The sequence below is a fragment of the Capra hircus genome, chromosome 2, assembly GCF_001704415.2.
Source record: "Capra hircus breed San Clemente chromosome 2, ASM170441v1, whole genome shotgun sequence".
Classification (NCBI taxonomy): domain Eukaryota; kingdom Metazoa; phylum Chordata; class Mammalia; order Artiodactyla; family Bovidae; genus Capra; species Capra hircus.
The window spans coordinates 16,398,818-16,459,765 of record NC_030809.1 but is presented as its reverse complement, the minus strand read 5'-3'; the positions used below and the strand labels follow the sequence as shown (position 1 = coordinate 16,459,765).

At 48.8% G+C, this 60,948-nt stretch overlaps 1 protein-coding gene and 1 long non-coding RNA gene across 10 annotated transcripts; both read right to left on the bottom strand.

Moving 5' to 3' along the window:
- Positions 498 to 7,134, bottom strand: LOC102176474. Of its 9 annotated transcripts, none has more exons than XR_309817.3 (5): positions 6,833 to 7,128; positions 6,325 to 6,434; positions 3,546 to 3,687; positions 2,406 to 2,602; positions 498 to 985 (listed from the first exon to the last, which is right to left on the bottom strand). It is a non-coding gene; the product is annotated as an uncharacterized LOC102176474 (long non-coding RNA). The 9 variants fall into 9 exon arrangements; XR_001297078.2 differs by having other exon boundaries at positions 498 to 1,543; positions 6,325 to 6,431; XR_309816.3 differs by having other exon boundaries at positions 6,325 to 6,431.
- On the bottom strand, positions 21,840 to 30,579 carry NMUR1 (neuromedin U receptor 1). Its single transcript, XM_005676958.2, has 3 exons — positions 30,469 to 30,579; positions 27,724 to 28,609; positions 21,840 to 22,642 (listed from the first exon to the last, which is right to left on the bottom strand). Exons 1-3 carry the CDS (start codon positions 30,577 to 30,579, stop codon positions 22,260 to 22,262), a joined length of 1,380 nt encoding a protein of 459 aa, XP_005677015.2. The 3' UTR covers positions 21,840 to 22,259.

The following is a 60,948-nucleotide window of genomic DNA, read 5'->3' as shown; positions in this document are numbered from 1 at the left end:
GCCATGGGTTAGATCTGTCCTAAAGCCTCCATCCCCCTTTGCTCCGCGGTGACTGTCCAGCTGAGTTTCTCCTCCTTAGTGGCCAGGACCTCCGCTGGGAGGCTGTCCTGAGGGTCACTGATGCCATCTGCCTCTCCTTCCCTGGACGACGGGGTGGTTCTCTGGCCTTCTAAGAGCCTAGCAGAATGGAAGAGGAATCCCACCCCTGGAAATCAACCTTGTGGCTCATGTGATGCCCAGAGAATTTACTCTGGTGAAGGCCCATCAGTGCACACCTGGCCTGAGCCCCTCGGTCAGTTTGGTATGTCTGTCTTCCTATGGGACAGGGCTGCACAAGGTGTCTAAACATTCTATTCTTCCAGCTGACTCCCTGGTTCACATCCCTGGTTCACAAGCACCTTTAAGGAAAGTATGGCTGCCTTTAGGGCAGAGGTTTATAAATTTGAATAGTCTAAGTGCTAGAAAGGCAAAGTATAGAAGAAAATAAACCACCAGGATATAATCAAATGTTATTTTTATATCTTATAAGGTACAAATACAATGCCAGAGATTGCACTTTAAATTTGACATTGAAAAAAAATGTAATTTGGAAACAGAAATAACTGTTCAAAGTTCCATAATTTATTACTCTTCAGCTTTGAAATTCAAAATCTGACATTCCTTTCTTACTCCACAAGATGTCAGTCAACATCAGGCTGTGGACCTTGCATTGCAACACACAGCAGAGAATTCATCCTTGAATCTTTTAACTGGGAGCCACATTTAGGTTTTCTTTAGTTTCACAGCAGAGAATAGCTGCTTACAAACATAAGTACTTCCAAACATGGACAGAATCTCTGCACAATGGTGTTTATATTTAGGGTAACCATTCCCAAGATGTCTGTAGAATTCAGGAATCTCAACATCGTGGTATTTGGCTTTCAGTGTAGTATTGCACTGCAGTTCACTAACTTCCATTTGTAGCTCTTCATTCACATTATGAGTCCTAATTGAGAAAGGGGAACGGAACAGTATTAGTTCATTCTCATAAAGTGTGAAATCGGAGAACCTTTTTTGGAATTTAGTCTTCAACTCTTTAATTTGAGGGATGTAGTGCAGGCCATCATTTTCATTTTCGGAAACTAACTCCAGCACAGGAAAGTGGGCCAGGCTGTTCTGTGCCAAATGAGTCTCCCAAAGACCCAATTTCACCAGGAATGAGTCAGCTGAATTATACAGCTGTGCCAGCACCTGTGCATGCCTTTCTAGAGAAATAGCCAGCATGGTTAGGTGTGTCACAACGACAACCAAAAAGGCGAAGTCTCGGACCCAATCTCTGCTCGTGAGCTGAGGCACAGATTCTCCTCCAGAGGACATGAAAAACTCAATGTCTTCCACCAGTTCCAAAAACTGCCTTAGGACTACATCACGACTCAGCCACTTCAGTCCCGTGGAGCAGAACATGCTTCCATGTTGGGCATCCAACTCATCGAATAAAGCACGGAACTCTCTGTGGTCCGAGCCATGGGAGCGGGACCAGGCTGTGGTATAATGCTGGGAAAGACTGAAAGCAGCAGCAGAAGAAGGTGACAGAGGATAAAATGGTTAAACAGCATCACCGACTCAGCGGGCATGAATTTGAGCAAACTCTGGGAGATATGAAGAACAGGGAAGCCTGGTACGCTGCAGTCCATACCAGGATCTTCCCTTGTGGCTCAGCTGGTAAAGAATCCACCTGCAATGTGACCTTCCTCTTCCTCTCAGCCTTCGTCGTCATCCTCATGATCCTGATCATTTTCCTCCACCCCCAGGGAAAGGCTCATCTCCCCTTGGCCCGTGTAGGACACAAGGTTTCTTTTCTAGAATCTAAATGAAAACCCACCTAATCAATTACTACTGCACAGACTTGCTGAGAATGAAAATAACAAACTCATCTTTGGGAGTAACCGCTCGTAAGTCTGACTATATATACACATCTAAGACAAAAAAATTCACTGTCATTTCAAACTTTTATTTTGAAATAATTAAAAATGTACTGCCACTGTATTTTAATACCAATGCTGAGAATTACTGCTCTGGAAGCAATACCATTTAAAATGTTACACAGATCCCATTAGGATAAAAGAATCACTGAGAGTCAAATCTAGGGGACAATTAACCTGCTTGGTTTACAAGCACAAAGAGAGAAACAAATAATATACAATATTCAAAGATAAAACTCTGAATCTGGTCATGTGGAGAGAAGAAGCCTAATGTCCACTGGGACCCCTCAAACCAAGTCTGGGGAATCGGCCAGGGGTGCCAAGGGTGGTGTTTCCACAGAGGCCCTCCAAGAGCCATGTACCATGGCACTGTAGTCACCAGCAGGGACGCCCCAAGAAGGGTCTGTTTACCTCCCTCATACTGATCCATCTCACAGTTTTTACCTTCATCCTCCCCAGAGTTCTCAGCCCTCTTCTCACGGTCCTCGAGCTTGACAATCCCCCTGTCTTTTGGAAACTTGGCCCCTTCCTGCGTGGTGATATTAACTTCTCAGCAAATGGCTCCGAGAAACTTTTTTTTTTCTTATTTTATTTCCTGGAGCAGTAGTGATCTTCCTACTATTCTTCTGAAGGACAACAACCTGGAGGAGGAAAGTGAAAAAGTGAAAGTGAGAGTCGAGTCCAACTCTTTGCAACCCCATGGACTGTCCATGGAATTCTCCAGGCCAGAATACTGGAGTGGGTAGCCTTTTCCTTCTCCAAGGGATCTTCCTGACCCAGGAATCGAACCAGGGTCTCCTGCATTGCAGGTGGATTCTTTACCAACTGAGCTAGAGAAGAGCAACAATAAAGAGATATCTCCCCTGTGGCCAGGAGGTGGCAGTCACACTGCACAGTCAGTAAGTGCAAAGTCTGCTCAGGCCCACATGTTAGCGTCCATGCTGATTTCTCCAGGATGAATTTCTCAGTAAAAGAGCTCCCAGCCCCAGGATCACCTGGCATGCTTATCTAAGAAATAAAAAGGGGAAAAAAATTCTTGGGACTTCACTTAAAACTTTCAAATCAGAATCTCTACAGGAAAGGATCTAGGTTTCTAAAACCTATGCAAGATACCACCTAAGAAAACACACCAAATCAACTACTAAGTGGCTCCACGTGCCTGTGGAGTCCCAAATCTCGGCACACTAGTAAAACACTAAAGGGGGGCTTCCTTGGTGGCTCAGCAGTGAAGAATCCACTTGCAATGCAGGAGATGCAGGTTCCATCTCTTAGTTGGCAAGATCCTCTGGAGTACTCCAGTATTCTTGCCTGGAGAAGCCCACGGACAGAGAAGCCTGGAGGCGTACAGTCCAACCGTAGGGTTGCAAAGAGTCAGACATGCTGAGCTCTGCAAAACACCACAAGAGAGGGCCCCACACTGGCACCTGAAACATACACAAGAATGAGAGCCAGACCCCCGAAGTTGGACCTCGTGCTTCCCAATTACACCATCAATCCCCATCCAGAGCCACTAAAAATTGGGCATGGTATTACAAAACTCAATGACTAAAGATGAAAATTTTAGAACACTCACTGAAGACTCACCATATACAAAAATGAAGAACTATGGGCAGTAGATGACCTTGTGAAAACACAGCCATAGGTCAGATATCTGCATGCCAAGGAGAGGTGCGGCAGAAGCAACCAAACTGCCAGCAACTTGATCTTTGCTGTCTGGCCTCCTGAACTGTAAGAAAGTAAATTTTGGGGTTTTTTTCAGCTATCCATACATCTGTGATATCATGGCAGACCCAGCAAAACATAAAACATAACTGATTACACATACAGATCTCAACCCACATCACAGGAAGAGATGAGTAACTACAATATGATGTGATTAGCATTACCGGTTCTGAACAAAATTTATAGGCATAAGATGAAGGACCAGTTCACTGGCCATAGGAATGACATGGGATCAGGGAAAGCATGTGAAAGGGACCATATGCTGCACCAATCAAAGGAAACTGTCACAGGCAACACATTTTAAAGAGGAACAACCACGGGTTGCCAGTGTGAACAGTCTACAATCATACCACGTGCATGACAGTTTAAGAAAAGTATAATGTGACTACTCCTATTTTCCTCTGAGCTAATACAATCTGGGTTTCAGAACAAAAAGCACTCATCAGGAAATGTTTTGGCTCTGACTGGTATAGAGAGTTAATGCACCACATTGTGGACACCACAGAACAGTAGTTGCTCTCCTATCTTTGTCCACTTAACTACGTCACACCAAGCTCCGTCTGTGAAAGGATTAAATGACCATCTCAATTCCAAACAAGAGTTACTAACTTGATACCTGGGAGATGCAAAGCATGTATGGCTCATGGGCTACTACATGGTACTCAGTACACCTGGGCATTTCTGTCCCCCATGAGCAGAAATAATCTTTAATAAGCTTTAGCTATCTTTGCTTGAAAGCTTGTATATGACCAGTGTATTACAGTTTCAATTACATAATAAATTTCATATAAACCAATAAAGTTAATCCAAAAAGTTACTGAATCTATGAAAACAAATTTGAATGCTTTGGACACACTTGATAATGCTTAAAAACTGCAGTCAAATTAGGTGTGGGTGAGCAACCATAAAAGAATGGAAAAAACTGTAAAAATGTAGATGTAGGAGTTGGTATTCAAATTGCTTTCTTGGGTTGTTTTGTCAGTTTTATTTTGCCTTAAAGAAACAAATTTTAAAGACAAGGCCTTGCAGAAGATACACTCTGCATATACTTTACACAGAGAAGGTAAGCTCCTGCAACAGTGAGTCAAAGACAAGGCCTCAGTCCCACATCAAAAGACTAACAAATGAATACACATTTTTTTTAAAGACTTTTTTATGTGGACCATTTTAAAGTATTTATTGAACTTGTTAAAACATTGTTTCTTTTTTTTTTAGTGTTTTGGTTTTTTGGGGCATAAGGCATATGGGATCATCTCACCAACCAGGGCTCAAACCTGCACCCCCTGTATTAACCACTGGACTGCCAGGGAAATCTCCTGAGTACACATTTAATGTGTTTTCAATTACAGTCAAAGGTGTGTATGGATAATTTACCTTTTTTTTCTGAAGTATTGATATTACCATACAATATCATGTTAGTTTCAGGTGTACAACACAGTGCCTGCTGTGTTTACTTGCTCAGTCATGTCCAACTCTTTGCAGCCCCATGGACTGTAGCCCACTAGGCAAGAATACTAGAGTAGGTTGCCATGCCCTCCTCCAGGGGATATTCCCAAGCCAGGGATCGAACCCAGATCTCCTGCATTGTAGGCTGATTCTTTACCATCTGAGTACAATGCAGTGATTTCATATTTTTACAGATTACACACCATATGAAGTTATTACAATATTATTAACTATATTCCCTGTACTGTACCCCTGTGACTTTCTTATTTTATAACTATTAGTTTCTACCTCTTAATCCCATTCACCTATTTCAACCATTCCCCTGCCCCCTGGATAATTTACTTTCCATTCACTAACCCTATTCAGTCTACCTAACAAGCACTGTGAGGATGAAATGAGATAGTATATCAAGTCCTAACACAGTGGCTGCACAGAGGAGGCATTCAATATTCTTTAGCTGTGTACCCAGTCACCCACCTCAATTCTTCTAAACCCAACTTAACCTATCTATGTTCAAATATTAATGAAGAGGCTCCCTTGTGGCTCAACTAGTAAAGATTTCACCTGCAATGCAGGAGACCTGGGCTCAATCCCTGGGTTGGGCAGATCCCCTGGAGAAGGGAAAGGCGACCCACTTCAGTATTCTGGCCTGGAGAATTCCACGGACTGTATAGTCCATGGCGTCACAAGGAGTTGGACACAACTGAGCGACTTTCACCCAGCCAGAAGCAGAACATTCTAGGGATCTAAATACCTGCCAAAAGGATAAATATGGAAATATTATGTTTGGTGGGCATGCAAACTAATGAAATTTAAGGAAGCAATTTTAAGAATAAAGAAACTTTCAAACCAGTATCTCTAGGTAATCACTATCATTTTTCAAACAAAGAATACTTTTACCAAATAAACTACACTTAGTCACAATGCATCATCCATTTTACATAACACTGATGCTCAGTTTGCTAACATTTTGTTTAGAATTTTTGCATCTATGCTCCTAAGAGTGGTCTCCAATTTAAAAAAAAATGATTTTGTTAGATTTTGGTATGGAGTTTACAGTGGGCTTGTGAAACTAGTTGGAAGTGCTCATAAAACCACTTTTTAAATTAAATAGTGCAATTTAAGTGCTTTACTCTGGATTTTGACTGTTGAAATAAATGTTAGTTACTCTGCTCCACACTGTACATATAGATACCTCATCTCTACTGCCACTCTCCTTATCTTCTGACATCTCATCCTCCCCATCTTCTTTCTCCTTTGGGGAAAGACTCATTTTCTTCAGTTTCACCTTCATCTGTGTTCCTGCTTAAAACGGACAAGACTATCAGGCATATCACAGGGCCTTCAACATTTCATGCTATGTACCTCTTGCCTCTAATATTTGCCTTGTTTCCATTTGGAATAAATCTGTTAGGCTTCACCCTAGTTATTTTCATTCGGAATCTTTTACTCACACCAGCTAATATCAAACTGGATTGCAAAGATTACTTTTGGTATATGTTTGTAGGTTAGGTCTCCCAAACTTTCTCTCCTTCGCCATCTATAAACGGAAACTCCTCAAGATAAAAAAGGAATTCCTCCCCTTTCCTCTCATTCTGCTCCCTTCACCACACGTTTTCAGACAACTTGGATGTTCTTAAAAATTTGTAACTTCATTACCGACTGCTCAAATGGAAGCCCTCACAGCGGAACAAAATCAGTACCTACAATTCGAGTGCCTTTAACTCTCAGACTGAGCACTCATTGTCCAGGACCCTTAACCATCACTTCCAAAATTAACCCGCACAGGGTAGTCACAGAAGCGTTCTCCTCGCCTTAAAACGACCGCCCGTGTGGGGCCGTGCCCACTGAGCCCAGAGGGCTTCCAGGCGCGGCCAGCTGGGACTGCACGTCCCCCGAAGAGGCTGCCGCACACCGCAGCTGCAGACGAGCCGAGAAAACGCTCCCAGCCACCACTCCACACTCCATACCCTGGCGGCAGACAGACCGGAAGAGAATGGCGCCCTCGTAGCTAGGCCTTGCCCAATCAGAGCCCGTGCTACCTTTAGGCCCCTCCCCGGCCGCCCTGGGAGGGGCGGGCGGCTAGCAAGACTGGGGGTGGGGTCACCAGCCGGGGGGCAGCGCGTAGTGCGGGTGCGCCCAGGGGGCTATTTGGTCTTGGCGGACCCCTTACACAGGTCCGTCGGTCACCCGGCGTGAGTTCGAAGTTGCCGCCGCCGCCGTCGCCGTTGCGGGCGGCAGGGCGTGGGGTAAGCGGAGTAGAGTAGGCGAAGGTTCCCATACTTGCGGGGACCTGGCGGGCGGTCACAAGCTAGGCACTTACTATTGGTGGAGCTGTGGAAAGCAAACACGGGTCATAGAAACAGCCACTCTTTGCAGGCTGGTGAGCCAGGGGAGGTTCCAGGAGCTCACGTCCGTTAATCCGGTTAGGCAGCCACCTAGTCACTGCGGCGTGGTCGTATTATCCGCCATTTTCAAGCCTAGAAGGAGGCAGGGGCCTAACGCGAGACGGAGTGGAGACCCCCAGACTGGCAGTTGGCCTCTTGACCCTGGAGAATTTCCCCTCGCTGCCCACCAGCGTCTGAAGCTGCCCTCAAAGCAGTTAGGGACAGTACTATAACCGAAAGTGGGGTTCTGCTTGCTGCCCAAAAGCCAATGAAGAGGCAAGGTTGGTGGAAAGAAAACCTTGCTTTATTTTGGATGCTGGCAAGCCTGGGAGGAAGAGGAGGAGGCAGATACCCATTCAAAGGCTGACCGCCGCCCCCCTCCAGCCCCCCAGCACAGCACCGCACCCCACCCCCTCCCACCTCTCCGGGCACCTGCCTCTCACCACCCCCACTAGCCCCGCAAGCAGTCAGGGGGCAGTAGGTTTTATAGACAAAGAGAGGCTTACATAGAAACAGAGACAGTCATCTTCGAGTTGGTTGTTGGTCTGACCGTGCTCATCTTCAGTGTTTTAAGTAGTCTTTAGTTCCAGGGTCAGTCTGTTGCTGTTTGAGTGAAACCAGTTCTTGAAATTGTGGCAGCTTATATTCTCTTCGGAGAAGGCAATGGCACCCCACTCCAGTACTCCTGCCTGGAAAATCCCATGGACGGAGAAGCCTGGAAGGCTGCGGTCCATGGGGTCGCTGAGGGTCCGACAGGACTGAGCGACTTCACTTTCACTTTTCACTTTCATGCATTGGAGAAGGAAATGGCAACCCACTCCAGTGTTCATGCCTGGAGAATCCCAGGAACGGGGGAGCCTGGTGGGCTGCTGTCTATGGGGTCACACAGAGTCGGACACGACTGAAGTGACTTAGCAGCAGCATATTCTCCTGGGTTCCCTTACCCTACTGCTCTCCACCCGGGTGCCCTCTCCCAATAAAATCTCTTGCTTTGTCAGCACGTGTCTCCTCGAACAATTCATTTCTGAGTGTTAGACAAGAGCCCAGTTTTGGGCCCTGGAAGGGGTCCTCCTTCCTGCAACAAATGGCGACTCTGGTGGGATTCTTCTTCGCTGAGACTTACATCCTGACCACTCAGGGTACTCAGGGGCCAGCTTGCCTGTGAATAGACCAGACCCACCGGCCACAACTGGGACCCTTTTGTCCCTGGTCTTCTCCTGAGGTGGACAACTGGCCAGAGTGCCCCGACCGGTAAGAAACAAGAGACTTTATTGAGCTCTTTCCCCTTCCCTCTCTCTTTCCTCTCCTTAACCCTTCCTATCCTTCCCTGTTTTTCTAGTCCCACGGTCCTGGATGCAGGAATCTGGTCGAAGGGCCCTCAGCCTGAGCTGAGGATTGGAGACTGATCACCTCCTCTTGGCAGAGAACTCGAATTCTGGTTCTGGTCTGGTCTGATTTCTGTAAGGGCTGAGTGCCAGTCCTCCCTTCTCTGGAGGCCCAGGGAAAAGTCCCATAACGCCTGGGTATCTGTAGGTGGCCGGAGACGTCTGTAAGGCCACCCCTTTTACCCCCCCCTCCCACCTCCTCCCCCTTCTTCTTTCAACCTGGCTTCCTTTCCTCCCTTGAAATCTTTGATGTTAGTTCTTGGATTCTTGTTTTTAAGGGCTTCCCTGGTGGTGCAGAGGTTAAAACATTTGCCTGCAAAGTGGGAGACCTGGGTTTGATCCCTGGGTCGGGAAGATCTGCTGGAGAAGGAAATGGCAACCCACTCCAGTATTCTTGCCTGGAGAATCCCATGGACGGAGGAGCTTGGTGGGCTAGAGTCCACAGGTCGCAAAGAGTCGGACACGACTGAGCGACTTCACTTTCACTTTCTTTCACTTTCATATCATGGGCACCATGTAGTTAACTTCCTCCACCTGGTGGGCGGGTTTCAGTATTTATAAGATGGCTCACAAGATGTGGCTCAAGTATTAATCCCTTGAGAAGGAGCTAAAGGTCCTTGACTTTGCTTAATGACTAAACTATTATTATTTGGTCTCTTTGACTGTTTTCCTTTGTTTCTGCATTTTCTGACTTTTCTGATTAAAATTATTCTTTGTCTAAAGTTTTTCCACAGATGAAAGACAGGCAGAGGACATGGAGGGCAAGGACCATAGCATTCTGCTCTGTTTCAGTAATGATCACAGCTAAAACATTAATACCTGTATGTGTGCCAGGCACTGTACTGGTTGCTTTTCATATAGTTTATCATGGGCTTTTCAAAACAAATCTGTGACTCAGAATCTTCAGTTCAGTCTCTCAGTCGTGTCCAGCTCTTTGCGACCCCATGAACCGCAGCACATCAGGCTTCCCTGTCCATCACCAACTCCTGGAGTCCACCCAGACCCATGTCCATTGAGTCAGTGATGCCATCCAACCATCTTATCCTCTGTCATCCCCTTCTCCTCCTGCCATCAATCTTTCCCAGCATCAGGGTCTTTTCAAATGAATCAGCTCTTCACATCAGATGGCCAAAGTATTGGAGTTGGTTTCATTTTACATTTAGGGAAATTGAGGCACACAGAAGTTAAGGAATTCATCCAAGGCCATTGATTTACATCCTCAGTTGCTTAATATGATCTCCTAGTTTCTTTAAGCCATTTTAATATGTGCTTTGTCAATAGTCATTTGCACCATTAGGCCCTGTAGTTCAGTTCAGTTCAGTTGCTCAGTCGTGTCCGACTCTTTGCGACCCCATGAATCGCAGCACGCCAGGCCTCCCTGTCCATCACCATCTCCCGGAGTTCACTCAGACGCAGGTCCATCGAGTCCGTGATGCCATCCAGCCATCTCATCCTCAGTCGTCCCCTTCTCCTCCTGCCCCCAATCCCTCCCAGCATCAGAGTCTTTTCCAATGAGTCAACTCTTCTCATGAGGTGGCCAAAGTACTGGAGTTTCAGCTTTAGCATCATTCCTTCCAAAGAAATCCCAGGGTTGATCTCCTTCAGAATGGACTGGTTGGATCTCCTTGCAGTCCAAGGGACTCTCAAGAGTCTTCTCCAACACCACAGTTCAAAAGCATCAGTTCTTCGGTGCTCAGCCTTCTTCACAGTTCAACTCTCACATCCATACATGACCACAGGAAAAACCATAGCCTTGACTAGACGGACCTTAGTCAGCAAAGTAATGTCTCTGCTTTTGAATATGCTATCTAGGTTGCTCATAACTTTCCTTCCAAGGAGTAAGTGTCTTTTAATTTCATGGCTGCAGTCACCATCTGCAGTGATTTTGGAGCCCCACAAAATAAAGTCTGACACTGTTTCCACTGTTTCCCCATCTATTTCCCATGAAGTGATGGGACTGGATGCCATAATCTTCATTTTCTGAATGTTGAGCTTTAAGCCAACTTTTTCACTCTCCTCTTTTACTTTCATCAAGAGGCTTTTTAGCTCCTCTTCACTTTCTGCCATAAGGGTGGTGTCATCTGCATATCTGAGGTGATTGATATTTCTCCCGGCAATCTTGATTCCAGCTTGTGTTTCTTCCATTCCAGCATTTCTCATGATGTACTCTGCATATAAGTTAAATAAGCAGGATGACAGTAGTAGTAATGGATCAAAATTTTAGGAATTATACCCACAGCGGGATTTAAAAAAGAGAATCTTGAGTCATGTGTGTGTTTTGGGAAGTGAGAAAGCATGGCCCTGGATAAGGGACCCTGCCCTTGTCCTAGCTTCAGAAAGTCCCAAATTAGGGGAAAAAGAAGAGTAAGAAAGACTTGCCTACATATTTTAGATTTGGTACGTGACTTAGTGACTAAACAACAACAACAACTTGACTGAAGATAGTAAAAGAATGTTGACCAATAGTACTTATCTCTGAAATGCAAGGTGTTTCAAGTAAATCAAGGTCAAACTAACAGACTAAAGGAAGAAAATACTGTATTATTTTAGATAAACCGTATGTGTGAAAATGTAAGACAAACATTTGGGAGCAAAAAATTAAGCATTCTTATTAAAATCCATGATCAATTCAGTTCAGTTGCTCAGTCGTGTCCAACTCTTTGCGACCCCATAGACTGCAGCACAGCAGGCTTCCCTGTCCATCACCAACTCCCCAAGCTTACTCAGACTCATGTCCATCGAGTCAGTAATGCCATCCAACCATCTCATCCTCTGTCATCCCTTCTCCTCCCGCCTTCAATCTTTCCCAGCATCAGGGTCTTTTCCAAGGAGTCAATTCTTCGCATCAGGTGGCCAAAGTATTGGAATTTCAACTTCAGCATCAGTCCTTCCAATTAATATTCAGGACTGATTTCCTTTAGGATGGACTGGTTGGATCCCCTTGCAGTACAAGGGACTCTCAAGAGTCTTCTCCAACACCACAGTTCAAAAGCATCAATTCTTCAGCGCTCAGCTTTCTTTATAGTACAACTCTTACATCCATACATGACTACTGGAAAAACCATAGCTTTGACTAGACGGACCTTTGTTGACAAAGTAATGTCTCTGCTTTTCAATATGCTGTCTAGGTTGGTCATAGCTTTTCTTCCAAGGAGCAACTGTCTTGATTTCATGGCTTCGGTCACCATCTGCAGTGATTTTGGAGCCCCGAAAAAACAGTCTCTCACTATTTCGTTTCCCCATTTATTTGCCATGAAGTGCTGGGACTGGATCCCATGATCTTAGGTTTCTGAATGTTGAGTTTTAAGCCAACTTTTTCACTCTCCTCTTTCACTTTCATCAAGAGGCTTTTTAGTTCCTCTTCACTTTCTGCCATAAGGGTGGTGTCATCTGCATAAGAACTTGGGATGTAGGTGTCACTCAAGACACAGCAAAATTATGACAGGGCAAAAAAATTATGACGGATTTAGTGGATGCACTTAGCTTGCATAAAAAATTTTAAATATAAGGAACAAATTGGGAAACAAATACTTGTTACATAATAAAAATTGAGTATCAGAATATGACAAAACTATGGGCTTCCCAGGAGGCTCAGTGGTAAAGAATCTGCCTGCCAAGCAGGAGACGCTGGTTTGATACCTGGGTCAGGAAGATTCCCCTGGAGAAGGAAATGGCAAACCTATTCAGTATTTCTGCCTGGGAAGTCCCATGGACAGAGGATCCTGGCAGGTTACAGTCCATGGGGTCACAAAGAGTTGGATACAACTGAGCAACTAAACAACAACAGATGAAAAACTATAATAAGAAAAAGGCAAGGAAATAATGGGCAAAGGATATGAAAAGTAGCTTTCAGAAAAAATGTAGGTAGCATAAAAAGAATGAAGAGGTACAACCACCAGGAAAACATCATTTAAAACAATTATACGCTACCATTTTATCCATCAAATTAACAGAAATTAAAATGTCAACAAGTGTTAAGGATTGTGGGAAAACTGGTGAGAAGGTAAGTTGTTACTGTAAGAGGAGGAAAAATATCTACCTATCAAAAGTTTTAGCTAGGACCCTGTAACAAAAGGCAGATTAACAAGGTAAAATACAGATTTATTTAAGTTTGATGTGGCCAGGAGCCTTCATAATGAAATGACCTGAAGAATTGGTTAAACCTGAGTGTTTCGCTATGTTTGATGAAGAGTGGAGGGTGTGACCAAATGTGATAGGATGGAAAGGAGTGTAAGTGTGTCACTAGCGGAAACGGCAAGGCCTCTTCAGATTCTTCTTGGTGTTCCTCAGTCTTGGAGAAAACATACTCCTTCCCTCTGGGCAGAGGGAGGGCACCTCTCACATGAGAGTTTTATGACCTGCCTCAGGGGAAGGTCAGGGAGTCCTTTCTGCACCTGCTGATTTTCCAGTGCAGTTGGCTTAAAATATTCAGCATGCCAAGGTGCTTATTTTGGGGTAGACTATCCTGAATCCCTTCATTACAAACACCTGGAGAAAATTTTGGCGATTTCCTGTTGAGGTAAAAATTCTCCTTCCTTAAATTTAGGAATTCCATTTTTCTCACCTAGAGATAAGGGATCACACTGAGGAAAACACAAAGTGTGCCTTTATTGCAAGTTTAAAATTTATTATGGGGAATTCCCTGGTGGTCCAGTGACTAAGACTCCGTCCTCCCAATGCAGATGGCCTAGGTTTGATTCCTGATCAGGGAACAAGATCCTACATGCCACAACTTAAGAGTCCATATGCTGCAACTAAGACCAGGCGCAGCCAAATACATTTTTCAAACAAAGTCTTATGGACATTTTCAAACATACATTATTAAGTAGAATATATAATGAATCCCCTTTTACCCATCACCTCAACCACTTCAATACTTTTGCCACTCTTTTCAGCTGCTCCCTGTCGCACTTTTTTCCTCTCCTTTTTAAAATTTTTTTGGCTTGAGTATTTTAATATGGATTCCAGGCATCCTATTATTTCACCTATAAACACTTTATTAAATATTGCTACATGCTGTCAAGATTACTCCAGTATTCTTGCCTGGGAAATCCCATGGACAGAGGAGCCTGGGGGTGCTGCAGTCTGAGGTCACAAAGAGTTGGACACGACTAAGCAACTGAACGACAATAGCAATATCTAGTCTGTGTTCAGTTTTTTGTCTCAGGAGTGCCTTTCTACCATTGGCATGTTTGAATTAGGATTCAAACATTTCCACTCATTACATTTGGTTGATATGTCTTGTCTTACTCTGTAATAGAAACTCCCTTCCATTTTATCTTTGGGTCTTCGTTGCTGCACGTGGGGGCTACTCTTCATTGCCGTGCACGGGCTTCTCCTTGAGGCGGCTTCTCCTGCTGTGGCGCACACGCTCTGGGCGTGCGGGCTTCAGTAGTTGGGCCCAGGCCTAGTCGCTCCATGGTATCTGCAATCCTCCTGGACCAGGGATCAAACCCATGTTTTCCTGCACTGGCAGGCAGATTCCTATCCACTATGCCACCAGGGAAGTCCCAGAAACTCCCTTTTAAATACCATTTATTTGTTGAAGAAACCAAGGCTTCTTCAAATTTTTACAGAATTTATCCTTATACTGGATTTGGCCTGCATCGTTGAGGTGTCTTAAGCAGACTCCACCATCCTCAGCAGTCTCGTAGACTGCCAGTTAGATCTGCAGGCTTTCTTTCCGCTTCGGTGGGGTGAGGGGGAGGAGTTGGTTTTGTGGGGGGTTTTTTGTTTTGCCAAGACTTAGGGTTGGTATACTTCTTTTTTATCCCTCTAGGGGTCACAGAGTCGGACAAGACTGAAGCGACTTAGCAGCAGTAGCAGCAGCAGGAGGCACTTAACATCTGGTTAAGTGACCACTTCTAGTGATGGTAACACTGTTTAGACAGTTTGGGCATTGTCAGCTTCATCCATCCATCATAACCATGGAGCTTCTACCAGACGGTTCTAGGCAGTTCTCTTATAAAGCAAATGATTGAAAACAATCTTTTGGGTTGGCCAAAATGTTCCTTAGGTTTTTCCATAAAATCCTATGGAAAAACCCCAAGGAACTTTTTGGCCAACCCAATATTATTCATTGACGAGGGAGAGTATATGTGCAGAAAATGACAGAGATCAAATTGCAAAATGTTAATAGTGATTAATTTAGGTGTAGGGAATAGAAGTAATTATTTGCGTAATTCATTTTTTCCCCAAATTTAATAAAATGGGAACAAAAAATAATCCTGCCTGTGCCTGAAGACCAGACAGACAAGGAAACAGACTGGAGGGAAGGTTTCAAGTCCAAATTCCAGGGAGAGCAGCCAGGGAGAGTCCAGAGAATGAGAGCAAAGAACTTGGACTGCAGTCAGCTTTGCTATTGTTTTTGCCTGTCCAGTGTCCATTCCTCCCCCCCATGAATTCTGTTCTGGTAGAACTGTCACTATAGATGCTCCACCCTTTCCTGGTCACAGGTCAGGGGCCAGTCAGCCCCCTTCTCCCGCGGCTTTTGAGCGTTGAGCAGCTTCGCCTCCTCCTGGAAGCCCTCCCTCCACTGGGGCAGCTGCCTGTCTTCTGTGCCCCGGAGTTCCAGCTGTCAGAACCCTTGTATCCCAGTGCCTGCATGCCCACCCCACCCCCAGCCTCATGCAGCGCCTGGCACATGGTATTCAGTACTTAGCTGAATAAATGAGGCCCACATTGCTTAGAGCTGATGAAGGTACTTGAATGTTAGATTAAAAGATCCCAGGTAGGGACTTCCCTCGGAGAAGGCAATGGCATCCCACTCCAGTACTCTTGCCTGGAAAATCCCATGCTCAGTCGGACACGACTGAGCAACCTCACTTTCACTTTTCACTTTCATGCATTGGAGAAGGAAATGGCAACCCACTCCAGTGTTCTTGCCTGGAGAATCCCAGGGACGGCAGAGCCTGGTGGGCTGCTGTCTATGGGGTCGCACAGAGTCGGACACGACTGCAGCAACTTAGCAGCAGCAGCAGGGACTTCCCTGACTCCGAGCTTCCAATGCAGGGGATGCAAGTTTGATTCCTAGTTGGGGAACTAAGTAAGATCCTACATGCTACAAGGCATGGCCATAAAAACCAAAAATTTTTAAAAAATGAAGATCTCAGGTGCTCTTGTAGATGTTCCAGAAAATCTGGCAGCAGCTTCCTGGCCCTCCAGTCTAGTCCTAGCTTGTGACCACCTCTCTGGAGTCAGGCAACTCTTAGCCAGGTACAGCCTTCCCTGAATCCCCACTGTCCCCCAGTTGGGCCGTGGCCTCTCTTCCTGAGCAGCCCCCCAACTGTCCCCCTCTGCCTGTGCAGAAGCTTGAAAGAAGGTGAAGCTGAGCTGTTGCACTTAAAGAGGCCACACAAGGGGACATGGAGTAACTACCATCCTCACACTAAACCTCGTAGACTTACGGACCTGGACACCAGAAGGATACAGCAGTCAGTGTTGGCCTCTGAGTCTCATGTGTGCAGGCAGGTTGCACACCGTTTTTTTGAAATGTATCTTCCAATGCAGACTGACTTTGGCCTAACGCCGATTGACTTTTTTAAATTAATTAATTAATTAATTAGACTGCATTGGGTCTTAGTTGAGCTACATGGAATCTTCGATTGTGGCATGCAGGATCTTTAGATATGGCATGTGGAACCTTGTTCCTTGACCAGGGATTGAGCCCAGTCCCCCTGCCTGGAGGGCAAAGAGTCTCAGCCACTAGACCACCAACCACGGAAGTCCCCAGTCTGACTTTTGAGTCAGGATTCAAACCCAGGCAGCCTAACCAGAATCCTTGCTCACCACCTAAACGTTATTGCTTTGTCAGAAGAAGCATACTACAGTGCTTAGAAAATGTAAACGTGTTTCTAGGATCAAATTCCTTAAGCCTGTCCTCATCGTTATTGCCTCTTAAAAAAAAAAAGTGTTTGTTTGTTTGTTTGTTTTTTAAGATTTAAAATGTTTTATTTATTATTTTTTTTTTTTAATTTTAAAATCTTTAATTCTTACATGCGTTCCCAAACATGAACCCCCCTCCCACCTCCCTCCCCATAACATCTCTCTGGGTCATCCCCATGCACCAGCTCCAAGCATGCTGTATGCTGCGTCAGACATAGACTGGCGATTCGATTCTTACATGATAGTATACATGTTACAATGCCATTCTCCCAAATCATCCCACCCTCTCCCTCTCCCTCTGAGTCCAAAAGTCCATTATACACATCTGTGTCTCTTTCCCTGTCTTGCATACAGGGTCGTCATTGCCATCTTCCTAAATTCCATATATATGTGTTAGTATACTGTATTGGTGTTTTTCTTTCTGGCTTACTTCACTCTGTATAATCAGGCTCCAGTTTCATCCATCTCATCAGAACTGATTCAAATGAATTCTTTTTAACGGCTGAGTAATACTCCATTGTGTATATGTACCACAGCTTTCTTATCCATTCATCTGCTGATGGACATCTAGGTTGTTTCCATGTCCTAGCTATTATAAACAGTGCTGCGATGAACATTGGGGTACATGTGTCTCTTTCAATTCTGGTTTCCTCGGTGTGTATGCCCAGCAGTGGGATTGCTGGGTCATAAGGTAGTTCTATTTGCAATTTTTTAAGGAATCTCCACACTGTTCTCCATAGTGGCTGTACTAGTTTGCATTCCCACCAACAGTGTAGGAGGGTTCCCTTTTCTCCACAGCCTCTCCAGCATTTATTGCTTGCAGATGTTTGGATCGCAGCCATTCTGACTGGTGTGAAGTGGTACCTCATTGTGGTTTTGATTTGCATTTCTCTAATAATGAGTGATGTTGAGCATCTTTTCATGTGTTTGTTAGCCATCCGTATGTCTTCTTTGGAGAAATGTCTATTTAGTTCTTTGGCCCATTTTTTGATTGGGTCGTTTATTTTTCTGGAATTGAGCTGCAGAAGTTGTTTGTATATTTTTGAGATTAGTTGTTTGTCAGTTGCTTCATTTGCTATTATTTTCTCCCATTCAGAAGGCTGTCTTTTCACCTTGCTTATATTTTCCTTTGTTGTGCAGAAGCTTTTAATTTTAATTAGATCCCATTTGTTTATTTTTGCTTTTATTTCCAGAATTCTGGGAGGTGGATCATAGAGGATCCTGCTGTGATTTATGTCTGAGAGTGTTTTGCCTATGTTCTCCTCTAGGAGTTTTATAGTTTCTGGTCTTACATTTAGATCTTTAATCCATTTTGAGTTTATTTTTGTGTGCGGTGTTAGAAAGTGATCTAGTTTCTAGTCAGTCCCCAGTCTGACTTTTGAGTCAGGATTCAAACCCAGGCAGCCTAACCAGAATCCTTGCTCACCACCTAAACCTTATTGCTTTGTCAGAAGAAGCATACTACAGTGCTTAGAAAATGTAAACGTGTTTCTAGGATCAAATTCCTTAAGCCTGTCCTCATCGTTATTGCCTCTTAAAAAAAAAAAAGTGTTTTAAAAATAGAGTGAGAAGGAGAATGATTAAGTATTACAGACTACAGTTTGGGGTTTTAGAACAATCAACGATAATAATCGCTTATCTTAAGAATATGTAAAGACAACCACTAGTAGAACAGAGTCTGTACCCTTCACAGCAGGGGTGGATGGATCTGTTAAGGTTCTTGGTTACAAACAATGGCAAACAACTCTGACCAACTTAAGCAGAAAAGGAATTTATTGAAAGGCTCTTGGGAGCTCATAACAACAGCTCTTGGAAAACCTGGCAGAGCAAATGGGCAGAAGCCAAGGCAGGCTGGGCAGCTGGAGCCCCAGGGGCAGCTGGATGGGATGCTGCTATTGGCACTGCTGCCCTGTGCTGCCCTGCCATGGGTCTTAGCATCACTTGCTCCCGACGTGGGACCCTCCAGCTGCCTGAGTGCAAGTCATGGGTCACAGTGATGCTGTGTCCAGAATGCTTTCAGTTTCTGTATTACTAGTAGGAGCCTGGGCTTGGTCTCCCACCAAGAGTCACACACTGGGGGATTACCCTCAAATGAGTTGATAATGCAAATACTAGGGAGCCCTCCAAGAAGGCAGCTCCTCTCTACAGGGAAGACTTGGGACAAAGAACGCCTGGTGGATCTGTTACAAGACAAGAATGAGGAAGAAGGAGACACTGAGAAGTGTATGAAATGAGATGGGCTCCCGGACATCAGGACTCATCTGGAAATGCCATCTGTCTACAGAAGAATGGATGTGAAGTGCTGCACACTTTATATTTCCTGAGCAGATACTGTAACAAAAGGAAGGGTGGGCAAACGCAGCTTTGTTTGTTGATGACACCCAACTTGGTGAGTTCCCAAAGAAAATAAAACTTTTTTTCTGAGAAGGAAAGGGTGATCACCTCAGCCTTCAGAAATACTTTAAGAGAGGGTTGTGTGTGATGAACCGTGGGATCTAGGACCCTCAGAAAGGAAGTGAAGAGCAGAGGCAACTGATGGACTGGGAGAAAGAAGAGCAGCTGAGAACCAGGAAGGTTAGACGTGTGTAAAGAATAACTACCACTTATAGAGCAACAGAGCTGGAACGAGGTAATCATGGTCAAGAGCTCCCACATCCAGACATGGAAACGCTCCTGGGGGTCCTGGGAGTGAGGAGGTGACCACGGGACCAAAAGGCCGGGGTGGAGCAGAGTGTCCAAAGCTGTAGGAAAGACCAGGAGCAGATGCCAGGGTCGCAGAGGACTGTCCACGTGGGCTTCAGCATCACCCAGTATCACAGCAGGAGAGGAGGAGATGGGAAGCAGAGAGGGCCCAGCCTCTTGAACAAGGAGGAGGAGGAATGTGTATGACTGTAGCCAGGACAGGAGGTGACTCGAGCCCCAGAGGAGCCAGCACTCCTGTCCTGGGAGTAGTACTGGGCACTTGGCAATGCTGCCGCGCACCCCACCTCCCCTACCAGCCTGACCATGCAGAAGAGCAGAGCAAGCTGCAGAAGACCCTGCATCCGGGAGAGACTGGGATCTTGCCGGCTGGCCTTTCCACCTCCATTGTTTCTCAAGGGCTGAGCCCAGAGCAGCTGTTTCCACTTTCCATGGTAACCAGTGACTCATGACAAATGGGACCTACCCACTGACGTGTTATGGAGACACTCGAGAGACATACACCGAATTTACACTAAGAGCCCAGGTCTTCTGATAACTCACCTCCCCTATGTTCCCCCATCTGCCCAGGGCTTCTCTGCCCATAGTTGGCCCTTCACAAATACTGACCAAAGCCTCAGGAGCACGTCAGCTCTGACCATCACTTAAGAGAGGCTCCAGGGAGTCCAGTTAGTCTGTCGGAACAATAGCAGGCTCCAGCCTGAAGTCTGGCGGTAGCCGCCTCCCCCAGCGCCACCCCAAGGCCTCCGGGGAGCTCATTTCAGAGACGACATTGGGTCCTCGTGGCTCTGCACAGCCTCTTTACACAAGCTCCCTTCTCAAATTTGCCCATCCTGTCTTATATATGGTGGTTACCTCTGGAGAGTAAAGCTACAGGTGACTTTTTTTTTTCTTTTCCTTTAGGTTTAATCCTTCCTTAAAAAAAAAAAAAAAAACCTGTAGTAAAATACATATACAATTTACTGTCTTAACCATTTAAGTGTATAATTCAATATTATTCAAGTATATTCACATTGGTTTGCAACCAATCTCCAGAACTTTCAAACTGAAACCCTGTACCCATTAAACAACTATTTCCCCCTCCCTCTCATCCCCTAGCAAGGGTGGGTTTTAATTACTTTAAACTGCTTTCGTTTTCACTCATTTGTAATTTCCAATTTTCTAAAATGAGTATTGTTTTTACAATTGAATTTCAAAAACCCCAGAACATTTTGTACAGTCTCCTCCACTTTGCAGTCAGGGGGCCAGGGGCCTGAGCTGGGGAGAGTCTGCAGGGAGAGCCCCGTAGCGCCCGGGGGCCCTACAGCCCCTCGCCAGGGAGGTCAGGGTTCCTCCTGCTGCAGTTCCCCCTCGGGAGGAGAACGGGCTGGGCACTGTGGCAGGACAAGTTCTGGCCATGAACTGAGTCCTGGCTGAGCACCCAGCGATCCACGGGGATTCAGGATGAGCTTCATTTCAGGACTTAGCCCGTCTCTCTTCTCACCTCAGGGCTTTCCTAGTGGCTCGGCAGGAAAGTATCTGCCTGCAGTGCAGGAGATGCAGGAGACACCGGCTCGATCCCTGGGTCAGGAAGATCCCCTGGAGGAGGGCATGGCAACCCACTCCAGTATTCTTGCCTGGAGAATCCCATGAACAGAAGAGCCTGGTGGGCTACAGTCTGGGGGGTCCCAAACAGTCAGATACGACTGAGCACGCATGCACCCTCTTCTCACTTCACAGAGCCCCAAGCAGTCCCCACAGGGCACCCTTTGTCCTTGGGTGGCCCATGTCTCTTGTCCCCAGAGATTCTCTGGCCAGTCAAGCCCAATGCTCCGCTCATCTTAGGTCCCCAAGCCAGCACGTGAGGAGGTGAGAATGGAGGCAGGCAGGGGCCTCTGGTTACACACATGGTCCCTCAGTCGGTGCCAAGTCTCACTTTCTCTAGGACAATCAAAGAATGTTCTTTGGGTGGCTCTGGAGGAGGTGGTTTGGGTAGCTTGTAGGGGTCAGGGCAGGAGTGAAGGTTGACGGTAGTGAGGATGTGAAGGGTAATTTCCACCTTGTTAATCTGAGGGTATCTGTTACCAGCAGTGACTTCTGCACCCACACAGAAAACCAGCTGAAGTGCCAAAGTGCGATGCTCCAGAGTGTCAGGGTCTCTTTTTTTTTGCAAATAAGGGACCCAGGCATGTAAGGAGAGGCAATTTGCTTGATGCTGGGCAGCGGGGGGTGGGGGTGGAGGGTGGGTGTTTGCGCAGGAGGTGGCAGCACAGCCGAGATTGGAAGCAGGTCCCTTGGATCCCAGGCACACCTGCCACCTAGCGGCTCCACCAGGTGGAAATCCCAGAGCAGAATAAGTCAACTGGGGCTGGGGAGGGCTTGGGTCAGAGGAAGGGCACAAGTGCCCAGGTGCACCAAGAGCTAGAGGGGGCAGAGTGGACCAGAACCGGAAGCTCAGCAAGAAATGGAAAGGAAAGGAAGGACCGCCCCGGAAACACTTCAGAAACTGGGGGTGGGTGGGGGAACCCCCAGATGGAGTCTTCCCGTGCCCAGTTAGCCAGCCATGATGTTCCTACCAGGGCAGGGCCGTACCAGAAGGCCTAGGGGCCTGGAGAGCAGACAGCAACCTTATAATCGTTCCAATACATGGGTGGGGGCAGTAGTCAGGTGTCAGAGTTACTAGGCCGAAGTGGGGAAGAGGGACAGAGGATAGCCTGCAGAAGAGGCAGGTGTGACCCCCCCCAAAGCTGGGTGTGACCTCTGGCCCCTTGGGGTGAAGCAGCATGAGGCTCCTCTCAGGAGGGGTTCGTCCGTTGCTGGCCCCCTGGGCCACTGTTCTCGGCCAGAGGCTGGGCCTGGCTGCCCGGGGAGCCCATGTCACCCAGGGTGCTGCCCGTGGTCACCCTGCTGAGGCTGTAGGAGCTGTGGTGGGCTCTGCGGCCACGGCACTGGGTCCCTGGGCACAGGGCCTCCCGGAAGGCGTCCCGGAAGCGGGTGGACATGAGGCTGTAGAGCACAGGGTTGGCGGCCGAGCTGAGGTAGAAGAAGACTCCAGAGATGACGTGCACGTACTGGAAGGCCAGGAGCAGGCCCTCGGTCCAGCGGGACATGCAGCTCCACATGAGGCGGTCGATGTGGAACGGGGCCCAGCAGATCCCGAACACCACGACCAGCACAACTGCAGGCAGAGAGGGCACCTGTTCTCACCTCCATGCTTCTCCCACAGGCCACCCATGCCCACGGTCCAGCTGGAAGCTTCTGGAAGTCTGTCTGCCCTGACCGCGCACCTTTAGGAGAGGCTGCTCTCGAGCCACTGCCACTGACTGACCAGTGGGCTGTGCCCTGGACCAGCCGTGGACACCCGAGCCAAGCCTGGCCTGGTCCGGTTCTCTCGCCGTGGAACTGGAACTGAGTGCGTGACACAGTGTTGCTAAGGACCCCTCTGGTGACACTCGGGAGCCCATGCATGCTCATGTATAAGCAGGGAGAAGCAGGAGAATGGGGCCTGTGGTCAGAGGACAGTACAAACACACACACACACACACACACGATGAACACCAGCCCCCATACACGCGCACACACACACACACACACACACATACACACACGATGAACACTGGCCCCCATACACACACACACACACACACACAATGAACACCGGCCCCCATACACGCACACACAGACACACACATACACGATAAACACTGGCCCCCATACACACACACACACACACACACACACAATGAACACCGGCCCCCATACATGCACACACAGACACACACATACACGATAAACACTGGCCCCTATACACACACACAGACACACACACACACACACAATGAACACTGGCCCTCATACACACACACACACACACACACTGAACACCGGCCCCCACACACACACACACACACACACACACAGACACGATAAACACTGGCCCCCATACACACACACACACACACACACACACACACACACACACAATGAACACCGGCCCCCATACATGCACACACAGATACACACAGACACGATAAACACTGGCCCCCATACACACACACACACACGATGAACACCGGCCCCCATACACGCACACACAGACACACACATACACGATAAACACTGGCCCCCATACACACACACACACATACACACAATGAACATGGCCCTCATACACAGACACGATGGAACACTGGCCCCCATACACACACACACACACAATGAACACCGGCCCCCATACACACACACACACTCACACACACACACACACATGATGAACACTGCCCCCCCCACACACACGATGAACAGTGGTCCCCATACACACACACACACACACACACACACACAATGAACACTGGCCCCCATACACACACACACACTCACACACACACACACACACGATGAACACTGCCCCCCACACACACACGATGAACAGTGGTCCCCATACACACACACACACACACACACACACACAATGAACACCGGCCCCCATACACACACACACACACACACACACACACGATGAATACTGCCCCCCCCACACACACGATGAACAGTGGCCCCCATACACACACGCACACACACACACACACACACAATGAACACCGGCCCCCATACACACACACACACACACACACACACACACACACAATGAACACCGGCCCCCATACACACACACACACACACACACAATGAACACCGGCCCCCATACACACACACAAACACACACACACACACACACAATGAACACCGGCCCCCATACACAGACACACGATGGAACACTGGCCCCCACACACACACACACAAACACACACACACACACACGATGAACACTGCCCCCCACACACACACGATGAACAGTGGCCCCCATACACACACACACACACACAATGAACAGCAGCCCCCATACACACACACAGACACACACACACAATGAACACTGGCCCTCATACACAGACACGATGGAACACTGACCCCCATACACACACACACACACACACATGATGAACACTGGCCCCCATACATACACACACACAGACACACACACACACGATGAACACCACCCCCCCATACACACACATGATGAACACTGGTCCCCATACACACACACAGACACACACACACAATGAACACTGGCCCCCATACACAGACACACGATGGAACACTGGCCCCCATACACACACACACACACACACAATGAACACCGGCCCCCATACACACACACACACACACATACACAGGATGAACACTGGCCCCCCCCCACATGATGAACAGTGGCCCCCATACACACACATACACATGATGAATACTGCCCGCCCCCACATACACGATGAACACCGGCCCCCATACATACACACACACACACACACACACCACACACACACACACGATGAACACTGGCCCCCCCACACACACGATGAACAGTGGCCCCCATACACACACATACACACAATGAACACTGCCCCCCGACATATACAATGAACACCGGCCCCCATACACACACACACACACACACACACACACACAATGAACACTGGCCCCCATACATACACACACACACAGACACACACACGATGAACACCAGCCCCCATACATACACACACACACAGACACATACACACACGATGAACACTGGCCCCCATACATACACACACACACAATGAACACCGGCCCCCATACACACACAAACACACACACACACACGATGAACACCACCCCCCCATACACACACATGATGAACACTGGTCCCCATACACACACACACACACACACGATGAACACCGGCCCCCCCTCACACACGATGAACACCGGTCCCCATACATACACACACACACACACAGACACATGATGAACACCGGCCCCCATACACACACACACACACACACACACACACACGATGAACACTGGCCCCACACACACACACGACAAACACCAGTCCCCATACATACACAGACACACACACAGACACACACACACACACACACACGATGAACCCTGGTCCCCATACATACACACACACACAGACACACACACACATGATGAACACTGGCCCCCATACACACACACACACACACACACTTGCCTGCCTTGGCCCTAGAAGCCTTCGAAGCCCCAGCCCCCAGCTCTCCCGGGCTCAGCTCAGTATCCTTCCTGCACAAACTCCCTTTCTTTGAAAGGTCCCATCCCACCCCCAGAAAAAAGGCAGGACAGGCAGCCAAGCCTTCACTCTTTCTCCGGAGCATCCCTCCAGCCCTGGTCTTAACCCTGCCCTTCCTTGGGTCTCTGCCATCAGATCTGCCTTGATTTCTGTGCCTTGTTCCTCGTGTTTGCTTCTCCAACTCACGATCCTTCCCCCGCAGTGTCTCCCCCTCTTATGGCCGTCTGTGGCCTTCCTCATAATCTGGGATTTCAGTCAGAACATGGCTTACAACATCCCCAGCACACGGCCTGGTGTGTAGTAGGTCCTCAGAAAGTGAAGACAGGAGGCAGAGAAGAAAGCCAGAGCCCCAGGCCAGCAAGCAAGGCAGCCTTAAGGAAACACCCCACTTTCCCAAGGCAAGAGCCACCCCAGAGGCAGAGACTCGGCCCCAGTGGGCAGGGAAGCAGGAGGCAGCAGGGGCAGGTGGTCTCTAGTGCAGGGGTGAGCACAGAGCTCCAGGTCGGGCCCACCTTCGGAGGCGGCACAAGTGACCGCGGGATCTGGGACACTGTTCTTGGGGGTGAGAGGAATGAGCCCCTCTGTGGAAGCAGGGCAGTCCCCAGTTCGCTGGATAAAATCCCTTCACTTTGACCAAGGTCTCACCAGCACCATCCTGTCCTGGCTCATCCCACCTACCTGATTCAGACCCTGTGGAATAGGGCAGGGTGGGGAGAGAATCAATGACTGGGTTAGCATCAGTTTGCTTGTTTTCCCCAGGACCACTGTTTATGAGAAAGTGCTAGGCCTAGGGCCATCAAATCATTACACAACTGTCAGATCAATTGGCACCCACAACTTAGGGGGATGGTATTATTTGTTTAGGAGTCCTGTGTTATGTGCAGAAGCTGTTAGGTCCTGAAGGAGGGTATGGCAACCCACTCCAGTACTCTTGCCTGGAGAATCCCGTGGACAGAGGAGCCTGACAGGCAACAGTGCATAGGGTCACACAGAGTTGGACACAACTGAAGCAACTTAGTATGCATAGGGCCACAGTAAGATCCAGAGTCTCAAGCCAGCTGAGTGTGCCCTAGTCAGCCCCAGTCCCCACTTTTGTCCTGATCACATAGACCCTCACAAACATGCCTCTAATGACCTCTTTTTTTCTCTCACTATTGTTTTTTTTTTTTTGGCTGTACTGTGCGGCATGCAGGATCTTGGTTCCCAGACCAGGGGTCAAACTTGCGCTCCCAGCATTGGGAGTGCAGAGTCCTAACCACTGGGCCACAGGGAAGTCCCACAACCTCTTTCAGATCATGGCCACTTGTGTGGTCCCCAGTGAGCTGCAGACATGGCATGCAGGAAATTCACCACCTTGCCTTTCCAGCATCCCATCCCCTTCTTTTGGGAATTTTGCTCCCCCTGATCCCACCATGTGGATCTGTGGGGGCTGCTCACCTCAGTATCCTGCCACTCTGGCCCCGTGGCAGGCCATGACCTAAGCCCACCAATGAGAATCCTTCCCTGGGATTTTCAACTGCCACCAAGGGAAGAGGACAGTTAGTTCCGCAGGAAAGGGGAACTCTGTGTCTGAGGTCATGGCAGGCTGCTCAGGGAAGGACAGAACCAAGACATATTTGGGAGCAAAGATGAGAGACCTGGGGGATCCAGAGCCCATGAACAGCTCGGTCATCCTGGAGCCCAGCTTCTGCCCTGTCTGCCTTTGGTCCCATGAGCTGGCTTCATGGTGATAGACCTGTGCGTTTGCACCAAGCCCTGACCTTAAAATGGTCAAGACAGCAGCTCTACTCTTTCTGTCTTAAGGTTCTTAATCATTTTTTTAACAAGGGACCCTGAATTTTCATTTTGCATTGGGCTCCACAGATTATGCAGCCGATCCTGCTATGAACCATTCACATTTATCCTTCGTGTCAGTTTCTCACGAGTTAGTCTAAAAGAGTATGCACACATGCGCACGTGCACACGGGGGTGGGGGTGGGGTTACTCCCCTCACGCTAATCCCCCTTCATAAATCCAGACATTCAACCCCTTCCCCCAGGCCTGGAAAAACCCCAGCTCCATGCCTAGTGCCTGGCTCAGTCCCCCTTCCCAGCAGCAACACTTACACAGCATCTTGGTCACCTGTGTCCGACCCCCATCCTGCAGCCCCCGGAGCCTTCGGCTGTCGCTTGTCCTGGCCCTGCCCTTGGCCTCCTGCCTGGGAATCAGCTGCCTCTCACGCCGCAGCCGCAGGCCGATGAGCAGGTAGAGCACGCTGATGGTGGCCATGGGCAGGCAGAAGAAGAGCAGCGCGGTGGCCAGCACCACCAGTTTGTAGATGGCTCTCGGGCGCACCACGGTGCACACGGCCGAGCTGGGCACCAGGCCCCGGCAGGGCACATCTAGCTGCTGGATGCCGTGCAGGCTGGTGTTGGGCAGAGAGCAGAGCACAGCGAGGCCCCAGATGGCGGCGAGCACGCGGCGCACGTGGGCGTGCGTCACCACCGACCTGGCCCGCAGCGGGTGCACCACGGCCACGTAGCGCTCGACGCTCAGGGCGGTGACGTTGAGCACCGAGGCCAGGCAGACGGTCTCAAAGAGCAGCGTGCGGAAGTAGCAGCCGCCGGCGCCCAGCAAGAACGGGTAGTTGTTCTGCATCTCGTAGAGCTCCAAGGGCAGGCCCACAAGCAGCACCAGCAGGTCCGACACGGCCAGGCTGAAGAGGTAGTAGTTGGTGGGCGTGCGCATGGCCCTGTGGCGCAGGATGACGGTGCAGGTCAACGCGTTGCCCACCGCGCCCACTGCAAAGATCAGCAGGTAGGTGACACAGATGGGCATGAATAGCTCCGTCTGCTGGGGCCCCAGGTACTTGAGCCTGAGCTCTTCGTCAGTCAGGTTCAAGTCCTGGGGGTCAAAGGGCCCCAGAGCCCTGCTGCCATTGCAGGACACCCGGCTCCTTGCACCCAGGGACCTGTCTCCAGGGATGATGGAGCAGTTGAAACAGAGAGGAACCTGTGAAACGGAAGAGAGAGACACCCAGAAAGTCACTCAGGGAACCTGGCTCTATCCTAGTTCCAGCTAAAGGTGCCGTTGACACCAAGAGGGCCATTATTTTTTGTGCCACTGAGAAAGGAAAACTCTGCCATCCATTGTAAGACCCATCACAATTTCTTCTTTAAAATGTACATCTTAGGGACTTTCCTGATGATCCAGTGGCTGACACTCTGTGCTCCCAATGCAGGGGGCCCAGGTTCCATTCCTGCTCAGGGGACTAGATTCTGTACGCAGCAACAAGAATCCTGAGTGCTGCAACTAAGAGCCAATGCAGCCAAATAAATAAAAAATGTTAAAGAATTCCCCGCAAAATATACATCTTAAAAATGATTTTTTTAAAAGTGGGACTTCAATTTTTTAAAGATTTATTTATTTATTTTCTTCTGGCCATGCTGGTCTTCCCTGCAGTGCAATGGGCTTTCTCTTAGTTTCAGGGGGCGGGGGCCACTTTGTTGCGGTGCTCAGGCTTCTCATTGCAATGGCTTCTCTTGTTGCCGAGCACAGGCTCTAGGCGAGTGGGCTTCAGTAATTGTGTCTGGTAGGCTCAGTAGTTGTGGTGCATGCACTTAGTTGCTCTGCAGCATGGGGGAACCTCCCAGCCCAGGGGTCAAACCTAGGTCCCTTGCATTGGCAAGCGGATCCTTAACCACTAGACAACCAGGGAAGCCCCGGAACTTCAATTTTTAATTTCACAAGCTACTGAAACCTTTGGTTAGTGATGGAAACTCTGAAGCGTGCGCCATGCCATCAGCAGTCCCTGTCAGTCTCTCCCCTTCCAAGCCATGGACTTTGGGAGAGACACTCAGTTTGGGCACCTGTAAAACGGGCACAGTGCACAGTATCACTTGGTCCTGATGAACAAGGAAGTGTTCTGGAAACACCTGCTTGGATTCAAATCTAGCCTCACCAATTTCGAACTGTGGGACCATTTGCATGGTAACCTCTCTGTGGCTGTTCCCTTATTACAAGGATCCAGAAATTTAATCCATGAACGGTATTAACACACCGTCTGCCTGACACACAAAAGGGCCTCATTACATGACCTTGCTGGGAGGACTGGGTCACTGGGGATCAAGCAAGGGAGTGAAAGGGCCCAAAACTACAATGCTGATCCAAAAGTTAGTGCTTACTTCTGTTTTCTATTCCCTGAACCGTTTGAAGTCGATTTGATACCTTTGATGCTGCCAGTTCTGAGGTTCACTCTCCTCCCTCTGGCTCCCCATCTCTTTGCCAGCCCACCAGAGAGAGTGGGGCTTCCCAGGTGGCGCTAGTGGTAAAGAACCCTCCTGCAACTGCAGGAGACATAAGAGACTCAGGTTCGATCCCTGGGTTGGGAAGATCCCCTGGAGAAGAAAATGGCAACCCAGTCCAGTATTCTTGCCTGGGAAATCCCCTGGACAGAGGAACCTGGCAGGCTACAATCCATATGGTCTCACAGAGTGGGACACGACTGAAGTGACACAGCATGCAGATAGAGTAGCTAAGGACCCTGGCTATGAAGCTAAACAGACTGGCCGGGGATCAAGTGCCAGGTCCGCCATCCTCTTCTGTGACAGGACCTCACTGTGCCTCAGTCTCCTTATCTGTAAAATGGGTAAATAGATACAGCCTACCTCCTAGCTAGTTTCTGGGAAGAGTAAATGAGAGAATTAAGTTCTCAGGAATGTGCCTGATAAATTTCAGGTGCTCAACTCCAATGCATAGTGACATGATCCTCTCACCCTGCAAATGAAGGACAGTCTAAGGGACATGGGGCTGGGGCTGAACGGGATTCCTCTGGTCCTGAGGCTTGATGCGAAAGACTGGGAGCTGCCCACCTGAGCCTGTTCCTCAAACCAGCCACCACCACCTTCCCTCCCTTCTGAGCAACCGGCGATTTTCCGGCTTGGTTCCTGGATCCGCTCCCTGGATCCTCGCTCCAGCTCCATTTCCTCTCCTCAGATGCGGGTTCGGGGCTCCCCTTGCCCACGTACCTGTGTACCCACCGTCCAACTTTCTTTTTCAGGTCCTTCTCTCCCCTAGATCTCAAGTATTCTTCATTCCGAGTATCTTCTCACCAAAGCCTCCACCCAGAAGCCTCCCCCAGCCTTCCTGCCTCTCTGACACCGAATCCCCGCGTGTTGGGATGGAGGAGCATGTTTATCCCCTCAAAAGTTCCTCCCGCCCCTGCCGCCCCCGCGCTCCCTACCGGTGTTGCTGCGAGAGCTAAGCCGGGACCGCAGCGATGAGCTGAGAACGCTTAGGCGCCGACCCGGGTTCGAGAGAGAGGCTCCTACGAACCCGGGGAAAGGTCGCCACACCATAGACCTCATGCCTCGCGGCGCGCAAGGCCGGCGAAAAGACAGATATACCCAACGAGGCTGCGAGTCCTCCGGAGAGCGGGGTTGCGGGGGGCGCGTCTCAACTGGCCCTGCGATCCCTACCGCTCAGGGGCGACCCTGCGGGCGCGCCCTCCCCGCCGCGCCCACATCCCGCGCACCTACCATGCCGCCTGCGCCCCGCGAGATCCCAGGGGCCGGGAGCCCACGCGGCGAGCGCGGGCCAGGCGTCCTCGCTCTTATCGACAGACGGACGCGGCGCCAGAGCGGGCCGACTGGCCGTCTGGAGGCAGCCAGCCTGCTAGCAGCCCGCCGGTCGCCCCGCCCGTCGGGGGCCAGGGGCGCTCTGGCTCGGACAGCCAACAGGGGGCAGTGGCGTCCCCTCAGCTCAGCTTAGCCCCCCTCAACGGCTGAACCCGGACACACTTATCTGGGGGACCCCGAACCCCCAAACGGTAGCGATTGTGTTTCCAAGGGTTTGGTGGGGGACGCTTCCAGGAACACCGGAACCCTCACAGCAACTCATTTTACAGATGAGAAAACTGAGCCTCAGAGAGATGCCACTGGAGTGATCAGGGTCTCACATCTCTGTCCTCATATTCCAGCATGCTGACTCTTCACATAACCCTTCTTATGGTGTCCCTCCAGATCCCACCTTCTCCAGCCCTGCCTTTCAAACTTACCCCCAAGGACATCCCACCAGCCCCTCCAAATCAACAAGCCGGAAAGGGTCTCATCCCAGGCTCCTGGGCTTCACATGGGATTCCTCCCCTTCTGTCTATCTCAGTCCCTGGACAGCAGTCTCCACCCCCTACCCCTTCACTCCTCTGCCTTTGGGTCCTCCAGCCCCTAAGTCCAGGGGGCTGTGCCTGCCCCTCCCCCAGGACTGCTGTAAGAACCTCCACTGTCTCTCTAGTGTGGCCTCCCACAGCCCAGCCATCTTCCTGAATCCCCCACAGTGACATTGCACTCCTTGAAAACCTTCTGTAGGGCCCAACACTCCCTTCTGACTAAGAACACTGAAGTCTAGCCTGGTACTGGACTTCCCCACTTCCGCTTGGCTTCCTGGTCCCCCTACCCTGGCGCACCAGCCAACATCCCCATCAGCATATTCTCCCACCCCAGATACCCCAACTAGCTCCCAGCCATTCAGATGTTCCGCCTGCTCCTCTTACCCTACCACAGGGCGTCCACAGGAGGGAGAAAACTGTAGAGTGGAAAGAGCCATGGATCCTGGGGTCTCCTCCCACTCCCTCAAACTGCCCACTGGTAAACCCAGCAGGGAGCACCTTCTGGGCTCAGCCCCCCTCCTCCAGCCAGCTCCTTAGCTGAAGGAACTCGCTCGGGAGTTTACCAACATGGATCTCACAGTCGGAAATGCTGGCTTCTGGGCCTCTTCCCAGGGTCTGACTTCCTTAGTCTGGGCGAGATCCAGAAATCCTCAGATTTGACCCAGAGGAACCTCGGCCCCAGAACCACACTGTGAGAAGCACCAGGAAGGGTTAAGCACAAAGCCCCAGACCCCAGGGAGGCTGTGAGCTGTATGAGGAGAAGAGACACAGACCCTCTGTACCATCCTTGCCACGATCCTGTGCCTGCCGTGAGACATGACGGTGAAGATTTCACACAGGGCTGGCACACCGCCAACACTCAAGAATGTCAGTGGGATTTGAGTGGGATTATCTCTGCCTAATGACAACTGGAGGCAAGACGTTCTACCCTTAGACTCTCTCTGCCCCCTCCTCCTCCCCATGAGTCACCTTCCCAGGAACTCCACACGTAAACACAGCCCCAGGCTCAAGGAGGTTGTGGGCAGCGAAGAGACACAGGGTCCCCGTGTCCCCTAGAGAAAAGATTCTGGCGTATCCCTGATAGCTACTCAGGCCCAGATGCATCAGCCTGGCTGGTGCCTTCAAGATCAGGGCTGCGGTCATATCAGATGAGCAGTGAGGGGCAGAGGACATTGCTGGGAACAGCCCACCATGGGGTCACAGATAGCACTTAAACATGCAATGAGCTTCGTCGAGCCCTACCCCCCTTCCTGGAACACACTCGCACACACAACTACCACCACTTCACTCAGACTCTTGAGCAGCCTGAAACCCACTGTGGACCCTCTGGAGGTGCTCAGAGCCCAAAAAAGGATGGGGAAGGACCTTATCTCTGCCTTGTGTGCGTGCATGCTAAGTCACTTGGTCATGTCTGACTCTGTGCAACCTCATGAACTATATAGCCTGCCAGGCTCCTCTGTCCATGGGATTCTTCAGGAAAGAATACTGGAGTGGGTTGCCACGCCCTCCTCCAGGGGACCTTCCTGATCCAGGAATTGAACACGCATCTCTCACGTCTACCTGCATTGGCAGGTGGTGCCACGTGGGAAGCCCTATTTCTGCCTAAGAGAGGCAGAATGGCTCCCACCGACTAGGAATTCCTACAGCTGGCTGCATTTTTCATATAGCATTGTTGTTGTTCAGTCGCCGAGTCATGGTCGTCTCTTTGCAACCCCATGGACTGCAGCAGGCCAGGCTCCTCTGTCCTCCACTATCTCCTGGAGTTTGCTCAAATTCATGTCCAATGAGTCAGTGATGCTATCTAACCATCTCATCCGCCACCCCACCATTCACAGCGTGATCAGCCATCAAAGACCACGTGAGGCTAAAAGGATGCCCTCCAAAAGGAGAGGCCCAGTGGCCATCATGGCTGTAGCATTGTCCAGAGGGCCCTGGGTGTCCTAGCCTCTGGGCCAGAGCTCGAGACCTCCACGGCAGCATGTCCCATCAGAACCCCCGACATCCACTGCCTCCCACCCCGTCCTAAGGTGGCTTCCCCACGGCCTTGTCTGTCTGGGACTCCCGCAGAGCTGAGGCCTGGACTAAACGGATGTCAGGTTCTCTGGGTGTGTATCTCAGTCTCAGGAGCTTGGATGGTAGACATCTACCAAGGCTTGGGTGCTAAGGGTCCACCTCCACACAACAGCAGTTCTGCCAGAGGAGTGCTACCGGGACCTCCAGGAGCTGGTGGGCCCGCCTCCCAGGTTCTGACCCACCCGCAGGGCTCCCTGGGCCTGAGGCCTGTGATGAGTCCCGTAGCCTTCCTCACCCTGGGGACTCCTGGAAGGCCCAGAAACCCCCACTTCCACCCTGCTTTACTGCCCCCTGGGGATGAGACAAGGAGAGTGAGGTGAGCCTGGGGATGCTGAGGCACTGGACCGGACGGAGGGGCTGTTCTGAAGCCCAGGCAGTGAAGACAGCCCAGGAGCCACCAGTAATCAGGCTCGGTAAACACGGAGAGCTGGGAAGAGTGAACGTTGCGACAGGACAGTCCAGGCTCAGCTGGATGCCTCCGCGGTTACAGCCTTTTCCACCTGGTTTGCTCAGCTGGGCGGTTACAGCCTTTTCCACCTGGTTTGCTCAGCTGGGCGGTTACAGCCTTTTCCACCTGGTTTGCTCAGCTGGGCCTGAGTAGGCCATGGCCGGGAGGGAGGAAAGGTCTGGGCCCCATGATGGAGTCTGAGATACATCTTAGGAAGCCGTGTGGCTTCAATAGTCACCCACACTCCGCACGCTGCCAGGCCTGACTCCTCTTACAGAAACTCGTTCACTCTCATGAAACGAGAGGGTAAAAGAAGGCAGGGGACAGTGGGGCCTGGATGAGAACCCTCAACCCACCCGCCCACCCCATCCACCTGGGCTCTCCGCCAGAGTTGCTCTTTAGTCGCTCAGTCATGTCCGACTCTTTTGCAACCCCATGGATGCTAGCCCACCAGGCTCCTCTGTCCATGGGATGCTCCAGGCAAGAATACTGGAGTGGGTTGGATCTTCCCTACCCAGGAAGTGAACCCAGGTCTCCCACTCTGCAGGCAGATTCTTTACCATCTCACTTACCAGGGAAGCCCATTAAGCTCAATAACATGGGTTAAAAGACTTAGGACTGAGCCACTCAGGAAATGACGTTCATAACTCTGCTCAGAATTCTCTGGGAGATACTGGAAAACTTCCAGGGGTCAGGGCTGGGGGTGCATCATTCTGCCGGTTGGGGGGGACAGGTCCCCAGACAGCTGTGGCCGGAGAGCTGGCCCCAGCGGGAGAGAAGGAGAAGACGAAACTAGGGGGAGCGTGACCACAGCTCGAGCAGGCTGGGCCCTGCAGCTGGGCCCCGGAGACCTCCGCCTCTCCTCCGCATGGAGAGGCCTGCTTGAGGCCGTCTGGCCCTTGCCACCCAAGGGCCAGGCAGCTGGTTTCTGAGCTACCCCAGTCTGTCAGGTCCCCGAGGAACTGAAACCCAGAGGGGTCACCCACCTCCTCCCCCAGCGCCTGACAGGTGCCCCAGGCTTCAACCTCCACTGGTGGCCACGGTCCCACAGCGAGAGGACCAGAAAAAAGCTCTCATCCTGAGCCTGTGTGTCCCTCATGCCTCCTCAGGGTGTGTGTGTACGTGCGTGCCGCACACCTTCCTAACTAACACACCATGTTCAGAGGCAGTATAGAGACCACTCCTTAGACTGTCCCTTTTAGGAATGCCCACGGTTACTTCAGAACCAAAGCTCCGCCAGTGAATGAAGTCAGACTGGGAATTCATTAGTTCACCATGGTTTACTGTGTCTACATTAGAGTTTTTGCTCTTCCTTTTAGTTTCTATTTATTTGTGTATGGCTGGGCTGGGTCTCCGTTGCTGTGCAGGCTTTCTCTAGCTGTGGCAGGTGAGGGCTCCTCTGTTGCAGAGCACAGGCTTCTCATTGCAGTGGCTTCTCTTGTTGCAGAGTAAGGGCCCTGGAGTGCTCAAGCTTTGGTAGCTGCCACTCTCAGGCTCTGCAGAATGTGGGAACTTTCCGGACCAGGGATTGAACACTTGTCCCCTCCATTGGCAGGTGGAGTCTTAACCACTGGACCACTAGGGAAGTCTCCCTTTTAGCTTTTAATATTGGCACAATTTCACACTTACAGACAAGTTAAAAGAATAGAATCAAGAATTCCTATACGTCCTCCACACAGATTCACCAAATGTTAAAATTTTACATTTCTTGAATCCTTTCCTCTGTGTGTGTGTCTGTGTGTGTGTGTGTGTGTGTGTGTGTCTGTGTGCTTAGTCACTCAGTCCTGTCTGACTCTTTGTGACCCCATGGACTGTAGCCCAACAGGCTCCTCTGTCCATGGGATTCTCCAGACAAGAAAACTGGAATGGGTTGCCATGCCCTCTTTCAGGAGATCTTCCCAACCCAGGGACTGAACCCAGGTCTCCTGCATTGCAGGTGGATTCTTTACCGTCTGAGCCACCAGGGAAGCCCTGTGTGTGTATGTGTATATGCAGTTTTTCTGGACTGTGTGACAGTCGCAAACCTTTACCACTTAATACTTCAGTTCTGGTTCAGGTTCAGTGTGTCCCATGAATATCAGTTCCATGGGACTGTCTTCCCAGAGGCAGTGGCGTACCAAGCGGTGAGGGTAGAGGGAGCAGTCAGCCTGGGAGGAGTAATATCTTGCCACTCAGCATTGTGATTATAGAAAGTGGACCACTCCTAGCTGGTCTGATAACCACTTTACTTTTCTTCCCAATTATTGCCATTCCCAAGGCAGACTGCTCCCACAGTCAGTAGATACAAAAGCAGTAAATAGTCAAGTGCCAACAACAACAAAAAATAGGCTCAGGACGACAACGGAAATAGCATTAAGTTGGAGAAAATAAATGAAAGAACCCAGAAGTAGTGAAAAAATGACAATTGTTCGTGCATGTGGGTGAATCTTTCTAAGGTTATCACAAGGTGAGAAGTGCTGGGTGTAGCCACCAGCAGTCGTTAGACTTGGGGAAGGGTACAAACACAGGACGCTGAGAGCGTGTGGTGGGGAGTTAGGCATCAGTGCGGGCACAATTGCCGCAAAGTTAAAGATGGCCAGGAGTCTGAGCACTTCAAGGTAGGATGCTAGAAGATTCTATCACTGAAATTCTTTTTTTTTTTTTTTAAAAAAGCTTTAATTGAAACAAAGCTTCAATTTTTATTTTACCTATTTATACATAAAACTTCTAAGGAACCCTCTGAATCCAACAAAATGTTAATAGCACATCTAAAAATAAACCTCAGATAGTCAACATCCACAAAATGTTGAATACTGATTAAAATATATATATATATATATAATGGAGAGCTACAACTTCACTATGAGGCAAACATGCACTTATTTGACTTGGATAGCACCGTCATTTACAGTTCTTCTTTAAAACTACAGTGAAGAGTGACAGCACTCAATGGTAAACTACTGCTCCAAGTCAAAATCTCTAAACAAATAAAAATAAAGTTTAAACCCCTCTCTTGGATTAACCATGACTTGTGGTAGTGTAAGTACTGTACATTTTTTGGTAAAAATATAAATTCTTGTAGCAAGTGATGTGGGCTCCTGTGCCAGGTGAGGATCTTGGTTTGCAAATATCAATACTGGCTCTGGCTAATTTAAGCATGATTTCCTGAAGACTAGGTAGCTGAAGACCTCCTGCAGCTGAAAGGGCTGGTGGTGTGGCAACATGAGCCCCAGGCTGGGACCCCATCCCTACTTCTTTGAGGCACCTGATGGACCCCTGCCCAGGGTGACACGCCGGATGCTGTGAAGTTGGATCCTAACTCAGCACTCTCACTATTTGGGAAGGGGAGCCTTCAGGCCCTCTGCAGTGGAAAAAGGAGGATTCCCCACGCAATGGGGCAGCTACAGCTCCTGGCAGACAGTACAGGTGCCAAGCAGCCAAACAAACCACACAAGTAAGGAAATGGCAACCCACTCCAGTATTCCTGCCAGGGTAATCCCATGGACAGAGGAGCCTGGCAGGCTACAGTCCATGGGGTCACAAAGAGTCGGAGACGACTTAGCAACTGAACAACAAATCTGCCAGCCAGGGCTTCCCAGGGAGCTCAAGAATCTGCCTGCCAATGCAGGAGACTCAGGAGACTTGGATTCAATCCCTGGGTTGGGAAGATCCCCTGGAGAAGGAAATGGCAATCCCCTCTAGTATTCTTGCCTGGAGAATCCCATGGACAGAGGAGCCTACATGGAGGGCTGGCTACAGTCCGTGGGGCTGCAAAGAGTCGCACACGACTGAGCAACTAACACTACTACTATCTGCCAGCCAGGGTTCGAGGGCTTTACAAATGCGCCAGCTTGAGAGAGAGGGGCTGGCAACCCAGCCGAGCCTGCTGCTGGGCGTGAGTGGCTTGTCCCAGCTCACAAGTGTCGACGTAACCTTTTTGGAAAACGATACCAAGGAGAACATGTGTCTGCCAAGAAGAAAAGAAATTCCAGTTATTCAAATAGGAAGGCCCAGGTCACACTCCTATTTGAGGGAAGCACATCTGGGAACTGAAAGTTTAACCCTTTTTATTAGTTCATTTGGAATCAAAATAGCAGACTTATAAACAGCGTGCCCTCAGGAAGAGAATGTCAGTTCTCCTCCCAGCTGCCTTGAGGTGGAGATTATAATGAATTGACTTTTAACATGTGGAAGCAGGGAGCCCACAATGTTCAGTAACTTGCCCAAGGTCCCCCAGCTCAGCGCTGGAGCTGGGATTTGACTCTAAGTTTATCTGAGTAAAAACTTTCCCTTTTATTCTGCATTTCTGAGTCTGGCTCTCCCATTTTTAAAGCAGGTCAAATTTCAAGAGTCTAGGCTTAAAACAAAAGTTCATATGTATATTTACCCGCTCAGAGACTAGATTTGTATAAACACGTCTGCCATAGTTCCCCTCCTTTTTTACAAAAATATTTATTCATTTATTATTTATTTGGCCGTGTGTGTCAGGCCTTAGTTGCAGCTCACTGGCTTCTCTGGTTGTGGCATTAGTTGCCCCGTAGCATGTAGAATCTTCCAGGTGCGCCTGCTAAGTCGCTTCAGTCATGTCCGACTCTTGGCAACCCCATGGACTGTAGCCCACCAGGCTCCTCTGTCCATAGGATTCTCCAGGCAAGCATACTGGAGTGGGTAGCCATGCCCTCCTCCAGGGGATCTTCCCAAGCCAGGGATCGAACCCCCATCTCTTACATCTCCCGCATTGGCAGACAGGTTCTTTACCACCAGCGCCACCCACAAAGTCCTAGTGCCCCTTCTGAAGCCCATTTGCCTTTCCCTCACTGGGCTACGAGTTTTCTCCAAGAGCTACCTGGGTGCATCAGGGTTCTTTAAGGCTCTGAACTCCTTGGGGTGCCAGCTGCCATGGGCTAGCCTGTCACCATTTAGCCCAGGGATAGTTGTTCCGTGGGGACAAGCCAGGCCACTGAGTGCCTTTCTCCAGAGTGTTGGTATCCAGTTCACTCTGGAACTTTTGGTAAAAATTCAAATGTTCCCTAGTTAGGTCTTGATGCCTTCCAAGGGGTTATAATGTGTAGTCCCAGCTCAGAGAGGCTGTTAGATGCATTTCCAGGGATACAAGTTGTATTATCTTCATCCTTTGGCTGTTGGAGATATGATGCTTAGGCTCTCTATGCCTCAGTTTCTTCATCTGTAAAATGGGAATGACAACAGACCTGCTTCATAAGGTTATTATGGAGATTAAATGAAATAAAGGATGCGGAGTTTCCGGGAAGGCACTCAGCCAGCTTTTGATAACTGTTTTTCAAAATAAATCAGAGTAGGTGCATGTCTCAGAAACTTCGTACATTTTCTGAACACAAAGGAAGTGATTTTTAATATTTTTTTTCCAAGGCACTGAGAGAAAATAATAAAGAGGTTTCTCTCTTTGTTCCCTGGCAAGAGGGGCTCGTGGAGAGTGAAAGGGAGGGACACAGAAGCTACGGACTGGAGGCAGGCCCCATCGAGAGGCACTCCCCACCCTCAGGTGGTCTCTCTGGGATCCTGCCTTCCTGTGAAAGCTCTCAAGTTCCCAGAAATCTCTCAAGTGTGTTTGTGTGCAGGCACTGTAAACAAGGTCGGGAAGAGTGGGCTGCAACCAGCAGGGCTTTATTAGGGCATAACCACTTCAGTCAGGCTGAACCCCTGCCACGGGAATGGTTTCCAACCTCACTGGGCCCCAAAGGACCCAGGAGGACCCCAGCCCCCACCGCACCAGGCCCCCAGCAGGAAGAGGGCAGGGCCTCATCTGTAATGAGGGAGGGCGGCTGCAGCGAGGGCAAGGAGAAGCTGTGGACCAGCTCAGTGGCCTTGGGTAAGTCCGTTCGCTCCGCCAACTTCAGTCTCCTCATCTGTAGAATGGGGACATGTATGCCCCTGGGGAACGAAGCAGACGGGATCCATCCCAGGCACTGAGCAGTACTCAATTCTGAAGCTGACCGTGGTTATCTCCAAGGAGCAGATTAGGGTAATTGTTTGTTTTCCAATCAAAAGACTCTTTTTCAGCAGTCAACATTCATCCATCCTATAATAATATATATATAGATGTATTTTTCATTTTACTTTATTTTTTAAAATATTTATTTATTTATTCAGCTACATTGGGTCTTATTTTTGTTGTTCAGTTGCTACGGCATATCTGACTCTTTTTGACCCCAGTGAACTGCAGCACACCAGACTTCCCTATCCTCATCATCTCCTGGGGTTTGCTCAAACTCTTATCCATTGAGTCGGTGATGACATCCAACCATCTCATCCTCTGTCATCCCCTTCTCCTCTTGTCTTCAACCTTTCCCAGCATCAGGGTCTTTTACAGTGAGTCAGTTCTTTGAAGCAGGTGGACAAAGTATTGGAGCTTCAGCTTCAGCATCAGTCCTTCCAATGAATATTCAGGGCTGATCTCCTTTAGGATGGGCTGGTTTGATCTCCTTGCAGTCCAAGGGACTCTCAAGAGTCTTCTCCAGTACCACAGTTTGAAAACGTCGATTCTTTGGTGCTCAGCCTTCTTTATGGTCCAACTTTCACATCCACACATGACTACTGGAAAAACCATAGCTTTGACTAGATAGACCTTTGTCAGCAAAGTAATGCCTCTGCTTTTTAATATGCTGTCTAGGTTTGTCATAGCTTTTCTACCCAGGAGTAAGCATCTTAGTTGTAGATTTTTTTTTTTTCCATTTTAAAAGGCAGGTCCTTTCTTAAACTTGACAGCTTGTCTCTGCTCAAGCCCTTTGTTCAAGCCATCATCAGGGTCATGGCTAGTCTGGTGAGAAGTCATCGAAGGACAGCTCAGGAAAACTTGGACACAGAAACGCCCTCCAGTTGGCCACATACCCTGTGCCCCCGTAGGCCCCTCCATATCGCTGCCGTTTTGTCACCCCGGCTGTCACGCCTCCCCTGTGTCGCCCCTGCTGCACACCCAAGTTTCCCAGGCCCTGTGTGAGAAGCCAGGAGCTATGCACCTGGTCTGCACTCCTCGCCTCCAGGTGTGGCGGCCTCTGCCCTCTGATCCTGGTGCAGGGGCCAGGATGGAAGGGCACCCTCTGCCCAAAGCCCATGAGGGGCACACAGGGGCCTCCAGCCAGGAGCCTGGACCAGATCCTGCCCCCTGTGTGGTCCCCAAGCGGGCACAGGACCCATCACGCCTGACAGCATGGTCCTCTGGGTGCTTAAAGGCTTCAGTATTATTTCTGTGAGGAGACATCACTGGCTCTCCCTCTCCCTGCTTCTCACTCCCCCTGCAAAGCCCTGATCCTGACGACCACATTCCTCACCGAAAGACCTAAAAAGACAGCGCAGGCCTGGCTGAATCCCCCAGTGCCCCAACTGCCTGTGTGAGTCCCAGGGCCTCATTCCTCTCATCCATCAAGTGGCTGCTGCGAGGATTAAGTGAGATAATTCTTATAGACTCTGGGGAACATGCAGCATTTTTAACAACAGAATACATTCCAGAAAAATTTTGCGAGCATAGTACATCCTGAACCTTTTGAAAATAAGCTGCTGGCCTGAAGCTCAGTCTCCCCAAATACTTTCTTACCTATTTCCTGCCAGTGGAGACCCTCTCCTGCATCACCACAACCTTGCCATCAACGTCAGGACCGGCACTGAGGCATTCCTGCTGGCCAGGGCTCAAACCTTTCAGGCTCTGCCAGTTGTCCCAGGCTGCAGCAGTTCCTCAATCATCCCTCGACTCCATAACCTTGGCATTTTTAAAGATTCTAGGTCAGTTGGTTCGTGGACTTCCCAGGTGGTGCTAGTAGTAAAGAACTTGCCTGCAATGCAGGAGATGTGAGAGACTCACGTTTGATCCCTGGGTCCGGAAGATCCCCTGGAGAAGGGGATCCCACTCCAGTATTCTTGCCTAGAGAGAATTCTGTGTTCAGAGGAGCCTGGCAGGCTACAGTCCTTGGGGTCACAAAGAGTCAGACACGACTGAAGTGACTTAGCACGCAGGCCAGTTCTTTTGCAGGATTTCTTTCAAGTAAGGCTTGATGTTTCCTTATGAGAGATTCAGGTTATACATTTTGGGTGGCAATATCACAGAAAGGGAGATTTGTTCTTTTCATTGCATCCTATGAGGCAGCCACCAGTTTTAATTGGTCCTGTTACTGAAAATGATCATTTTATTCCCTTGATTAATGTGGTATCTGCCAAGGTTCTTCTCTGGAAAACTACTACTTTTTCTTTGGGAATTAATTTGTATTTCACGGAGGGTACTTTGAGACTGTGTAAACATTCCATTTCTCATCAAACACCCACTAATTTAGCATTTGTCTATGATTCTTAGATAAATTAATTATTGGTTGCCAAGTGGTAATTCTATCATTCCTTCATTGGTTAGTTTGCACTATACTGTAAGATAAAAATTTGTCCTCTCACTCTTTATTTATATCTGTGTGGAAGCAGAATTTCTAATAATCCATTATCATTATTTATCATGTTTAAATTATCCCAGATTTGGCCAGTGGGAACCTCATCAAGCTGCCTCCTATATCCTTTCCACATCTTCATCATAAACATTTCTGTGTTTTTTTGCACAATAAGATATTACAGGCTCATCGTATATTCCTGCACCAGTCTGAAATCAGCCATTTTCCAAGGAGATCTGGTTCCTTTTAGCAGAGACTGGGGTTTAGAAACAAAGATCTGGATGCCTTGTATGATCATTACTACTGGGGTGTTGCTGCCCCCAGGCCCTGTCAGTGAGCCCAACTAGGAAATATAACATTCTATTTTACAAAAGTAAATACAATACATATGCACAATCAATATTTATTTTAATATCTATCAATAAACATTGAAAAACATGAACTGACATCAGTACCTCTAATTCCAATCCAATGCCCCAGCATTCACCTTCCCTGAGAGTGAGAAATGTGTCTTCTATTTGCAGCATATTTACTTACTGGGTGGGCCCCCCTCTTCATTTTGTTTTTTCATCTTGTTCTCCATGGCTAAACTTGCCTGTTACTCCAGGTATATCCTGACTTCCTACTTTTGCATTTCAGTCCTGGATGATGAATAGAACATCTTTTTCAGGTGTTAGTTCTGGGAGGCCTTCTAGAACTTCAGCTTCTTCGGCATCGGTGGTAGGGGCATAGACTTGGATTACTGTGATGTTGAATGGCTTGCCTTGGAAACAAAGCTAGTACTTTGGTCATCTGATGTGAACTGATGACTCATTGGAAAAGTTCCTTATGCTGGGAAAGATTGAGGGCAGAAGGAGAAGAGAGTGACAGAGGATGAGAAGCCTGGATGGCGTCACCGATGCAATGAACATGAACTTGGACAAACTCTGGGAGATGGTGAGGGACAGGGAGGCCTGGCATGCTGCAGTCCATGGGGTCACAGAGTCGGGCACGACTGGGCGACTGACAGCAACAACAAGTATGTAACCAATCTTGTCGACCCCTCCTAACCCACACAAGCCTGACTCTGAGCTGTCCCTACCCCCCCCACCTCTATCCGGGAGGCAGGCAGGACACCCTACTCACTTCACTCAGCCTCCCAGAGACAGGGAAACAGTCTTTCTCACCCACCATAGATGGGAATCATAGCATTTCTGGAGGACAAATTGGCCATAGCCACCACATAGTGAGGTTTATCCCTTCGGCCCTGCAACTTTACCTCCAAAAATTAATGGAAAAGAATAGTAGCTCAAATACAGAGATAAGTGTAAGAGGCTACTTGTTATAACTTTGTTTGTAATAATGAAAAATTGGAGACAACCTAAATTATCTTAGCTCCTGAAAGCAGAGTATCCTGGGTAAAGTATCCTTTACCCAGAGCCATCCGCCTGAAGGACCAGACAACTGGTTTCTAACTGACTTTCTCTGGAGCTCTTGGCTCCCCCTGCACTTCCTGTGTTTGTACAAGAGTCCCGAGGACTCTTGTGTGTCAGAGGTCTTGGAGCAGAAAGGGGACAAGGTAAAGCCTGTGCCTGAGCGGGGACCTCCCTCCCCAGTGAGGCTGAAATCAGAGTCACATTAGGGGAAAAGACAGAGGGCCCCAAAGGCACCTGCTATCTCCGTCAATCAGTTCAGCTCAGTTCAGTCCCTCAGTGTGTCCGACTCTTTGTGACCCCATGGACGGCAACACTCCAGGCCTCCCTGTCCATCAGTAACTCCCTGAGTTTATTCAAACTCATGTCCATTGAGTTGGTGATGCCATCCAACCACCTCATCCTCTGTCATCCCCTTCTCCTCCTGCCTTCAATCTTTCCCAGCATTAGGGTCTTTTCAAATGAGTCAGTTCTTCGCATTGGGTGGCCAAAGTATTGGAGTTTCAGCTTCAACATCAGTCCTTCCTGATGAATATTCAGGACTGATTTTCTTTAGGATGGACTGGTTGGATCTCCTTGCAGTCCAAGGGACTCTCAAGAGTCTTCTCCAGCATCACATTCAAAAGCATCAATTCTCCATCAATAGGGGATGGGAAAACAATTGGTGGGACATGCATATTAAGTAGCACTGTGCATGCATGTGAAAAATGGAGGCTAATCTACACATGTTGTCCTAGAGGGGCACCCAGACAAGATATGTTGCCAAGAGAAACCTGTAAGGAACATAACAGCAGGGAGGGTTGGATCCTAGCCATGTAAATGACTAGGTGTTTTTTGCTTTTTTTTTAAGTAGGTGGGATTTAAAAAAAATTTTTTTAATAATTTGAATTTTGCCTTCTGTTTTATTTGTTTATGCCCAGAAAATTATTGAAGAATATGTGTCAGTCAAGCAACTGTGATCATTTCTAGAGTGAGATTATAAGGGACTTCTACTTCCTAGCAATATATTTTTGTTTATTTGTATTTTCAGCAATGTTTATGGCTTATATAATCATAAAACCAAAAAAAATCAATTAAGTATTTAAAGAAGCCTGTGGAATCTGCTGAAATAGCTGTTGACCAACTAAGGGAGGAACCGATAAGAATGGTCGGGCAGGGGAGGGGAGGGATGTTCGAATGAGGGCAAGTGCTGGGTGGCAGTGGGCCTTTCGGCAAGGAAGGAGGATATGGGAGTCCTGATGTGGGATGGGTTTGATCACCATAACAGACCAAATCAGCACCCTGCTCTTATCTCTTGTAAACATCTGCAAATACAGCAACTACGCACTGACGGTTTCCTGAATCTCTGTCAGCCTGAGGGTGTTCTTCTGCATGAAAGTGTCTTCAGGATGTTCAGGTTTAGGGCAGAAGTGTCAGGGACTTAACTCCCCAGGAACAACTCTCCTACGGAAGGGTGGGAATGGATGAATAAATGCCCCATGTGATAGGCAGCCTCCAAGATGGCCCCAGTGAGCCTTGCTTCCTGGTATTCACATCCCAAATGGAGAAACAAATGGGTATATATGTACAATCGAATGTTATTCAGCCATGAGAAAGGACTGAAGTATAGATACATGCTATATATAGCTCAACTGACCCTTGAAAAGTGAAAGAAGCCAGGTACGAGAATCCACGTATTATATGATTCTATTCATAAGAAATGGCCGGAACAGGCAAGTTTACATATACTGAAAGTAGATTAACAGTTGCGTAGGCTGAGGTGGGGTGATGGTAGAAAGGGGTTAAATGGGTGCGATTCCTTTTTGAGGCTCTGAAAAGCTTTGAAAATGGGCCAAGGTGGTGGTTGCACATATCTGTAAAAAAATTTTTTTAAACACTGAGTTGTATACTTTTAATAGGTGAATTGCATGGTGTGGCTGTTATATCTTAATAAAACTTAAAAAAAAACAACAACAAATACAGCACAGCTTCCTTTCCCCCTGCTGAAATAAATCCGAGGCATGTTCCACAGAGCCTTTCAGAGGGCTCCCACTAGGACTGAACCCCAGTTTCCCAAAGCCAGAAGTGGCTTATTAATATACACCTGTGATCTTCTTTCCTCTCATTGTCTCATTCTTCCACCCCATGCTTTTGGGGATCACGTTACAAACAAAGTACTTTACCCAATTCTCATCTCAAGGTTTGCTTTTGAGGGAACCCAAACGAAAGCAATCATGCTCTTCAGGTTGAAGGTCAAGGTCCCTCAGGGCAGTGCTGATTCTGCGCTCCATCCATAGGGAACTCAGCTGGGGGGTCTGCCCCCTGACTGACTGTCTGGGGCAAAGGCTTGAAACAAAGTCCAGACTAGTCACAGAGCTGGCTTTCAAACCCCAAGCATGCTTAGCATGATTTGCACACATGCTAACACACGCACACACTTTAAGGCCTGGGAACAGTGGTGAGACCATTCAACAAGCAGGGCCTACCTCTGCCCTTTATTCGAGGCAGGATGTGTGGGAGTCTTTGTTTCCCCTTGGGCTTATTTTGCCTGTCTCTGTGGCTGGGTGTCATCTGACCACACAAACCACCAAGACAGAGAAGCAGGAGGTTATGAAGGGCTATGGGGTCAGAGTTCAGCAGACTCTGTGGGAAGAGTCAGACCCTTCACTGTGATCTTATAGTATCTGATTAAGAAAAAGCCAAGATTGCACAGCCAAGACTTGCAACTAGGGAGCCAGTAACTCCTCTAGAGGCCCCACAGCCAAAGGGACCAACGTGGTACGGCATCTCCTGCCCCGTGAGGCCCAGGTCACTTTGGTCGTGAACCTCACTGATAGTCACTGAGCACAGGCTGAGGGTCAGACAGCAGAAGGGAGAGGTCCAGGCTTCATCCGCCTTCTCACACCAGCCTCTAGGCCTGGATTAGGAAACAGGCGCCTGGAATTTTCTTCTTTCCCAAATTCAGACCTGCGCAGTGTCAAACGCCTTTATTTTCAAGCAAAAGATAGTTGGTACTCCCAAAACCCACAGAGTTGCCCAGAGCAAGAGTCCAGGTTGGCTTAAAGGTTTCATTATCATTCTATTTCTCTCTCTCATCTATCTATCCATCCATCTAGCTACCTCCCTATCTATCACTTATTTCCTATTGGTTCTGTTTTCCTAGAGAGCCCTGATTGATGCATCTGTTAGTGGAAGGCACGTTTAGAGGTGCTGAATGGCGCAATGTCAAGGATGAAGGGTCTACCATTCATGGGGTACGAGTGTCTCTCCTGGAAGATATAACCCCCAAGGTCATAGAGAAGCAGGTAGGAAATTTGCTGAGACTTGCTTTGCTTCTCTACATGCATAAAATAAATCCCGCTGTTGGTTTAACCAAGTTGGCCAGAAAACCAAAAATAACACTATCCCAAGACAACACTGCAAATGGAAAATTACAGAAACAACTCAAAGGACTCACAAAGTTCAGGTCCCATAGCCGGCTTCCTCATAAATCAAACCAGATCACGCCACTGTCCTGCTGAAAATCCTCCTAAGGCTCTTAGGATAAACCCCAGCTTAAGTCAGCGTGCGGCTCAGCTTCGCTCAGCTGTGTTCATCTTCTCCTTCCCTGTGCTTGGCTGGACCACTCTCAGACCTCAGGGCCTTTGCACATGCATGCTGTTTGTTCTACTAGGACTTTCTCTCCCCGGCTCCTTCCCTGGCACCTTGTTAACTTTCGGGGCTCTGAGATGGCTTCCCTGACCACACATTCTGGCATGCCCTCCTCCACTCCCAAATCTTCTGCTACATCCCCTGTTTATGCCCTTCATGGAACTGCAGCCTGGGATAATCTTATTGGTTCATTTTCTTGTTCATTGCCTATCTCCTCAATCTGGTCTGCAGGTTCCAGGAGAACATGACCATCTCATTCTCTTGTATCTTCCTGATACCAGGTCACAGGGGACAGCACCTGATACTGGGTTTTTTTGGTCATGCCTCCTGTCTTACAGGATTTTATTTCCCTGAACAGTGATCAAACTCATGCCCCTTGCAGCTTTGTTTTGTTTTTGGTTTTGTTCACTCACTCAGTTGTGTCCGACTCTTTGCGACCCCATGGACTGGAGCATACCAGGCTTCTCTGTCTTTCACTATCTCCCGGAGTTTGTTCAAATGCATGTTCATTGAATCAACGATGCTATCGAACCATCTTATCCTCTGCCACCCCTCTTTCCTTTTGCCTTCAATCTTTCCCAGCATCAGGGTCTTTTGCAATGAGCTGGCTCTTCACATCAGGTGGCCTTGTAGTAGAAGCGTTGCATCCTAACCACTGGACCATCAGGGAATTCCCCGATACATAGTCAAGAAATGAATGATCCCTTAGCTTCTAAGATCATCCATGTTCGGGCAGCAGCCCATCCCACCTTCTGACAGGCGGCTGACCCCATCGGGTCCTTGGGGGTTGACAGTAGAGCGGTGGAATTCAGTGGTGCAGGGGTTTGGGTCCCTGACTGGAGGGTGGAGGGCTTGATACTGTGAACAGGGTTGGACCTAAAAAGAAAGACTTGCTGCTGAACAAGATGGAACTGAACTGAGCCCTGAAGAGTATTCTAGGTGGAGAGAACAGCAGGGGAAGGGCCGAGGAGCACTGCCCTCAGTGACTGAGTGGAAGCCAGAGTGGCGCCCCTATGAGACAGGAGGTCAGCAGGGTGAACCGAGGGCAGAAAGGAGGCCGGGGTCCAAGAGCAGACTCTGGGACCCGGGAAGCGTCTTCAGCAGGAAAACGCTGCGGTGTGCTTCGCAGGTGGAAAGTCCAGAGATTATTTCTGGGCTGAGCGGGTGGGAAGTAGGAGTTAGAGGGAGACTTATTTTTCACTATATTATCAGCTGTACTGCTAGATTTTTTTTCCCCACTCTGTAAAGGCAGTGCCTTAAAATTTAAGCAAACAATTACTCTGGCTGCTAGGTGGAGTCTGGACTGGAAGAGACAGAAGGGATTTGGGTTGGAACCTGCGACAGAGACTCGGACTGCCCACTTCATGTACTTTCCTCTTTTCCCCTCTTTCCTCACTCACAGATCCTGGATTTTTTGCTTTTCCAATGACCTTGTTTTTTAACTTTTTTTTTTTTGGCTACACCAGGTCTGAGTTGAGGCACGCGGGATCTTCGTTGCCATGTGCAGGACCTTCGATGCGGCAGGCCAGTTCTTAGTTGCAGCTTGTGTGATCTAATTCCCTAACTGGGGATCAAACCCAGGCCCCCTGCAAAGGGAACACAGAGTCCTAACCACTAGACCACCAGGGAAGTCCCTCAAGTGACCATTTATACAGCATGTATCCAGCTAAATGATGACATTTCCCAAACAGGAGCTACTCTTAAGTAGAAGTTGTTGAGTGAGACTCATGAGAAAATCCCCCCTCACCTTTTTTTTTGGCTGCAATGCAAAGCATGTGGGATTTTAGTACTAGACCAGGGGATCAAACCCATGTCCCCTGCAGTAGACATGTAGGGTCCTACCCACTGGACCACCAGGGAATTTCACTTCGTTTTATTCAGCATCTCCATGCGTAATCATTTCTTATATACAGTCTTACTTTCTTGTTTCTCTCTAGCACACAGTTTAACAATTAACTGTGCACCATTTCTTAAAATTCCTTCAGTGTGTATATTTTATCTCCCCGTGCATACGTGCCAAGTTGCTTCAGTCGTGTCTGACTCTTTGAAACCCTATGGACTGCACCCTGCCAGGCTCTTCTATCCATGGGATTCTCCAGGCAAGAATACTGGAGTGGGTAGCCACTCCCTTCTCCAGGGGAATCTTCCCAACCCAAGGATCGAACCCGCATCTCCTATTGTCTCCTGCACTGACAGGCAGGTTCTTTACCACTAGCGCCACCTGGAAAGCCCCCAGCTCTATGTACTGTTCCCTGTTAGAGGCTGCATTGTGTCCCCACAAACTTCACCTGTTGAAATCCTAACCCCCAGTTAGCATGACTAGACATGGAGATAGGATCTTTAAAGAAATGGTTAAGCTTAAATGAGGTCACTGGGAGGCCCTAATCCAATATGACTGGTGTTATGAGAAGATAAGATTAGCACACAGAGGGAAGACCACGCAAAGTCACAGTGAGAAGACGGCCATCTGCAAGCCCAGGGGGGAAGGCCTCAGTAGCAACCAAGCATGATGACACCTTGATCTCGCTCTTCCGGCTTTCAGAACTGCAAGAAAATTAATTTCAGTTGTTTAAGCCTCCCAGCCTGTGCTACTCTGCTATGGCAGCCACAGGAAACTAACACACTCCAGTCTTTCATGCGTTCCTCACAGTCAGAAACACACACACTGAGCACCTACTATGCACCAGGTTCCCTGGATACATGGATGCCTGATTCCCAGGCCTGCCTGCATCCCTTTCCAGCTGAGAGCCCTGCTCAGCCTGCATGGGGCTGTGGGCCAGCTGGTCCCCACTAGCTATTTATAAGCATTCTAGCCTCCCTGCCTGCTCCTCCTCAGACTCAGTCCCCTTTATTTAGGTGGGACCGTCTCCACCTTTTGATCTGAGCCTCTGCCTGCCCCCTGCAGGCTCATCCACTCACTCCCCAGGAGTGGTCCTCACCAGTGTTCCCTAATCCCTTCAATGAACAGCATCCAGGCTCAGCCCTTCCCAATGGCCGTCTGGACCTGTCCACTGGCTGGAGTCTTCCCATCACCTTGAATATGAACAAACTTTTCACATCTCTGGCTCCAGGCACTAGGCCTGTTCTCCCAGCTGCCTGGATTTTGACTTCCCCCTGTCTTCCAACACCCATCAGCCACCAGGTCCTGTTGATTCAGCCTTCAAACTATCTCCCACATTTGCTTTCCACTCCAACCCCGGCGTCCCCACTCAGGCAGGGCCCTTTCTCCCCTGAAGTCCTTCTTAGAAGAACCTGGGAGGGTTTGCTGAGGAAGTGAAAAGGAAGAAGGGCAGAGTAATGGCTCCAAGGAGGGCAAGGTACCCCTCCACCATCAGAGGGCAAGAGGGGGAGACAGGCAGAGAGGGGAAGGGAGAGAGGAGACCCATGGGCCTGAGGGCAGAGGGACCCATCTCCTCTGTCCCGGCAATGCCCCTTGGGGAGCAAAGGACCAAGAGAGGGAGGGCACTAGCTGGGTGCCCCCAGGATGAGGGGCCCAGGGTGGCATTAGGGAGCAGCCCCAGATCAAGCGCAGCCCCATGTTGTGGGAGCAGCCACCTTCCGGGGTTCCACAGAGACAGGAGGAGCCTTGCAGCCACAGGGTGGGTTCTTGACCGATGACCCTCAGCTCTCCACCCTGACCCCACCTCTAGCTCTGTGGCATGGGGTGGTGGTGAGGCGTGGAGTGGGAAGAGTGTGGGGCAGGGAAGGGCTGAGCTGAAGCCCGTCAGCGTGGGGGTGAGGAGCTGAAACCAAGCAAGCAAGCTGAGCTTTATACCCTCTATAAAGCTCAGCCATGAACTTGATTTGGAAATTTCTGACACTCGTAGGCTTTCCCCTCCCCACCCCACACACCCTTTACTTCCTAGATGCGAAGGGCTCCAGTTCCAGACCAGACTTCTGGCAACTCCGGGCCCTGGTCAGGGCTGCAGAGACCTCCCAGGGCAACCAGCTAGGCCCCCAGCCCCGCTTGCACACGCTCGCCCCTCAACGGGGCAAGAAGAGCGGCCCTTTCGCTCAGAGCCGCGGCAGATCGGCTGGAGATGGGGGCGTGGGGTACAGTGAGGAGGCCCACGGGGGCCCAGGGGCGCCTATGTCCGGCTCCCAAGTCGTGTTTCTAATGGCCCCCACATCACTGAAGCCGGCATCGCGGGGGTGATCAGGGCACACGCCCCTTCCTGTGTCCATCTGAGTCACCGAACTGCCGATTTTAACCCCTAAATTTCTGAGCCCGCAAGGCTGGCGTGGGGCCCAAGGAACCAGTGTTTCTAGCAGGGTCCCAGGTGAGGCGGATGCTGCGGGCCAGGACCGCTCTTCCAGGACCGCGGCTGCGGAAGTTCGGTAACCTGGGTTCCAATCGCAAATCTGCCCTCTGCTGGCTAATGGCCTCTCAGTCCAAAGAAATCGCTTCTCGAGCTTCGATTTCTTCTCCGCTAGGAAGATAAATAATAATATTTACCTCCTGAGGTGGTGGTAAGTTGAGATACCCTAGGTAAGTTGTTTAGCACAATTCCTGGCACGTGGTAAGACTGGGGGAAAGTTCTTTTTCAGTTGATTGAGGTGTGGGAATTTGGCTAAAGGAAGCTGCTTTTTGAGGGGAGGGGTGTTGTTTTACAAACCTTAAAGAATTTTGACTTTTAAAAACATATACCTGTGTGACCTTGTTTAAAATGAAATTTTAATTTCAAAAGTTGCATGAGATCTAATATCATTTTTAAAAAAGAGAGAGTTCAAAAGCACTTTAATAGTTTCAACATGGGAACCTCTGCAGACAATTGTATTATTGTTCCCAATTATTCACCCTCCCTTCCTGAAGAGGATTATACAACCCCACCCACTGCGTGCGACCTGTGGCCCCTTCTCTGGCAGGAGTAGTCGCCTCGCCCCACTGACCTTGGCCTTGACCCCATGACTGCCTTTGCAAATGGCCTGTGTGGGGACAAAACTTGCCGCAGAGACTTTAAGAGCCATTGCTTATTTCCACCTGCTCACGCACTTCTGTCTTCTGCCACAAAACTGACATGTCCCTGGGGACTGTTCCTTTGGCTTGAACAGAGAATTAGAGCCACAGCCGACCCAGCCCATAGGAGCGAAGCCTCAACTACGCTGTGAAGGAAATATAAGAAGGACAAGAAACGAGCCTTGATGATTATGAGCCCCTGAGATGTGGGGATATGTTGTTACTGCAGCTATACCTAGTGAAAACTTGACTAAAAAACATCCCACATAGGTGCCTGGCTAAATAAAGTATGGTGTATATAAATGATAGAAATGCAGCTATTCAATGTAAAGTAATATTTCCAATTTAAATTTATATTTAAATATATTCAGCTATTAATACTATATTTAAGGCTATAGGAAATTGCTTAAAGTATCATTTTAAATAAGTGAATAATGGCAAAGCTTTAAATGGAAAGTACAGCAAGATCGCAATTAAAAAATATATATGTGTGTGTGTGTGTGTGTGTGTACCATACATACTGAGGTAAGTTGTTGTTGTTCAGTCACTAAGTTGTGTCCAACTCTATGTGACCCCATGGACTACAGCACACCAGGCTCCCTGTACTTCACTATCTCCCAGAGTTTGGTCAAACTCATGTCCATTGAGTAGTGATGCCATCCAACTATCTCATCCTCTGTCTCCCCCTTCTCCTCCTGCCCTCAATCTTTCCCAGCATCAGGGTATTTTCTAATGAGCCAGCTCTTCCCATCAGGTGGCCAAAGTATTGCAGCTTCAGCTTCAGCATCAGTCCTTCCAATGAATATTCAGGGTTGATTTCCTTTAGGATTGACTGGTTTGATCTCCTTGCTGTCCAAGGAACTCTCAAGAGTCTTCTCCAACACCACAGTTCAAAAAGCATCAATTCTTCAGTGCTCAGCCTTATTTCTGGTCCAGTTCTCACCTCTATACATGACTACTGGACAACCATAGCTTTGACTAGATGAACTTTTGTTGGCAAAGTAATGTCTCTGCTTTTTAATATACTGTCTAGGTTTGTTATAGCTTTTCTTCCAAGGAGCAAGTGTCTTTTAATTTCATGGCTGTGATTTTGGAGCCCAAGAAAATAAAATCTTTCACCGTATCCACTTTTTCCTCAACTATTTGCCATAAAGTGATGGGACCGGGAGCCATGATCCTCATTTTTTGAATGTTGAGTTTTAAGCCAGCTTTTTCACTCTCCTCTTCCGCTTTCATCAAGAGGCTTTTTAGTTCCTCTTTGCTTTCTGTCATTAGGGTGGTGTCATCTGCCTATCTGAGGTTGTTGATATTTCTCCTGGCAATCTTAATTCCACCCTGGGATTCATCCAGTCCAGCATTTCGCATGATATACTCTGCATATAAATTAAATAAACAGGGTGACAATATATAGCCTTGACATACTCCTTTCCCAATTTGAACCAGTCTGTTGTTCCATGTCCTGTTCTAACTGTTGCTCCTTGACCTGCATACAGATTTCTCAGGAGGCAAGTAAGATGGTCTGGTATTCCCATCTCTTTAAGAATTTTCCACAGTTTGTTATGATCCCCACAGTCAAAGGCTTCAGTGTAGTCAATGAAGCAAAAGTAGATGTTCTTCTGGAATTCCCTTGCTTTTTCTGTGATCCAACAGATATTGGCAGTTTGAGCTCTGGTTCCTCTGCCTTTTCTAAGTCCAGCTAGTACATCTGGAAGTTCTCAGTTCATGTACTATTGAAGCTTAGCTTGGAGGATTTTGAGCATTATCTTGCTAGCATGTGAAATGAGTGCAATTGTGCTGTAGTTTGAACATTCTTTGGCATTGCCTTTCTTTGGGATTGTAATGAAAACTGGCCTTTTTCAACCACTGCTGAATTTTCCAAATTTGCTGGCATATTGAGTGCAGCACTTTAACAACATCCTCTTAAGATTTTAAATAGCTCAGCTGAAGTTCTATCACCTCCACTACCTTTGTTCATAGTAATGCTTCCTAAGGCCCACTTGACGTCACACTCCATGATGTCTGGCTCTAGGTGAGTGATCACACCATCGTGGTTATCCATGTTATTAAGACCTTTTTTGTATAGTTCTTCTGTGTATTCTTGTCACCTCTTAATCTCTTCTATTCTGTTAGGTCCTTGCCATTTCTCTCCTTTACTTTGCCAGTTTTGCATGGAATGTTACCTTGGTACCTCTGATTTTCTTAAAGAGTTCTCTAGTCTTTCTTATTCTATTGTTTTCCTCTATTTCTTTGCATTGGTCATTTAAGAACACTTTCTTTTCTCTCCTTGCTATTCTCTGTAACTCTGCATTCAGTTTGTTATATCTTTCCCTTTCTCCTTTGCCTTTTGCTTATCTTCCTAGCTATTTGTAAGTCCTCTTCAGACAATTACTTTGCCTTCTTGCATTTCTTTTTTGGGGGGATATTTATGGTCACCACCTCTTGTACGAGGTTATGAACCTCCATCCATAGTTCTTCAGGCACTCTACCAAATCTAATCCCTTGAATCTATTCATCACCTCCACTGTATAATCGTAAGGGATTTGAAGCCCATAATGGTCTGGGCTTCCCTGGTAGCTCAGACAATAAAGAATCTGCCCGCAATGCAGAAGACCTGGCTTCAATCCCTGGATCAGGAAGATCCCCTGGAGAAGGAAATGGCAACCCACTCCAGTGTTCTTGCCTGGGAAATTCCATGGACAGAGGAGCCTGGCAGGCTATAGTTCATGGGGTCCCAGACAGTTGAACATGACTGAGCCACTAAAACACACACACACACACACACACACACACACACACACACCTGAATGGTCTAGTGGTTTTCCCCACTTTCTTCAATTTAAGCCTGAATTTTGCAATAAGGAGCTCACATTCTGAGCCACAGTCAGCTCCAGGTCTTGTTTCTCTAACTGTATAGAGCTTCTCCATCTTCAGCTGCAAAGAATATCTCATTTAGTTATCTGGTGATGTCTATGTGTAGAATCATCTCTTGTGTTGTTGAAAGAGGGTGTTTGCTATGACCAATAAGTTCTTTTGACAAAACCCTGTTAGTCTTTGCCCAGATTCATTTTGTACTCCAAGGTCAAACTTGCCTGTTACTCCAGATATCTCTTGACTTCCTACTTTTGTATTCCAGTCCCCAAGAACCTGGGTCTCCTGCATTGCATACTAATTCTTTACCATCTGAGCCACCAGGGAAGCCCAGTGGTAAAGAATCTGCTTGCCAATGGAGACGCAAGAGACTTGGGTTCTATGCCTGGGTCAGAAAGATCCCCCTGAGAAGGAAATGGCTACTCACTCTCCAGTATTCTTGCTGGGAAAATCCCATGGACAGAGGAGCCTGGCGAGCTACAGTCCATGGGGTTGCAAAGAGTCAAACACAACTGAGTGACTGAGCATGCATGCACGGAGGCAGTGGTTGATAACGATCCATAGTCTCCTGTCCCTGGACACCTTGTGGTGTGACAGTGACTGTGTAGCTTTTAGAGTGGGAGTAGGAGCGAGGCATGGAGTGCAATCCTCTTCCTCACTCTGTCCCTTGGCTGGGAAGGATGCCACCTACCAGAGCCAGGAGCCTGCATAAAGAACAATGGATGGGCACCCTCCTGCAGTGCCTCAGAACCAGCGCGAGGGGGCAGCCAAGAGCCAGGCCAAGTAGGCACCAGGGAGGTGCCCCACATCAGCTGCTCTCTTGCCCGCATTCCCTGTCCCTGACACTCCCAAGACAACCAAGACTAAGGAAGACAATCATTTCAGCAGGGTTTTCAGAAGATGGTGCCATTTCTCAAAAGGGAATTGCTTTTTAAGCAAACCCATGTGTTTCACCAGCTCCTTCCAGTGGGATATTCAAAAATACCCAAGATAGGTCAGTGTTCACATGTTTGATACATTCTGTCATTCGAAGCATTTCCAGTTTCTCTCTAGTCAACCTATGGCTAATTGCAGGGACCAGTCTAATAAACCTCACATCCTATTTTTGTGGGGTATCAGTTTAAGATTTTTCACCTGATATTAATGGGCTTCCCAGGTGGCACAGCAATAAAAGAATCCACCTGCCAGTGCAGAAGACACAAGAGATGCGGGTTCAGTCCCTGGGTTGGGAAGATCCCCTGGAGAAGGAAATGGCCACCCACTGCAGTATTCTTGCCTGGAAATTTCCATGGGCAGAGGAGTCTGGCGGGCTACAGTCCATGGGATCACAAAGAGTTGAACACAGCTGAGCACGCATTCATCATGCTAATATCTTTAAAAGGCTAGAAAATTTTAATAGTAAAACTGGTGACAAAGATGTTCCCCAAAGTACTGAGAAGGCTGACTTGGTATAGGCTAGGGGCTGAAATGGTCCAGACAGCCCCACACACATGTCTGGCGTTTGGCAGGGGTGACGAAGGCAACTAGGCCACACAAATCTCATTATCAAGCTGGCCAGACTCCTTCACTTGGCAGCTGGGCTCCAAAAGGAGTGAGAGAAGCCAAACCCCAATGCAGAAACACATTTTAAGCCTCTGCTTCTCATGTTTCCTATTGTCCCCTTGACCGACGCAAGTCACATGACTAAGCCCTGATTCAGCGGCTAGAGAAAATAGACTCCTTTCGACAGGAGGAGCTGCAAGATGATGTGACCTTCAAAAAATACCTACTATATCTTCTTTCTTCTCTCCTGTCGTACCAAGGACACCCTCATACAGGCACGGATGGATGACAGCCACCTGCTCACTAACAGTGGCCCCTGCCACCCCCTATCCCTGGGGTCAAGTTCAAGGCAATTAAATCTGCATCTCCCCAGGTGTGTCAGTGTGAAAGGTGTTTGTGCTCTCCCCGAAACTCCACTGCAAACTCATATGTTGAAGGTCTAATGTGACTATACCTAGAAATACTTTTAAGGAGGTAATCAAGAGGACCCTAATCCAGCAGAACTCATGTCCTTATAAAAAGAGAAAGAGACACTTGAGCTCTTATGTGCTCTCGCTGTCTCTCTCTGCATGTATGCACAGAAAGGAGTCCATGCGAGGCACAGTGAGAAGGCAGCCATCTGCAAGGCAGGAAAAGAGACCTCCCCAGAGCTAACCTTGCCAACACCTTGATCTTGGACTCCAGATTGTAGGAAACAAATGTCAGTTGTCTAAGCCACTAGCCTGTGGTATTTTGTATGGCAGCCCAAGCTGACCAATATATGAGTGTTCCTTGGTCAAATAAGCTTGAGAAATGTGTGTTCAACACTGGTTGCCCCCATCTTGAAAACTCAAAGGGCTCTGTAGCCTATCAAAGGCTCTGAGATGTTCCTCAGGAACGCAACCTCTAGTATGACACACGCTCGGTTGCTTCAGTCATGTCCAACCCTTTGCCACGCTGTGGACTGTAGCCCGCCAGGCTCCTCTGTCCATGGGATTCTCCAGGCAAGAATGCTGGAGTGGGTTACCACACTCTCCTTCAGGAGATCTTCCTGACTCGACTCGAACCCACGTCTCCTGCATTGCGGGTAGACTCTTTACTGCTGAGCCACCGTGGAAGCCCAGTGTTTCTGAAATTCATTTACTCGTGTGATCCTTTCCGAACACCTGTGATCACCATAGGAAGCTGTATTCATCTCTAGGGTTGTCGTAACAAACTACTGCAAAATTTTGTTTTTTTTAACTTTTATTGGAGTATAATTAATTTACAATATTCTGCTAGTTTCTGCTGTACATCAAAGTGAATCAGTTATATATATACATATATCCACTCCTTTTTAGATTTTTTTCCCATACAGGCCATTACAGAGCATTGATTGGAGTCCCCTGAGCTATACAGCAGCTTCTTATTAGTTATCTATTTTATATGTGTAAACTTATAAAGATGGCCTTCTTCTCTCACAGTTCTGGAAACCCGAAGTTAAAAATTGTCAACAGGATTGGTTCTTTCTGGAGGCCCTGCAGGAGAATGTGCCCCGTGCCCCTCTCCTGGCCTCTGTTCGCTGTTAGTGACTCTGAGTGTTCCTTGGCCCCCATCTCCCTCAGTCTTCACGTGGCCTCCCCCTCTCTGCCTCCTTCCCAGCATCTTCCCCTGTACTCTTACAAGGACCCAGTCATTGGAATGAGGGCCCACCCTAAATCCAGGATGATCTCATCTGGAGATGAGCTTGATAAATTTGGAATCTGCAGATTTCAAATTTGGAATCTGCAAATTTCAAATTTGGAAAAAAATTTGGAATCTGCAAATTCCAATAAGTCCCCATTCTGAGGTTGCAGGTGGACATGTCTTTTGGGCGCCACAATTCAATCCAGAAGCCAAGGGACACCCAAGGTGGCTGGCTGAGTGTGGACACAAAGTGGGGCGTGGGGTGAGTGGGACCTGTCTAGGTGTCTGCAAGCTGGCGGTCCCTCCACTCCAGGGGCACACTGGGGACATCAACTTCTTACCTTGACAATGCTGTCCACTCCCCAAACCCCAGTTTCCTAAGCTCCTTGCTGATCGTCCCCCATGAACACATTCCTGTTAGGGGCAGGATGAGACTTTCTGTTCTATTCACTCAAAACCTGATTGGGCCTCCTGCTCTGCTGTTCCTGCTTTGTTCTGAAAGACAGAGCCTGTCTTTCTGGGGAATGTTTGCAAAATGCTTGTTCATGCTGCAGTGTGGCAGGCAGGCTCTTACAGAGCTGGGCTCCTAGAGGCTTCTTCCCCAAACCTTTCCAAAGCTCTGCTTCTTCCATGCCTCTCGCCTGGCCTCCAGGAGAAAGTGAGATCTGCCTCAGGGACAGGCTTCCTTCCAGCATCAGTCAGGGTGCTCCCACTGCCTCGCTACAGGACCCCTCTTGCTGCTTTGGTGCCTTCCATCCCTGACCACCCTTCCCTCCACTTGTGCACAGCCGTGGGCCGACCAGTCACTTGGCAGGTGGATTTGGGGGGTCTGCTTGTCCCTGGAATGCAAATAACCAGACACAGCTCAGATCTTGGAGGTGGTTGTTGTTGATTCGCTAAGTCGTATCCAACTCTGTGACCCAATGGACTTTATAGCCTGCCAGGCTCCTCTGTCCATGGAATTCTCCAGGCAAGAATACTGGAGTGGATTGTCATTTCCTTTGTCTGGGGAGTGGCCCATATCTTTCACCACTTCTCCAAATTGTTCCTTCCAGACTAAAGAGGCTAAAACCATTAGTTTAGAGCTAAGGCTCAGTAACTCTTCCTTAGAGCAATACCTCTGGGGAAACCCACCTGAAGTGGAAGAAGCCCTATCCCCACTTTTTCTGAGTTGAGGGGCCCCTGGTGGGAGGAGAAAAGAGGCAGCAGTGAGTCCCAGTCGCGGGAAATACAGATTGTCCAGACAGGCTGCCCGAGGGATGGAGCAAAGCTGGGTCCATGCTGGGAGCAGGAGGTGGCTCAGGGCTCTGCCCTGACCCCAGACCCTACCTTACCACCCTCCAGCCCCCATAGGAGACTAGCAGATCTCTGGAGCCAGAAGAGAGCTGGGAAGGCTGAGGTCACCAAACCCTGTGACCTCACCACCGTGGTTTGACCTCTAGCCGTCCTGTTAAGTCTTCCCAGCATCCCAAACCCAGGGAACCTGCACACTTTGGGGAATGTGCTTTCAACCTACTAGGCCACCTTGGTGACCTGTCTCTTAAATTAGATGATAGACTCTTTGCCATTAGATACCTATGTTTAATCTCTTTGTGATTTTTTAAAATAAATTTATGTATTTTGGGCTGTGCTGGGGCTTCCTTGCTGTGCGGACTTTTCCCTGGTTGTGACAAGCAGGGGCTACTCTCTAGCTGCCGTGCACAGGCTTCTCATTGCAGTGGCTTCTCTTGTTGCAGCCACTGAGCTCTAGGGCGCGCAGGCTTCGGTATTTGTGACGCCTGGGCTCAGTAGTTGCGGCTCCCGGGCGTAGCTGCTCTATGGCGTGTGGGAGCCTCCTGGATCAGGGATCGGACCCGTGTGTCTCCTGCAATGGCAGGCAGATTCTTTACCACTGAGCACCACGGAATCCCTCTCTGTGATTCTATTTGAGGGCCTAATCCTTTGCTCAGGAGTACCGTGTCTATCAGCTCGGCTGCCAGAACAAAGTGCCACAGATGAGGGGGTGCTTAAGCAACAGATCTGCAAGCAGAAGTCAGAAATCAAGGCGTTGGCAGTGTCTACTCCTTCCGAGGGCTGTGAAAGAAGGCGCTGTCCCCAGCTGCTCTCCTTGGTTTACGGGTGGCTGTCTTCATGTTCACATGGCTTTCTCTGTGTGTGTGTCTGCATCCACATTTCCTCTTCTTAAAAGGACACCAGTCATTCTGAGCTAGGGCTCACCCAGATGATCCTCTTC

Coding starts and splice junctions, on each gene's coding strand:
- NMUR1 (XM_005676958.2), bottom strand. CDS start 30,579: ATGGAGCTGGAGCGAGGATCCAGGGAGCGGATCCAGGAACCAAGCCGG. Junction 28,610..30,468: donor GGTTTGAGGAACAGGCTCAG/GTGGGCAGCTCC, acceptor TCCGTTTCACAG/GTTCCTCTCTGTTTCAACTG. Junction 22,643..27,723: donor ACAGGTGACCAAGATGCTGT/GTAAGTGTTGCT, acceptor CTCTGCCTGCAG/TTGTGCTGGTCGTGGTGTTC.